This window comes from Oncorhynchus masou, chromosome 24 (genome assembly GCF_036934945.1).
Source record: "Oncorhynchus masou masou isolate Uvic2021 chromosome 24, UVic_Omas_1.1, whole genome shotgun sequence".
NCBI lineage: Eukaryota > Metazoa > Chordata > Actinopteri > Salmoniformes > Salmonidae > Oncorhynchus > Oncorhynchus masou.
The window spans coordinates 109624910-109694736 of NC_088235.1; the positions used below are offsets into that span (position 1 = coordinate 109624910).

At 48.9% G+C, this 69827-nt stretch overlaps 3 protein-coding genes across 3 annotated transcripts in view; all 3 read left to right on the top strand.

The window, feature by feature from the left end:
* The first annotated feature begins 8033 nt into the window (after nucleotides 1-8033).
* ahsg1 (alpha-2-HS-glycoprotein 1) lies at nucleotides 8034-34639 on the top strand. The gene is made up of 7 exons (XM_064936097.1): nucleotides 8034-8264; nucleotides 23494-23604; nucleotides 28351-28435; nucleotides 28594-28760; nucleotides 29235-29351; nucleotides 33718-33792; nucleotides 33913-34639. Exons 1-7 carry the CDS (start codon nucleotides 8055-8057, stop codon nucleotides 34390-34392), a joined length of 1245 nt encoding a protein of 414 aa, XP_064792169.1. The 5' UTR covers nucleotides 8034-8054; the 3' UTR covers nucleotides 34393-34639.
* Nucleotides 34640-53896: 19257 nt separating this feature from the next.
* fetub (fetuin B) lies at nucleotides 53897-58411 on the top strand. The gene is made up of 7 exons (XM_064936098.1): nucleotides 53897-54168; nucleotides 54622-54735; nucleotides 55214-55301; nucleotides 55610-55776; nucleotides 56156-56269; nucleotides 56446-56532; nucleotides 57126-58411. The coding sequence occupies exons 1-7, from the start codon at nucleotides 53965-53967 to the stop codon at nucleotides 57873-57875; spliced, it is 1524 nt and encodes a 507-aa protein (XP_064792170.1). The 5' UTR covers nucleotides 53897-53964; the 3' UTR covers nucleotides 57876-58411.
* Nucleotides 58412-69015: 10604 nt separating this feature from the next.
* si:ch211-284e20.8 (uncharacterized protein LOC563738 homolog) overlaps nucleotides 69016-69827 on the top strand; it is a 14850-nt gene continuing 14038 nt past the window's right edge. The window contains 3 exon segments of the mRNA XM_064936099.1: nucleotides 69016-69045; nucleotides 69048-69114; nucleotides 69117-69208. Coding sequence (XP_064792171.1) covers nucleotides 69016-69045; nucleotides 69048-69114; nucleotides 69117-69208 — 189 coding nt within the window.

The window sequence follows — 69827 nt, forward strand, 5'->3', positions numbered from 1 at the left end:
GTTCCCCATTCCTCAGTGTTCCCCATTCCTCAGTGTTCCCCATTCCTCAGTATTCCCCATTCCTCAGTGTTCCCCATTCCTCAGTGTTCCCCATTCCTCAGTATTCCCCATTCCTCAGTGTTCCCCATTCCTCAGTGTTCCCCATTCCTCAGTGTTCCCCATTCCCCCATTCAGTGTTCCCCATTCCTCAGTGTTCCCCATTCCTCAGTGTTCCCCATTCCTCAGTGTTCCCCATTCCTCAGTGTTCCCCATTCCTCAGTGTTCCCCATTCCTCAGTGTTCCCCATTCCTCAGTGTTCCCCATTCCTCAGTATTCCCCATTCCTCAGTGTTCCCCATTCCTCAGTATTCCCCATTCCTCAGTGTTCCCCATTCCTCAGTGTTCCCCATTCTCAGTGTTCCCCATTCCTCAGTGTTCCCCATTCCTCAGTGTTCCCCATTCCTCAGTATTCCCCATTCCTCAGTGTTCCCCATTCCTCAGTGTTCCCCATTCCTCAGTTTTCCCCATTCCTCAGTGTTCCCCATTCCTCAGTGTTCCCCATTCCTCAGTGTTCCCCATTCCTCAGTGTTCCCCATTCCTCAGTGTTCCCCATTCCCCCATCAGTGTTCCCCATTCAGTATTCCCCATTCAGTGTTCCCCATTCCTCAGTGTTCCCCATTCCTCAGTGTTCCCCATTCCTCATTATTCCCCATTCCTCCGTGTTCCCCATTCCTCAGTGTTCCCCATTCCTCAGTGTTCCCCATTCCTCAGTGTTCCCCATTCCACAGTATTCCCCATTCCTCAGTGTTCCCCATTCCTCAGTATTCCCCGTTCCTCAGTGTTCCCCGTTCCTCAGTATTCCCCATTCCTCAGTGTTCCCATTCCTCAGTGTTCCCCATTCCTCAGTGTTCCCCATCCCTCAGTATTCCCCATTCCTCAGTGTTCCCCATTCCTCAGTGTTCCCCATTCCTCAGTGTTCCCCATTCCTCAGTATTCCCCATTCCTCCGTGTTCCCCATTCCTCAGTGTTCCCCATTCCTCAGTGTTCCCCATTCCTCAGTGTTCCCCATTCCTCAGTATTCCCCATTCCTCAGTGTTCCCCATTCCTCAGTATTCCCCATTCCTCAGTATTCCCCATCCCTCAGTGTTCCCCATTCCTCAGTATTCCCCATCCCTCAGTGTTCCCCATTCCTCAGTGTTCCCCATTCCTCAGTGTTCCCCATTCCTCAGTGTTCCCCATTCCTCAGTGTTCCCCATTCCTCAGTGTTCCCCATTCCTCAGTGTTCCCCATCCCTCAGTATTCCCCATTCCTCAGTGTTCCCCATCCCTCAGTGTTCCCCATTCCTCAGTGTTCCCCATTCCTCAGTATTCCCCATCCCTCAGTGTTCCCCATTCCTCAGTGTTCCCCATTTTTCAGTGTTCCCCATTCCTCAGTGTTCCCCATTCCTCAGTGTTCCCCATTCCTCAGTGTTCCCCATCCCTCAGTATTCCCCCTTCCCTCAGTGTTCCCCATTCCTCAGTGTTCCCCATCCCTCAGTGTTCCCCATTCCTCAGTGTTCCCCATTCCTCAGTATTCCCCATCCCTCAGTATTCCCCATCCCTCAGTGTTCCCCATTCCTCAGTATTCCCCATCCCTCAGTGTTCCCCATTCCTCAGTGTTCCCCATTCCTCAGTATTCCCCATTCCTCAGTGTTCCCCATTCCTCAGTATTCCCCATTCCTCAGTGTTCCCCATTCCTCAGTGTTCCCCATTCCTCAGTGTTCCCCATTCCTCAGTGTTCCCCATTCCTCAGTGTTCCCCATTCCTCAGTGTTCCCCATTCCTCAGTGTTCCCCATTCCTCAGTATTCCCCATCCCTCAGTGTTCCCCATTCCTCAGTGTTCCCCATTCCTCAGTGTTCCCCATTCCTCAGTGTTCCCCATTCCTCAGTGTTCCCCATTCCTCAGTGTTCCCCATCCCTCAGTATTCCCCATCCCTCAGTGTTCCCCATTCCTCAGTGTTCCCCATCCCTCAGTGTTCCCCATCCCTCAGTGTTCCCCATTCCTCAGTGTTCCCCATCCCTCAGTATTCCCCATTCCTCAGTGTTCCCCATCCCTCAGTGTTCCCCATCCCTCAGTGTTCCCCATTCCTCAGTGTTCCCCATTCCTCAGTGTTCCCCATTCCTCAGTGTTCCCCATTCCTCAGTGTTCCCCATTCCTCAGTGTTCCCCATTCCTCAGTGTTCCCCATTCCTCAGTATTCCCCATCCCTCAGTGTTCCCCATTCCTCAGTGTTCCCCATTCCTCAGTGTTCCCCATTCCTCAGTGTTCCCCATTCCTCAGTGTTCCCCATTCCTCAGTGTGTTCCCCATTCCCCCATTCAGTGTTCCCCATTCCTCAGTATTCCCCATTCCTCAGTGTTCCCCATTCCTCAGTGTTCCCCATTCCTCAGTGTTCCCATTCCTCAGTGTTCCCCATTCCTCAGTGTTCCCCATTCCTCAGTGTTCCCCATTCCTCATTCCTCAGTGTTCCCCATTCCTCAGTGTTCCCCATTCCTCAGTATTCCCCATTCCTCAGTGTTCCCATTCCTCAGTGTTCCCCATCAGTGTTCCCCATCGCTTATTCCCCATTCCTCAGTGTTCCCCATTCCTCAGTGTTCCCCATTCCTCAGTGTTCCCCATTCCTCAGTATTCCCCATTCCTCAGTGTTCCCCATTCCTCAGTGTTCCCCATTCCTCAGTGTTCCCCATTCCTCAGTATTCCCCATTCCTCAGTGTTCCCCATTCCTCAGTATTCCCCATTCCTCAGTATTCCCCATCCCTCAGTGTTCCCCATTCCTCAGTATTCCCCATTCCTCAGTGTTCCCCATTCCTCAGTGTTCCCCATTCCTCAGTGTTCCCCATTCCTCAGTGTTCCCCATTCCTCAGTGTTCCCCATTCCTCAGTGTTCCCCATTCCTCAGTGTTCCCCATCCCTCAGTATTCCCCATTCCTCAGTGTTCCCCATTCCTCATTATTCCCCATTCCTCCGTGTTCCCCATTCCTCAGTGTTCCCCATCCCTCATATTCCCCATTCCTCAGTGTTCCCCATTCCTCAGTGTTCCCCATTCCTCAGTGTTCCCCATTCCTCAGTGTTCCCCATCCCTCAGTGTTCCCCATTCCTCAGTGTTCCCCATTCCTCAGTGTTCCCCATCCTCAGTGTTCCCCATTCCTCAGTGTTCCCCATTCCTCAGTATTCCCCATCCCTCAGTATTCCCCATCCCTCAGTGTTCCCCATTCCTCAGTATTCCCCATCCCTCAGTGTTCCCCATTCCTCCGTGTTCCCCATCCCTCAGTGTTCCCCATTCCTCAGTATTCCCCATCCCTCAGTGTTCCCCATTCCTCAGTGTTCCCCATTCCTCAGTGTTCCCCATTCCTCAGTGTTCCCCATTCCTCATTTCCCCATCCTCAGTGTTCCCCATTCCTCAGTGTTCCCCATTCCTCAGTATTCCCCATTCCTCAGTGTTCCCCATTCCTCAGTGTTCCCCATTCCTCAGTGTTCCCCATTCCTCAGTATTCCCCATTCCTCAGTGTTCCCCATTCCTCAGTGTTCCCCATTCCTCAGTATTCCCTATTCCTCAGTATTCCCCATTCCTCAGTGTTCCCCATTCCTCAGTGTTCCCCATTCCTCAGTGTTCCCCATTCCTCAGTGTTCCCCATTCCTCAGTATTCCCCATTCCTCAGTATTCCCCATTCCTCAGTATTCCCCATCCCTCAGTGTTCCCCATTCCTCAGTGTTCCCCATCCCTCAGTGTTCCCCATTCCTCAGTGTTCCCCATCCCTCAGTGTTCCCCATTCCTCAGTGTTCCCCATTCCTCAGTATTCCCCATTCCTCAGTGTTCCCCATTCCTCAGTGTTCCCCATTCCTCAGTATTCCCCATTCCTCAGTATTCCCCATTCCTCAGTATTCCCCATCCCTCAGTGTTCCCCATTCCTCAGTGTTCCCCATCCCTCAGTGTTCCCCATTCCTCAGTGTTCCCCATCCCTCAGTGTTCCCCATTCCTCAGTGTTCCCCATTCCTCAGTATTCCCCATTCCTCAGTGTTCCCCATTCCTCAGTGTTCCCCATTCCTCAGTATTCCCCATTCCTCAGTATTCCCCATTCCTCAGTATTCCCCATTCCTGTATTCCCCATTCCTCAGTGTTCCCCATTCCTCAGTATTCCCCATTCCTGTATTCCCCATTCCTCAGTGTTCCCCATTCCTCAGTGTTCCCCATTCCTCAGTATTCCCCATTCCTCAGTATTCCCCATTCCTGTATTCCCCATTCCTCAGTGTTCCCCATTCCTCAGTGTTCCCCATCCCTCAGTGTTCCCCATTCCTCAGTGTTCCCCATCCCTCAGTGTTCCCCATTCCTCAGTGTTCCCCATCCCTCAGTGTTCCCCATTCCTCAGTGTTCCCCATTCCTCAGTATTCCCCATTCCTCAGTGTTCCCCATTCCCCAGTATTCCCCATTCCTCAGTATTCCCCATCCCTCAGTGTTCCCCATTCCTCAGTATTCCCCATTCCTGTATTCCCCATTCCTCAGTATTCCCCATTCCTCAGTGTTCCCCATTCCTCAGTATTCCCCATTCCTGTATTCCCCATTCCTCAGTGTTCCCCATTCCTCAGTGTTCCCCATTCCTCAGTATTCCCCATTCCTCAGTGTTCCCCATTCCTCAGTGTTCCCCATCCCTCAGTGTTCCCCATTCCTCAGTATTCCCCATTCCTGTATTCCCCATTCCTCAGTGTTCCCCATTCCTCAGTATTCCCCATTCCTCAGTGTTCCCCATTCCTCCGTGTTCCCCATTCCTCAGTGTTCCCCATTCCTCAGTATTCCCCATTCCTCAGTATTCCCCATTCCTCAGTGTTCCCCATTCCTCAGTGTTCCCCATTCCTCAGTATTCCCCATTCCTCAGTATTCCCCATTCCTCAGTATTCCCCATTCCTCAGTATTCCCCATTCCTCAGTATTCCCCATTCCTGTATTCCCCATTCCTCAGTGTTCCCCATTCCTCAGTATTCCCCATTCCTGTATTCCCCATTCCTCAGTGTTCCCCATTCCTCAGTGTTCCCCATTCCTCAGTATTCCCCATTCCTCAGTATTCCCCATTCCTGTATTCCCCATTCCTCAGTGTTCCCCATTCCTCAGTGTTCCCCATCCCTCAGTGTTCCCCATTCCTCAGTGTTCCCCATCCCTCAGTGTTCCCCATTCCTCAGTGTTCCCCATCCCTCAGTGTTCCCCATTCCTCAGTGTTCCCCATTCCTCAGTATTCCCCATTCCTCAGTGTTCCCCATTCCCCAGTATTCCCCATTCCTCAGTATTCCTCACCCCTCAGTGTTCCCCATTCCTCAGTATTCCCCATTCCTGTATTCCCCATTCCTCAGTATTCCCCATTCCTCAGTGTTCCCCATTCCTCAGTATTCCCCATTCCTGTATTCCCCATTCCTCAGTGTTCCCCATTCCTCAGTGTTCCCCATTCCTCAGTATTCCCCATTCCTCAGTGTTCCCCATTCCTCAGTGTTCCCCATCCCTCAGTGTTCCCCATTCCTCAGTATTCCCCATTCCTGTATTCCCCATTCCTCAGTGTTCCCCATTCCTCAGTATTCCCCATTCCTCAGTGTTCCCCATTCCTCAGTGTTCCCCATCCCTCAGTGTTCCCCATTCCTCAGTATTCCCCATTCCTGTATTCCCCATTCCTCAGTGTTCCCCATTCCTCAGTATTCCCCATTCCTCAGTATTCCCCATTCCTCAGTGTTCCCCATTCCTCAGTGTTCCCCATCCCTCAGTGTTCCCCATTCCTCAGTGTTCCCCATTCCTCAGTGTTCCCCATTCCTCAGTGTTCCCCATTCCTCAGTGTTCCCCATTCCTCAGTGTTCCCCATTCCTCAGTGTTCCCCATTCCTCAGTGTTCCCCATTCCTCAGTGTTCCCCATTCCTCAGTGTTCCCCATTCCTCAGTATTCCCCATTCCTCAGTGTTCCCCATTCCTCAGTGTTCCCCATTCCTCAGTGTTCCCCATTCCTCAGTATTCCCCATTCCTCAGTATTCCCCATTCCTCAGTATTCCCCATCCCTCAGTATTCCCCATTCCTCAGTGTTCCCCATTCCTCAGTGTTCCCCATTCCTCAGTATTCCCCATTCCTCAGTATTCCCCATTCCTCAGTGTTCCCCATTCCTCAGTGTTCCCCATTCCTCAGTATTCCCCATTCCTCAGTGTTCCCCATTCCTCAGTGTTCCCCATTCCTCAGTATTCCCCATTCCTCAGTATTCCCCATTCCTCAGTGTTCCCCATTCCTCAGTGTTCCCCATTCCTCAGTATTCCCCATTCCTCAGTGTTCCCCATTCCTCAGTATTCCCCATTCCTCAGTGTTCCCCTCCCTCAGCATACTAACTTCTTACACTCAAAGGCTAACAGCTTTGTACCTCTGATAGGTGTATGACTCCAGAATCATTACATTGAACAGGATCCTTTCATTCACCCAAACAGGAGGTTGTTTTTCCTCGATTACATCCTCAGTCCGAGCTTTCTGAATCTGTCTGAATCCCTGGTTCAGAGCTGCCTAAATCACTGCTCCATCAGGCACAGTGAAGTCAGTGTGGAATCTATGGGAGGAACAGGAGAGGGGGAAACTCATAGAAATCTAAAACATATTAGCAGACCGTTTACAACATCTTAGACAATTTACAACATCTCTGCTTAGATGAAGCCTGGGTTTCAGAAGCTTAATTTCACACAAACGCTTTTGATAATGTGTCCTCCCCAAATGGCACCCATTCCCCTTAGAGTGCACTACCTTTGAGAAAGAGCCCCATGGAAGACAATCAGAAGAGCTTCTGTTTCTTTTTTCTAGGGAATGCAAATCAGATGAAGATATCTAGTCTTTGAGAATGAGAAGAAAAGCCAGCAGGAAAAGCATGAATAAGGTTTTGAAGCCCTGCAGCTCTGAACCACACAACCTTATATGCCTCCATATTCAAAAGTAAAATGTACACACACACACACACACACACACGCACACGCATGCACACGCACACGCACACACACACACACACACACACACACACACACACACACACACACACACACACACACACACACACACACACACACACACACACACACACACACACACACACACACACACAAGCAATTCGCTACACCCGCAATAACATCTGCTAAATATGTGTACAGGATGTGACCAATAAAAAAAATATTTGAAATTTGATGTGACACACACACACACACAAACATTTCACTACACCCGCAATAGCATCTGCTAAATATGTGTATGAGACCAACACACACAGATTCCCCCCCCCAACCAGAGGGGCACATTTTGACATTCTCTGTTGTATTTCATTGATTCCTGTCAGTGACACTCCGGACACGGTCCTCTGTGTCCCACAGAACGTTGAAAGATCAAAGATCAAAGCACATCTCAGCAAATAACGACTGGACGTGTAGCAGAGAGATTAGTTTATCGCTGTGGTGATTGGAGGATTGAAGTGATCCAATGATTTCAGACGCCCCACCGTGGACCCACATGTCGTTTTCTCTCAAGTTAATCATTTATGTCTCCTGGATGAACTCTCTCGGGCTAACCACCACATCAGTCAGAGACACAAATATACTGTATGTATTGTATAACATTCATTCTAACTGTAGGATAGATGGCTCACCCTCTATTCGTTCACTACAAAGCTCACACACACACACAAAAAAAGCCTAGAGTACAATGTTCACATTGTTGTTGATTTTTCTAATATACAACCATCTTTAAACCCTTAATAAATAAATAAAAAACACATTAGAAGTTTGATGAAAAATGACAAAAAGTGACAAATGACAAATTAAATGTGTAAAACAAAACACATTCCCAGCATTTTGAGTGATCGATTTCGCAACACTGTCAAAGACACAAACTTGCCCAGAAACCTGTTGTCCTCTGTTGACATTGCATTGACTTTGGCAGCGTGCAGAAAGCAGTCTGAGCCTCTTGTTATCTCCCCCCTGTTGACCCTACAGGCCGTAGTTGGTATAAATAAGTGCCCCAGGCTGCCGTGCCCCTTTATTCAACGTGTGATACTATGAGGGGACTGGTTATTCTCTCTGTCCTGACAGTGTGGGCGCTGAACTGTGCCAGTGTGCCAACGCGGGACACCAGTGGACGCCACTGGAGCTGCGATGACAATGACAAAGAGCCAGGGGCGAGGTTGGCCATGCTCAGCATCAACAGCAAACATTTCCATGGATACAAGTTCCAGCTCAGAAACATAACCTTCAGCACAGTGGAGAAGGTGGGTGCAGGAGGAGAGGGGGGGGGTTGTAAAGGGGTGCAGGGGGGCAGTAAAGGGGTGCAGGGGTTCAGGAGGAGGGGGGTTGTTAAGGGGTGTAGGGGTTCAGGAGGAGGAGGGGGGCTGTAAAGTGGTGTAGGGGTCAGGGGTTGATATGGGGGGTTGTAAAGGAGTGTAGGGGTGCAGGAGGAGGGGGGCTGTAAAGGGGTGTAGGGGTCAGGGGTTGATAGGGGGGCCTGTAAAGGAGTGTAGGGGTGCAGGAGGGGGATGGCTGTAAAGTGGTGTAGGGGTGCAGGAGGAGGGGGGCTGTAAAGGGGTGTAGGGGTCAGGGGTTGATAGGGGGGCTGTAAAGGGGTGTAGTTGTGCAGGAGGAGGGGGTTGTAAAGGAGTGTAGGGGTCAGGGGTTGATAGGGGGGCAGTAAAGGGGTGTAGGGGTGCAGGAGGGGGGCTGTAAAGGGGTTAGGGGTCAGGGGTTGATAGAGGGGCTGTAAAGGGGTGTAGGGGTCAAGGGTTGATAGGGGGCTGTAAAGGGGTGTAGGGGTGCAGGAGGAGGGGGAGCTGTAAAGGGGTGTAGGGGTCAGGGGTTGATAGGGGGGCTGTAAAGGGGTGCAGGATGGGTTGGCAGTAAAGGGGTGTAGGGGTGCAGGAGGAGGGGTGGCTGTAAAGGGGTGTAGGGGTCAGGGGTTGATAGGGGGGCTGTAAAGGGTGTAGGGGTCATGGGTTGATAGGGGGGCTGTAAAGGGGTGTAGGGGTGCAGGAAGAGGGGTGCAGGAGGAGGGGTGAGGGGCTGTAAAGGGGTGTAGGGGTCAGAAGTTGAGAGGGGGGGCTGTAAAGGGGTGTAGGGGTGCAGGAGGGGGGGGGCTGTAAAGGGGTGTAGGGGTCAGGGGTTGATAGTGGGGGCTGTAAAGGGGTGTAGGGGTCAGGGGTTGATAAGGGGGCTGTAAAGGGGTGTAGGGGTGCAGGAGGGGGGCTGTAAAGGGGTGTAGGGGTCAGGGGTTGATAGTGGGGGCTGTAAAGGGGTGTAGGGGTCAGGGGTTGATACGGGGGGCTGTAAAGGGGTGTAGGGGTGCAGGAAGAAGGGGGGGCTGTAAAGGGGTGTAGGGGTCAGGGGTTGATAGGGGTGGCTGTAAAGGGGTGTAGGGGTCAGGGGTTGATAGGGGGGGCTGTAAAGGGATGTAGGGGTGCAGCAGGAGGGGGGGATGTAAAGGGGTGTAGGGGTCAGGGGGTGATAGGGGGGGTTGTAAAGGGGTGTAGGGGTCAGGGGTTTATAGGGGGGCTGTAAAGGAGTGTAGGGGTGCAGGAGGAGGGGGGGGGGGGCTGTAAAGGGGTGTAGAGGTCAGGGGTTGATAGTGGGGGCTGTAAAGGGGTGTAGGGGTCAGGGGTTGATAGGGGGGGTTGTAAAGGAGTGTAGGGGTGGAGGAGGAGGGGGGGCTGTAATGGGGTGTAGGGGTCAGGGGTTGATAAGGGGGGCTGTAAAGGGATGTAGGGGTGCAGCAGGAGGGGGGATGTAAAGGGGTGTAGGGGTGCAGGGGGTGATAGGGGGCTGTAAAGGGGTGTAGGGGTCAGGGGGTGATAGGGGGGGCTGTAAAGGGGTATAGGGGTCAGGGGTTGATAGGGGGGTTGTAAAGGGGTGTAGGGGTCAGGGGTTTATAGGGGGGCTGTAAAGGAGTGTAGGGGTGCAGGAGGAGGGGGGGGCTGTAAAGGGGTGTAGGGGTCAGGGGTTGATAGTGGGGGCTGTAAAGGGGTGTAGGGGTCAGGGGTTGATAGGGGGGTTGTAAAGGAGTGTAGGGGTGCAGGAGGAGGGGGGGCTGTAAAGGGGTGTAGGGGTCAGGGGTTGATAGTGGGGGCTGTAAAGGGGTGTAGGGGTCAGGGGTTGATAAGGGGGGCTGTAAAGGGGAGTAGGGGTGCAGGAGGAAGGGGGGGCTGTAAAGGGGTGTAGGGGTGCAGGAGGAGGGGGGGCTGTAAAGGGGTGTAGGGGTCAGGGGTTGATAGGGGGCTGTAAAGGGGTGTAGGGGTCAGGGGTTGATAAGGGGGGCTGTAAAGGGGTGTAGGGGTCAGGGGTTGATAGGGGGGCTGTAAATGGGTGTTGGGGTGTAGGAGGGGGGGCTGTAAAGGGGTGTAGGGGTGCAGGAGGTGGGGGGCTGTAAAGGGGTGTCGGGGTGCAGGAGGAGGGGGTGGCTGTAAAGGGGTGTAGGGGTCAGGGGTTGATAGGGGGGCTGTAAAGGGGTGTAGGGGTGCAGGAGGAGGGGGTGGCTTTAAAGGGGTGTAGGGGTCAGGGGTTGATAGGGGGGTTGTTAAGGAGTGTAGGGGTCAGGGGTTGATAGGGGGGCTGTAAAGGAGTGTAGGGGTCAGGGGTTGATAGGGGGGCTGTAAAGGGGTGTAGGGGTCAGGGGTTGATAGGGGGCTGTAAAGGGGTGTAAGGGTGCAGGAGGAGGGGGTGGCTGTAAAGGGGTGTAGGGGTCAGGGGTTGATAGGGGGCTGTAAAGGAGTGTAGGGGTCAGGGGTTGATAGGGGGGCTGTAAAGGGGTGCAGGATGGGGGTCAGTAAAGGAGTGTAGGGGTGCAGGGGTGTAGGGGTCAGGGGTTGATGGGGGGCTGTAAAGGGGTGTAGGGGTCAGGTGTTTATAGGGGGGCTGTAAAGGGGTGTAGGGGTCAGGGGTTGATAGGGGGGCTGTAAAGGGGTGTAGGGGTCAGGGGTTGATAGGGGGGTTGTAATGGAGTGTAGGGGTGCAGTAGGAGGGGGGCTGTAAAGGGGTGTAGGGGTGCAGGAGGGGGGGCTGAAAAGGGGTGTAGGGGTGCAGGAAGGGGGGGCTGTAAAGGGGTGTAGGGGTCAGGGGTTGATAGGGGGCTGTAAAGGGGTGTAGGGGTGCAGCAGGAGGGGGGTGTAAAGGGGTGTAGGGGTGCAGGGGGTGATAGGGGGGCTGTAAAGGGGTGTAGGGGTCAGGGGGTGATAGGGGGGCTGTAAAGGGGTATAGGGGTCAGGGGTTGATAGGGGGGTTGTAAAGGGGTATAGGGGTCAGGGGTTTATAGGGGGGCTGTAAAGGAGTGTAGGGGTGCAGGAGGAGGGGGGCTGTAAAGGGTGTAGGGGTCAGGGGTTGATAGTGGGGGCTGTAAAGGGGTGTAGGGGTCAGGGGTTGATAGGGGGGTTGTAAAGGAGTGTAGTGGTGCAGGAGGAGGGGGGCTGTAAAGGGGTGTAGGGGTCAGGGGTTGATAAGGGGGCTGTAAAGGGGTGTAGGGGTGCAGGAGGAAGGGGGGCTGTAAAGGGGTGTAGGGGTCAGGGGTTGATAAGGGGGGCTGTAAAGGGGTGTAGGGGTCAGGGGTTGATAGGGGGGCTGTAAAGGGGTGTTGGGGTGTAGGAGGGGGGCTGTAAAGGGGTGTAGGGGTGCAGGAGGAAGGGGGTGGCTGTAAAGGGGTGTAGGGGTCAGGGGTTGATAGGGGGGCTGTAAAGGGGTGTAGGGGTCAGGGGTTGATAGGGGGGCTGTAAAGGGTGTAGGGGTCAGGGGTTGATAGGGGGGTTGTAAAGGGGTGTAGGGGTCAGGGGTTGATAGGGGGGCTGTAAAGGGGTGCAGGGGTCAGGGGTTGATAGGGGGTTGTAATGGAGTGTAAGGGTGCAGTAGGAGGGGGGCTGTAAAGGGGTGTAGGGGGGTGCAGGAGGGGGCTGAAAAGGGGTGTAGGGGTCAGGGGTTGATAGGGGGGCTGTAATGGGGTGTAGGGGTGCAGGAGGAGGGGGGCTGTAAAGGGGTGTAGGGGTGCAGGAGGAGAGGGGGTGGCTGTAAAGGGGTGTAGGGGTCAGGGGTTGATAGGGGTGGCTGTAAAGGGGTGTAGGGGTCAGGGGTTGATAGGGGGGGCAGTAAAGGGGTGTAGGGGTGCAGGAGGGGGGCTGTAAAGGGGTGTAGGGGTCAGGGGTTGATAGGGGGGCTGTAAAGGGGTGCAGGAGGGGGGGGGGGAGAGTAAAGGGGTGTAGGGGTGCAGGGGTGTAGGGGTCAGGGGTTGATGGGGGGGCTGTAAAGGGGTGTAGGGGTCAGGGGTTGATAGGGGGGGCTGTATAGGGGTGTAGGGGTCAGGGGTTGATAGGAGGGGTTGTAAAGGAGTGTAGGGGTGCAGGAGGAGGGGGGGCTGTAAAGGGGTGTAGGGGTGCAGGAGGAGGTTGGGGCTGTAATTTTGGTGCAGGGGTGCAGGAAGGGGGGCTGTAAAGGGGTGTAGGGGTGCAGGAGGAGGGGGGGGCTGTAAAGGGGTATATGGGTCAGGGGGTTGATGGGGGGGCTGTAAATGGGTGTAGGGGTGCAGGGGGAGGGGCTGTAAAGGGGTGTAGGGGTCAGGGGTTGATGGGGGGCTGTAAAGGGGTGTAGGGTTCAGGGGTTGATAGGGCGGCTGTAATGGGGTGTAGGGGTCAGGGGTTGATAGGAGGGGTGTAAAGGAGTGTAGGGGTGCAGGAGGAGGGGGGGGCTGTAAAGGGGTGTAGGGGTGCAGGAAGGGGGGCTGTAAAGGGGTGTAGGGGTCAGGGGTTGATAGGGGGGGTTGTAAAGGAGTGTAGGGGTGCAGGAGGAGGGGGCTGTAAAGGGGTGTAGGGGTCAGGGGTTGATAGTGGGGGCTGTAAAGGGGTGTAGGGGTCAGGGGTTGATAAGGGGGCTGTAAAGGGGAGTAGGGGTGCAGGAGGAAGGGGGGCTGTAAAGGGGTGTAGGGGTGCAGGAGGAGGGGGGCTGTAAAGGGTGTAGGGGTCAGGGGTTGATAGGGGGGCTGTAAAGGGGTGTTGGGGTCAGGGGTTGATAAGGGGGGCTGTAAAGGGGTGTAGGGGTCAGGGGTTGATAGGGGGGCTGTAAATGGGTGTTGGGGTGTAGGAGGGGGGGGTAAAGGGGTGTAGGGGTGCAGGAGGTGGGGGGGCTGTAAAGGGGTGTCGGGGTGCAGGAGGAGGAGGGGGTGGCTGTAAGGGGTGTAGGGGTCAGGGGTTGATAGGGGGGCTGTAAAGGGGTGTAGGGGTGCAGGAGGAGGGGGTGGCTTTAAAGGGGTGTAGGGGTCAGGGGTTGATAGGGGGGTTGTTAAGGAGTGTAGGGGTCAGGGGTTGATAGGGGGGCTGTAAAGGAGTGTAGGGGTCAGGGGTTGATAGGGGGGCTGTAAAGGGGTGTAGGGGTCAGGGGTTGATAGGGGGCTGTAAAGGGGTGTAAGGGTGCAGGAGGAGGGGGTGGCTGTAAAGGGGTGTAGGGGTCAGGGGTTGATAGGGGGGCTGTAAAGGAGTGTAGGGGTCAGGGGTTGATAGGGGGGCTGTAAAGGGGTGCAGGATGGGGGGTCAGTAAAGGAGTGTAGGGGTGCAGGGGTGTAGGGGTCAGGGGTTGATGGGGGCTGTAAAGGGGTGTAGGGGTCAGGTGTTTATAGGGGGGCTGTAAAGGGGTGTAGGGGTCAGGGGTTGATAGGGGGGCTGTAAAGGGGTGTAGGGGTCAGGGGTTGATAGGGGGGTTGTAATGGAGTGTAGGGGTGCAGTAGGAGGGGGGCTGTAAAGGGGTGTAGGGGTGCAGGAGGGGGGGCTGAAAAGGGGTGTAGGGGTGCAGGAAGGGGGGCTGTAAAGGGGTGTAGGGGTCAGGGGTTGATAGGGGGGCTGTAAAGGGGTGTAGGGGTGCAGCAGGAGGGGGGGGGTGTAAAGGGGTGTAGGGGTGCAGGGGGTGATAGGGGGGGCTGTAAAGGGGTGTAGGGGTCAGGGGGTGATAGGGGGGCTGTAAAGGGGTATAGGGGTCAGGGGTTGATAGGGGGGGTTGTAAAGGGGTATAGGGGTCAGGGGTTTATAGGGGGGCTGTAAAGGAGTGTAGGGGTGCAGGAGGAGGGGGGGCTGTAAAGGGGTGTAGGGGTCAGGGGTTGATAGTGGGGGCTGTAAAGGGGTGTAGGGGTCAGGGGTTGATAGGGGGGTTGTAAAGGAGTGTAGTGGTGCAGGAGGAGGGGGCTGTAAAGGGGTGTAGGGGTCAGGGGTTGATAAGGGGGCTGTAAAGGGGTGTAGGGGTGCAGGAGGAAGGGGGGGCTGTAAAGGGGTGTAGGGGTCAGGGGTTGATAAGGGGGGGCTGTAAAGGGGTGTAGGGGTCAGGGGTTGATAGGGGGGCTGTAAAGGGGTGTTGGGGTGTAGGAGGGGGGCTGTAAAGGGGTGTAGGGGTGCAGGAGGAAGGGGGTGGCTGTAAAGGGGTGTAGGGGTCAGGGGTTGATAGGGGGGCTGTAAAGGGGTGTAGGGGTCAGGGGTTGATAGGGGGGCTGTAAAGGGGTGTAGGGGTCAGGGGTTGATAGGGGGGTTGTAAAGGGGTGTAGGGGTCAGGGGTTGATAGGGGGGCTGTAAAGGGGTGCAGGGGTCAGGGGTTGATAGGGGGGGTTGTAATGGAGTGTAAGGGTGCAGTAGGAGGGGGGGGCTGTAAAGGGGTGTAGGGGTGCAGGAGGGGGGGGCTGAAAAGGGGTGTAGGGGTCAGGGGTTGATAGGGGGCTGTAATGGGGTGTAGGGGTGCAGGAGGAGGGGGCTGTAAAGGGGTGTAGGGGTGCAGGAGGAGAGGGGGTGGCTGTAAAGGGGTGTAGGGGTCAGGGGTTGATAGGGGTGGCTGTAAAGGGGTGTAGGGGTCAGGGGTTGATAGGGGGGGCAGTAAAGGGGTGTAGGGGTGCAGGAGGGGGGCTGTAAAGGGGTGTAGGGGTCAGGGGTTGATAGGGGGCTGTAAAGGGGTGCAGGAGGGGGGAGAGTAAAGGGGTGTAGGGGTGCAGGGGTGTAGGGGTCAGGGGTTGATGGGGGGGCAGTAAAGGGTTTTGGGGTGCAGGAGGGGGCTGTAAAGGGGTGTAGGGGTCAGGGGTTGATAGGGGGCTGTAAAGGGGTGCAGGAGGGGGGAGAGTAAAGGGGTGTAGGGGTGCAGGGGTGTAGGGGTCAGGGGTTGATGGGGGGCTGTAAAGGGGTGTAGGGGTCAGGGGTTGATAGGGGGGGCTGTATAGGGGTGTAGGGGTCAGGGGTTGATAGGAGGGGTTGTAAAGGAGTGTAGGGGTGCAGGAGGAGGGGGGGCTGTAAAGGGGTGTAGGGGTGCAGGAGGAGGTTGGGGCTGTAATTTTGGTGCAGGGGTGCAGGAAGGGGGGGGCTGTAAAGGGGTGTAGTGGTCAGGGGTTGATAGGGGGGCTGTAAAGGGGTGTAGGGGTGCAGGAGGAGGGGGCTGTAAAGGGGTATATGGGTCAGGGGGTTGATGGGGGGGCTGTAAATGGGTGTAGGGGTGCAGGGGGAGGGGCTGTAAAGGGGTGTAGGGGTCAGGGGTTGATGGGGGGGCTGTAAAGGGGTGTAGGGTTCAGGGGTTGATAGGGCGGCTGTAAAGGGGTGTAGGGGTCAGGGGTTGATAGGAGGGGGTGTAAAGGAGTGTAGGGGTGCAGGAGGAGGGGGGGGCTGTAAAGGGGTGTAGGGGTGCAGGAAGGGGGCTGTAAAGGGGTTAGGGGTCAGGGGTTGATAGGGGGGGTTGTAAAGGTGTGTAGGGGTCAGGGGTTGATAGGGGGCTGTAATGGGGTGTAGGGGTCAGGGGTTGATAGGGGGGCTGTAATGGGGTGTAGGGGTCAGGGGTTGATAGGGGGGCTGTAATGGGGTGTAGGGGTGCAGGAGGAGGGGGGCTGTAAAGGGGTATATGGGTCAGGGGGTTGATGGGGGGCTGTAAATGGGTGTAGGGGTGCAGGGGGAGGGGCTGTAAAGGGGTGTAGGGGTCAGGGGTTGATGGGGGGCTGTAAAGGGGTGTAGGGTTCAGGGGTTGATAGGGGGCTGTAAAGGGGTGTAGGGGTGCAGGAGGAGGGGGATGTAAAGGGGTGTAGGGGTGCAGGAGGAGGGGGGCTGTAAAGGGGTGTAGGGGTCCAGGGGTGTAGGGGTCAGGGGTTGATAGGGGGGCTGTAAAGGGGTGTAGGGGTCACGGGTTGATAGGGGGGCTGTAAAGGGGTGTAGGGGTGCAGGAGGAGGGGTGAGGGGCTGTAAAGGGGTGTAGGGGTCAGGGGTTGATAGGGGGGTTGTAAAGGAGTGTAGGGGTGCAGGAGGAGGGGGGGATGTAAAGGGGTGTAGGGGTGCAGGAGGAGGGGGGTTGTAAAGGAGTGTAGGGGTGCAGGAGGAGGGGGGATGTAAAGGGGTGTAGGGGTGTAGGGGTGCAGGAGGAGGGGGGGCTGTAAAGGAGTGTAGGGGTCAGGGGTTGATAGGGGGGCTGTAAAGGGGTGTAGGGGTCAGGGGTTGATAGGGGGGCTGTAAAGGGGTGTAGGGGTCAGGGGTTGATAGGGGGGCTGTAAAGGGGTGTAGGGGTCAGGGGTTGATAGGGGGGCTGTAATGGAGTGTAGGGGTGCAGTAGGAGGGGGGGCTGTAAAGGGGTGTAGGGGTGCAGGAGGGGGGCTGAAAAGGGGTGTAGGGGTGCAGGAGGAGGTTGGGGCTGTAAAGGGGTGTAGGGGTCAGGGGTTGATAGGGGGCTGTAAAGGGGTGTAGGGGTGCAGCAGGAGGGGGATGTAAAGGGGTGTAGGGGTGCAGGGGGTGATAGGGGGGCTGTAAAGGGGTGTAGGGGTCAGGGGGTGATAGGGGGGCTGTAAGGGGTATAGGGGTCAGGGGTTGATAGGGGGGTTGTAAAGGGGTATAGGGTCAGGGGTTTATAGGGGGGCTGTAAAGGAGTGTAGGGGTGCAGGAGGAGGGGGGCTGTAAAGGGGTGTAGGGGTCAGGGGTTGATAGTGGGGGCTGTAAAGGGGTGTAGGGGTCAGGGGTTGATAAGGGGGGCTGTAAAGGGGTGTAGGGGTGCAGGAGGAAGGGGGGGCTGTAAAGGGGTGTAGGGGTCAGGGGTTGATAAGGGGGCAGTAAAGGGGTGTTGGGGTGTAGGAGGGGGGCTGTAAAGGGTTTTGGGGTGCAGGAGGGGGCTGTAAAGGGGTGTAGGGGTCAGGGGTTGATAGGGGGCTGTAAAGGGGTGCAGGAGGGGGGGAGAGTAAAGGGGTGTAGGGGTGCAGGGGTGTAGGGGTCAGGGGTTGATGGGGGGCTGTAAAGGGGTGTAGGGGTCAGGGGTTGATAGGGGGGCTGTATAGGGGTGTAGGGGTCAGGGGTTGATAGGAGGGGTTGTAAAGGAGTGTAGGGGTGCAGGAGGAGGGGGGCTGTAAAGGGGTGTAGGGGTGCAGGAGGAGGTTGGGGCTGTAATTTTGGTGCAGGGGTGCAGGAAGGGGGGCTGTAAAGGGGTGTAGTGGTCAGGGGTTGATAGGGGGCTGTAAAGGGGTGTAGGGGTGCAGGAGGAGGGGGGCTGTAAAGGGGTATATGGGTCAGGGGGTTGATGGGGGGGCTGTAAATGGGTGTAGGGGTGCAGGGGGAGGGGCTGTAAAGGGGTGTAGGGGTCAGGGGTTGATGGGGGGGGCTGTAAAGGGGTGTAGGGGTCAGGGGTTGATAGGGGGTTGTAATGGAGTGTAGGGGTGCAGGAGGAGGGGGGGATGTAAAGGGGTGTAGGGGTGCAGGAGGAGGGGGTTGTAAAGGAGTGTAGGGGTGCAGGAGTTTGGGGGATGTAAAGGGGTGTAGGGGTGTAGGGGTGCAGGAGGAGGGGGCTGTAAAGGAGTGTAGGGGTCAGGGGTTGATAGGGGGCTGTAAAGGGGTGTAGGGGTCAGGGGTTGATAGGGGGGGCTGTAAAGGGGTGTAGGGGTCAGGGGTTGATAGGGGGGGGCTGTAAAGGGGTGTAGGGGTGCAGGAGGAGGGGGGCTGTAAAGGGGTGTAGGGGTGCAGTAGGAGGGGGGGCTGAAAAGGGGTGTAGGGGTGCAGGAGGAGGTTGGGGCTGTAATGGGGTGTAGGGGTCAGGGGTTGATAGGGGGCTGTAAAGGGGTGTAGGGGTGCAGCAGGAGGGGGGGATGTAAAGGGGTGTAGGGGTGCAGGGGGTGATAGTGGGGGCTGTAAAGGGGTGTAGGGGTCAGGGGTTGATAGGGGGGTTGTAAAGGGGTGTAGGGGTCAGGGGTTGATAGGGGGGTTGTAAAGGAGTGTAGTGGTGCAGGAGGAGGGGGGGCTGTAAAGGGGTGTAGGGGTCAGGGGTTGATAGTGGGGGCTGTAAAGGGGTGTAGGGGTCAGGGGTTTATAGGGGGGCTGTAAAGGAGTGTAGGGGTGCAGGAGGAGGGGGGCTGTAAAGGGGTGTAGGGGTCAGGGGTTGATAGGGGGGTTGTAAAGGAGTGTAGTGGTGCAGGAGGAGGGGGGGCTGTAAAGGGGTGTAGGGGTCAGGGGTTGATAGTGGGGGCTGTAAAGGGGTGTAGGGGTCAGGGGTTGATAAGGGGGCTGTAAAGGGGTGTAGGGGTCAGGGGTTGATAAGGGGGGGCTGTAAAGGGGTGTAGGGGTCAGGGGTTGATAGGGGGGGCTGTAAAGGGGTGTTGGGGTGTAGGAGGGGGGGTGTAAAGGGGTGTAGGGGTGCAGGAGGAAGGGGGTGGCTGTAAGGGGTGTAGGGGTCAGGGGTTGATAGGGGGCTGTAAAGGGGTGTAGTGGTCAGGGGTTGATAGGGGGGCTGTAAAGGGGTGTAGGGGTCAGGGGTTGATAGGGGGTTGTAAAGGGGTGTAGGGGTCAGGGGTTGATAGGGGGGCTGTAAAGGAGTGTAGGGGTGCAGTAGGAGGGGGCTGTAAAGGGGTGTAGGGGCAGGAGGGGGGCTGAAAAGGGGTGTAGGGGTCAGGGGTTGATAGGGGGGCTGTAATTGGGTGTAGGGGTGCAGGAGGAGGGGGGCTGTAAAGGGTGTAGGGGTGCAGGAGGAGAGGGGGTGGCTGTAAAGGGGTGTAGGGGTCAGGGGTTGATAGGGGTGGCTGTAAAGGGGTGTAGGGGTCAGGGGTTGATAGGGGGGGCAGTAAAGGGGTGTAGGGGTGCAGGAGGGGGGCTGTAAAGGGTTTTGGGGTGCAGGAGGGGGCTGTAAAGGGGTGTAGGGGTGCAGGAAGGGGGCTGTAAAGGGGTGTAGGGGTGCAGGGGTTGATAGTGGGGGCTGTAAAGGGGTGTAGGGGTCAGGGGTTGATAGGGGGCTGTAAAGGAGTGTAGGGGTGCAGGAGGAGGGGGGCTGTAAAGGGGTGTAGGGGTGCAGGAGGAGGGGGGCTGTAAAGGAGTGTAGGGGTGCAGGAAGGGGGGCTGTAAAGGGGTGTAGTGGTCAGGGGTTGATAGGGGGGCTGTAAAGGGGTGTAGGGGTGCAGGAGGAGGGGGGGGCTGTAAAGGGGTATATGGGTCAGGGGGTTGATGGGGGGGCTGTAAATGGGTGTAGGGGTGCAGGGGAGGGGCTGTAAAGGGGTGTAGGGGTCAGGGGTTGATGGGGGCTGTAAAGGGGTGTAGGGTTCAGGGGTTGATAGGGCGGCTGTAAAGGGGTGTAGGGGTCAGGGGTTGATAGGAGGGGGTGTAAAGGAGTGTAGGGGTGCAGGAGGAGGGGGGGCTGTAAAGGGGTGTAGGGGTGCAGGAAGGGGGCTGTAAAGGGGTTAGGGGTCAGGGGTTGATAGGGGGGTTGTAAAGGTGTGTAGGGGTCAGGGGTTGATAGGGGGGCTGTAATGGGGTGTAGGGGTCAGGTGTTGATAGGGGGGCTGTAATGGGGTGTAGGGGTCAGTGGTTGATAGGGGGGCTGTAATGGGGTGTAGGGGTGCAGGAGGAGGGGGCTGTAAAGGGGTATATGGGTCAGGGGGTTGATGGGGGCTGTAAATGGGTGTAGGGGTGCAGGGGGAGGGGCTGTAAAGGGGTGTAGGGGTCAGGGGTTGATGGGGGCTGTAAAGGGGTGTAGGGTTCAGGGGTTGATAGGGCGGCTGTAAAGGGGTGTAGGGGTGTAGGGGTCAGGGGTTGATAGGGGGGGCTGTAAAGGGGTGTAGGGGTGCAGGAGGAGGGGTGAGGGGCTGTAAAGGGGTGTAGGGGTCAGGGGTTGATAGGGGGGGTTGTAAAGGAGTGTAGGGGTGCAGGAGGAGGGGGGATGTAAAGGGGTGTAGGGGTGCAGGAGGAGGGGGTTGTAAAGGAGTGTAGGGGTGCAGGACGAGGGGGGGATGTAAAGGGGTGTAGGGGTGTAGGGGTGCAGGAGGAGGGGGGGCTGTAAAGGAGTGTAGGGGTCAGGGGTTGATAGGGGGGCTGTAAAGGGGTGTAGGGGTCAGGGGTTGATAAGAGGGGGCTGTAAAGGGGTGTAGGGGTCAGGGATTGATAGGGGGGGTTGTAAAGGAGTGTAGGGGTCAGTGGTTGATAGGGGGTGCTGTAAAGGGGTGTAGGGGTCAGGGGTTGATAAGAGGGGGCTGTAAAGGGGTGTAGGGGTGCAGGAGGAGGGGGGCTGTACAGCGGTGTAGGGGTCAGGGGTTGATAGGGGGCTGTAAAGGGGTGTAGGGGTCAGGGGTTGATAAGGGGGGCTGTAAAGGGGTATAGGGGTCAGGGGTTGATAAGGGGGGGCTGTAAAGGAGTGTAGGGGTGCAGGAGGAGGGGGGGCTGTAAAGGGGTGTAGGGGTGCAGGAGGAGGGGGGCTCTAAAGGGGTGTAGGGGTGCAGGAGGAGGGGGGGCTGTAAAGGGGTGTAGGGGTGCAGGAGGAGGGGGGAGGGGCTGTAAAGGGGTGTAGAGGGGTGCAGGAGGGGGGACTGTAAAGGGGTGTAGGGTTCAGACACTGTGCATCAGACACACTTCAGACCACTGGGACGCCGTCATTGGTATGGGTGCATTGGTATGGGTGCATTGGTATGGGTGCATTGGTATGGGTGCATTGGTATGGGTGCATTGGTATGGGTGCATTGGTATGGGTGCATTGGTATGGGTGCATTGGCATGGGTGCATTGGTATGGGTGCATTGGTATGGGTGCATTGGTATGGGTGCATTGGTATGGGTGCATTGGTATGGGTGCATTGGTATGGGTGCATTGGTATGGGTGCATTGGTATGGGTGCATTGGTATGGGTGCATTGGTATGGGTGCATTGGTATGGGTGCATTGGTATGGGTGCATTGGTATGGGTGCATTGGTATGGGTGCATTGGTATGGGTGCATTGGTATGGGTGCATTTTGGAATGAGAGAGATAGAGAACTACCTCAGGAGGCCTATCTTATTTCTCTTCTCTCAGAACTTGTTGATCTTGATGAAAGTGTGTGAAGAGATGACGAATGAGATCTTTTTGTCACTAATTTCATGTTCCAAAAGTTTTAAGATGAAAAGACCTCTCTCTCTCTACTTTCTTCTCTAATTCTTATTTCAGTGTTTTCTCTCCTTCCGAGATATATGGTAACAAGAGTAAAGGAGGAAACACTATTGTCAACCTATTTTCACTGTGCTCTCTCCATCTCTCCTCTCCCCTCTCTTCATCTCTCCTCTACCCTCTCTCCATCTCTCCTCTACCCTCTCTCCATCTCTCCTCTCCCCTCTCTTCATCTCTCCTCTACCCTCTCTCCATCTCTCCTCTACCCTCTCTCCATCTCTCCTCTACCCACTCTTCATCTCTCCTCTACCCACTCTTCATCTCTCCTCTACCCACTCTTCATCTCTCCTCTACCCACTCTTCATCACTCCTCTACCCTCTCTCCATCTCTCCATCTCTCCTCTACCCTCTCTTCATCTCTCCTCATCTCTCCTCTACTCTCTCTCCATCTCTCCTCTACCCTCTCTCTATCTCTCCTCTCCCCTCTCTTCATCTCTCCTCTACCCTCTCTCCATCTCTCCTCTACCCTCTCTCCATCTCTCCTCTACCCACTCTTCATCTCTCCTCTACCCACTCTTCATCTCTCCTCTACCCACTCTTCATCACTCCTCTACCCTCTCTCCATCTCTCCTCTACCCTCTCTCCATCTCTCCTCTATCCTCTCTCCATCTCACCTATCTTTATTTTTATTTCTACTTTGCACATTCTTCCATTGCAAATCTACCATTCCAGTGTTTTACTTGCTATACTGTATTTACTTTGCCACCGTGGCCTTTTTTTGCCTTTACCTCCCTTATCTCACCTCATTTGCTCACATCGTATATAGACTTGTTGATACTGTATTATTGACTGTATGTTTGTTTTACTCCATGTGTAACTCTGTGTCGTTGTATGTGTCGAACTGCTTTGCTTTATCTTGGCCAGGTCGCAATTGTAAATGAGAACTTGTTCTCAACTTGCCTACCTGGTAATACAAAGGTGAAATAAATAAAAAATCTCTCCTCTACCCTCTCTTCATCTCTGCTCTACCCTCTCTTCATCTCTCCTCTACCCTCTCTTCATCTCTGCTCTACCCTCTCTTCATCTCTCCTCTACCCTCTCTTCATCTCTCCTCTACCCACTCTTCATCTCTCCTCTACCCACTCTTCATCTCTCCTCTACCCTCTCTTCATCTCTCCTCTACCCACTCTTCATCTCTCCTCTACCCACTCTTCATCTCTCCTCTACCCTCTCTTCATCTCTGCTCTACCCTCTCTTCATCTCTCCTATACCCTCTCTTCATCTCTCCTCTACCCTCTCTTCATCTCTCCTCTACCCACTCTTCATCCCTCCTCTACCCTCTCTTCATCTCTCCTCTACTCTCTCTTCATCTCTCCTCTACCCACTCTTCATCTCTCCTCTACCCTCTCTTCATCTCTCCTCTATCCACTCTTCATCTCTCCTCTACCCACTCTTCATCTCTCCTGTATCCTCTCTCCATCTCTCCTCTACACTCTCTTCATCTCTCCTCTACCCACTCTTCATCTCTCCTCTAACCTCTATCCTCTCTCCATCTCTCCTCTACCCTCCCTTCATCTCTCCTCTACCCTCTCTTCATCTCTCCTCTACCCACTCTTCATCTCTCCTCTACCCACTCACATCTCTCCTCTACCCACTCTTCATCTCTCCTCTATCCTGTATCCTCTCTCCATCTCTCCTCTACCCTCTCTTCATCTCTCCTCTATCCTCTCTCCATCTCTCCTCTACCCACTCTTCATCTCTCCTCTACCCACTCTTCATCTCTCCTCTACCCACTCTTCATCTCTCCTCTACCCACTCTTCATCTCTCCTCTGCCCTCTCTTCATATCTCCTCTACCCTCTCTTCATCTCTCCTCTACCCACTCTTCATCTCTCCTCTACCCTCTCTTCATCTCTCCTCTATCCTCTCCCCTTCTCACCTATCTCCATCTCTCCTCTATCCATCTCACCTATCTCCATCTCTCCTCTATCCTCTCTCCATCTCACCTATCTCCATCTCTCCTCTATCCTCTCTCCATCTCACCTATCTCCATCTCTCCTCTATCCTCTCTCCATCTCACCTATCTCCATCTCTCCTCTATCCTCTCTCCTCTACCCTCTCTATCTCTCCTCTCCATCTCTCCTCTCCATCTCTCCATCTCAGGGTCAATCTGACTGTAAATTGCACCTGGAACTAGACCTCCAGGAAACAACCTGTCACATCATCAACCCAAAATCTTTCGAAGAGTGTGACATCCGTCAAGATTATGAAACAGTAAGCCACTACACAACAATGGCCAACCAGACGTTTAATAATATTAGTGATACATGCCAGTCCTGTAGAGAGACACACCTGTAGTGATACATGCCAGTCCTGTAGAGAGAGAGAGAGACACCTGTAGTGCCAGTCCTGTAGAGAGAGAGACACCTGTAGTGCCAGTCCTGTAGAGAGAGAGAGACACCTGTAGTGCCAGTCCTGTTGAGAGAGAGACACCTGTAGTGCCAGTCCTGTTGAGAGAGAGACACCTGTAGTGATACATGCCAGTCCTGTAGAGAGAGAGACACCTGTAGTGCCAGTCCTGTAGAGAAAGACACCTGTAGTGCCAGTCCTGTAGAGAGAGAGAGAGACACCTGTAGTGCCAGTCCTGTAGAGAGAGAGAGACACCTGTAGTGCCAGTCCTGTAGAGAGAGAGACACCTGTAGTGCCAGTCCTGTAGAGAGAGAGAGAGACACCTGTAGTGCCAGTCTTGTAGAGAGAGAGAGACACCTGTAGTGCCAGTCCTGTAGAGAGAGAGAGAGACACCTGTAGTGCCAGTCCTATAGAGAGAGACACCTGTAGTGCCAGTCCTGTAGAGAGAGAGACACCTGTAGTGCCAGTCCTGTAGAGAGAGAGAGAGACACCTGTAGTGCCAGTCCTGTAGAGAGAGAGAGACACCTGTAGTGCCAGTCCTGTAGAGAGAGAGAGAGACACCTGTAGTGCCAGTCCTGTAGAGAGAGAGACACCTGTAGTGATACATGCCAGTCCTGTTGAGAGAGAGACACCTGTAGTGCCAGTCCTGTAGAGAGAGAGACACCTGTAGTGCCAGTCCTGTAGAGAGAGACACCTGTAGTGCCAGTCCTATAGAGAGAGACACCTGTAGTGCCAGTCCTATAGAGAGAGAGAAACACCTGTAGTGCCAGTCCTGTAGAGAGAGACACCTGTAGTGCCAGTCCTGTAGAGAGAGAGACACCTGTAGTGCCAGTCCTATAGAGAGAGAGACACCTGTAGTGCGAGTCCTATAGAGAGAGAGACACCTGTAGTGCCAGTCCTGTAGAGAGAGAGAGACACCTGTAGTGCCAGTCCTATAGAGAGAGACACCTGTAGTGCCAGTCCTGTAGAGAGAGACACCTGTAGTGATACATGCCAGTCCTGTAGAGAGAGAGAGACACCTGTAGTGCCAGTCCTGTAGAGAGAGAGAGACACCTGTAGTGCCAGTCCTGTAGAGAGAGAGAGACACCTGTAGTGCCAGTCCTATAGAGAGAGAGAGACACCTGTAGTGCCAGTCCTGTAGAGAGAGAGACACCTGTAGTGCCAGTCCTGTAGAGAGAGAGACACCTGTAGTGCCAGTCCTATAGAGAGAGACACCTGTAGTGCCAGTCCTATAGAGAGAGACACCTGTAGTGCCAGTCCTGTAGAGAGAGAGAGAGAGACACCTGTAGTGCCAGTCCTATAGAGAGAGACACCTGTAGTGCCAGTCCTATAGAGAGAGACACCTGTAGTGCCAGTCCTATAGAGAGAGACACCTGTAGTGCCAGTCCTATAGAGAGAGACACCTGTAGTGCCAGTCCTATAGAGAGAGACACCTGTAGTGCCAGTCCTGTAGAGAGAGAGAGAGAGACACCTGTAGTGCCAGTCCTATAGAGAGAGACACCTGTAGTGCCAGTCCTGTAGAGAGAGACACCTGTAGTGCCAGTCCTGTAGAGAGAGAGACACCTGTAGTGCCAGTCCTGTAGAGAGAGAGAGACACCTGTAGTGCCAGTCCTATAGAGAGAGAGACACCTGTAGTGCCAGTCCTGTAGAGAGAGAGACACCTGTAGTGCCAGTCCTATAGAGAGAGACACCTGTAGTGCCAGTCCTATAGAGAGAGACACCTGTAGTGCCAGTCCTGTAGAGAGAGACACCTGTAGTGCCAGTCCTATAGAGAGAGAGAGACACCTGTAGTGCCAGTCCTGTAGAGAGAGACACCTGTAGTGCCAGTCCTGTAGAGAGAGACACCTGTAGTGCCAGTCCTGTAGAGAGACACCTGTAGTGCCAGTCCTGTAGAGAGAGAGACACCTGTAGTGCCAGTCCTGTAGAGAGAGACACATGTAGTGCCAGTCCTGTAGAGAGAGAGACACCTGTAGTGCCAGTCCTGTAGAGAGAGACACCTGTAGTGCCAGTCCTGTAGAGAGAGAGACACCTGTAGTGCCAGTCCTGTAGAGAGAGAGACACCTGTAGTGCCAGTCCTGTAGAGAGAGAGACACCTGTAGTGCCAGTCCTGTAGAGAGAGAGAGACACCTGTAGTGCCAGTCCTGTAGAGAGAGAGAGACACCTGTAGTGCCAGTCCTGTAGAGAGAGAGAGACACCTGTAGTGCCAGTCCTGTAGAGAGAGAGAGACACCTGTAGTGCCAGTCCTGTAGAGAGAGAGAGACACCTGTAGTGCCAGTCCTATAGAGAGAGACACCTGTAGTGCCAGTCCTGTAGAGAGAGAGACACCTGTAGTGCCAGTCCTGTAGAGAGAGAGAGACACCTGTAGTGCCAGTCCTGTTGAGAGAGACACCTGTAGTGCCAGTCCTGTAGAGAGAGACACCTGTAGTGCCAGTCCTGTAGAGAGAGACACCTGTAGTGCCAGTCCTGTAGAGAGAGAGACACCTGTAGTGCCAGTCCTGTAGAGAGAGACACCTGTAGTGCCAGTCCTGTAGAGAGAGACACTTGTAGTGCCAGTCCTGTAGAGAGAGAGACACCTGTAGTGCCAGTCCTGTAGAGAGAGAGACACCTGTAGTGCCAGTCCTGTAGAGAGAGAGACACCTGTAGTGATACATGCCAGTCCTGTTGAGAGAGACACCTGTAGTGCCAGTCCTGTAGAGAGAGAGACACCTGTAGTGCCAGTCCTGTAGAGAGAGACACCTGTAGTGCCAGTCCTGTAGAGAGAGAGACACCTGTCGTGCCAGTCCTGTAGAGAGAGAGACACCTGTAGTGCCAGTCCTGTAGAGAGAGAGAGACACCTGTAGTGCCAGTCCTGTAGAGAGAGAGAGACACCTGTAGTGCCAGTCCTGTAGAGAGAGACACCTGTAGTGCCAGTCCTGTAGAGAGAGAGACACCTGTAGTGCCAGTCCTGTAGAGAGAGAGACACCTGTAGTGCCAGTCCTGTAGAGAGAGACACCTGTAGTGCCAGTCCTGTAGAGAGAGAGAGACACCTGTAGTGCCAGTCCTGTAGAGAGAGACACCTGTAGTGCCAGTCCTGTAGAGAGAGAGAGACACCTGTAGTGCCAGTCCTATAGAGAGAGACACCTGTCGTGCCAGTCCTGTAGAGAGAGAGACACCTGTAGTGCCAGTCCTGTAGAGAGAGAGAGACACCTGTAGTGCCAGTCCTGTAGAGAGAGAGACACCTGTAGTGCCAGTCCTATAGAGAGAGACACCTGTAGTGCCAGTCCTGTAGAGAGAGAGAGACACCTGTAGTGCCAGTCCTGTAGAGAGAGAGACACCTGTAGTGCCAGTCCTGTAGAGAGAGACACCTGTAGTGCCAGTCCTGTAGAGAGAGAGACACCTGTAGTGCCAGTCCTGTAGAGAGAGAGAGAGAGACACCTGTAGTGCCAGTCCTGTAGAGAGAGACACCTGTAGTGCCAGTCCTGTAGAGAGAGACACCTGTAGTGCCAGTCCTATAGAGAGAGAGACACACCTGTAGTGCCAGTCCTGTAGAGAGAGACACCTGTAGTGCCAGTCCTATAGAGAGAGACACCTGTAGTGCCAGTCCTGTAGAGAGAGAGACACCTGTAGTGCCAGTCCTGTAGAGAGAGACACCTGTAGTGCCAGTCCTATAGAGAGAGACACCTGTAGTGCCAGTCCTGTAGAGAGAGAGACACCTGTAGTGCCAGTCCTGTAGAGAGAGAGACACCTGTAGTGCCAGTCCTGTAGAGAGAGAGACACCTGTAGTGCCAGTCCTGTAGAGAGAGACACCTGTAGTGCCAGTCCTGTAGAGAGAGAGACACCTGTAGTGCCAGTCCTGTAGAGAGAGACACCTGTAGTGCCAGTCCTGTAGAGAGAGAGACACCTGTAGTGCCAGTCCTGTAGAGAGAGAGATACACCTGTAGTGCCAGTCCTGTAGAGAGAGAGACACCTGTAGTGATACATGCCAGTCCTGTAGAGAGAGAGACACCTGTAGTGCCAGTCCTATAGAGAGAGAGACACCTGTAGTGCCAGTCCTGTAGAGAGAGAGACACCTGTAGTGCCAGTCCTGTAGAGAGAGACACCTGTAGTGCCAGTCCTGTAGAGAGAGAGAGACACCTGTAGTGCCAGTCCTGTAGAGAGAGACACCTGTAGTGCCAGTCCTGTAGAGAGAGAGAGACACCTGTAGTGCCAGTCCTATAGAGAGAGACACCTGTCGTGCCAGTCCTGTAGAGAGAGACACCTGTAGTGCCAGTCCTGTAGAGAGAGAGACACCTGTAGTGCCAGTCCTGTAGAGAGAGAGACACCTGTAGTGCCAGTCCTGTAGAGAGAGAGACACCTGTAGTGCCAGTCCTGTAGAGAGAGAGAGAGAGACACCTGTAGTGCCAGTCCTGTAGAGAGAGACACCTGTAGTGCCAGTCCTATAGAGAGAGAGAGAGACACCTGTAGTGCCAGTCCTGTAGAGAGAGACACCTGTAGTGCCAGTCCTATAGAGAGAGAGACACACCTGTAGTGCCAGTCCTGTAGAGAGAGACACCTGTAGTGCCAGTCCTGTAGAGAGAGACACCTGTACAAATTGATGACTAAGCAGAAATGTATGTTGTTTCCCTCATGCAGCAAGTGAATGCCCACTGCAATGTGACCCTGAGCATCACAGAAGGCATTGCAGAGGTCTCTAAACACTCCTGCAACACTGAACCAGGTATCTAACGTTACCCTCGTCTACTGCAGCACACGCCACCAAAACACACAGTACATGTGTCCTTTTTTTTAAACGCAGTACAGTGAGTAAGTCTACCTCCAAAAAAAAAAAATGATTGTGTGCATTTTTTAAATCAAGTTTCATTTGATTTGATAAAGTTTCTGCTGAGAAGATGGTCAGAATGTGTCCGGACTGCCCCATTCTGCTGCCCCTTCATAGCCCCGAGGGCCTAGAGAGTGTGAAGGCAGGCCTCAGGCAGTTCAACATGGACCACAACTACACCTCCTACTTCAAACTGATGGAAGTGGGGAGGATTACATCTGGGGTATGGTGATGTATTAGGATTCTCTCTCTGTACGTCTCTGGGTACACAATCCAAAAACACGTTTGTTGTCCTATATCTAATCAAAACTGGTCACTGTTTCAGGGATAGGTCTGAAATGGTGTAACACACTGCTTAGAGTGTTCAAGGAATCCTACCACTGCCAACAGTGTAACATGCTATTTGGAGTGTTTGTTTGGGAAATTAAGTAGGTCTCCCCTGTCTGTCTAAACCTGTACAGGTGTAGGATCCTAATTTGAGCCAGTTTGCTACAGCAGGAAAAATAATCCTGCAGCAACTGAAAATGTTAATTATTGTGTAGATTATAATGACTGGACATTGTTGTAGGAAAATTAAGTCTGACATTTCAAAGTGGAAATGACAAATTTCAAATTCTCCTGCAATACAGTTCTTCTGCAATAAAGTGATCAAATGAAGATCCTACATCTGTGAGTCATGTCTCTCTCCCTTTCCTAGTACATGATGATGACTGGAATGAACTACTACGCTGAGTTGGCCATCGTGGAGACTGAGTGTAATGCCAAGAGCAGGATAGATACACAGGCCTGCAAGCCACTGTGCCCCGATGAAGCTGTAAGGCAACTAGCTCCCTCCTCCTCACCATACTCACTCCTCACGTATTACCATCATCATACTCTGGTCTCCGTCTCTGGTCTCCTGTCTGTCTCTGGTCTCTGTCTCCGGTCTCCGTCTCTGGTCTCCTGTCTGTCTCCGGTCTCTGTCTCCTGTTTCCAGTCTCCTGTCTCCTGTCTCCGGTCTCTGGTCTCCTGTCTGTCTCCGGTCTCCGTCTCTGGTCTCCTGTCTGTCTCCGTCTCTGGTCTCCTGTCTGTCTCCGGTCTCTGGTCTCCTGTCTGTCTCCGGTCTCTGTCTCCTGTTTCCGGTCTCCTGTTTCCGGTCTCTGTCTCCTGTCTCTGTCTCCTGTCTCTGTCTCCTGTCTCTGTCTCCTGTCTCTGTCTCCTGTCTCTGTCTCCTGTCTCCTGTCTCCGGTCTCTGTCTCCTGTCTCTGTCTCCTGTCTCTGTCTCCTGTCTCTGTCTCCTCTCTCTGTCTCCTGTCTCTGTCTCCTGTCTCTGTCTCCTCTCTCTGTCTCCTGTCTCTGTCTCCTGTCTCTGTCTCCTGTCTCCTGTCTCCGGTCTCTGTCTCCTGTCTCTGTCTCCTGTCTCTGTCTCCTGTCTCTGTCTCCTCTCTCTGTCTCCTGTCTCTGTCTCCTGTCTCTGTCTCCTCTCTCTGTCTCCTGTCTCTGTCTCCTGTCTCTGTCTCCTGTCTCCTGTCTCCGGTCTCTGTCTCCTGTCTCTGTCTCCTGTCTCTGTCTCCTGTCTCTGTCTCCTCTCTCTGTCTCCTGTCTCTGTCTCCTGTCTCTGTCTCCTGTCTCCTGTCTCTGTCTCTGTCTCGTGTCTCAGTCTCCTGTCTCTGTCTCATGTCTCTGTCTCCTGTCTCTGTCTCCTGTCTCTGTCTCCTCTCTCTGTCTCCTGTCTCTGTCTCCTGTCTCTGTCTCCTGTCTCCTGTTTCCGGTCTCTGTCTCCTGTCTCTGTCTCCTGTCTCTGTCTCCTGTCTCTGTCTCCTCGCTCTGTCTCCTGTCTCTGTCTCCTGTCTCTGTCTCCGGTCTCTGTCTCCTGTTTCCAGTCTCCTGTCTCCTGTCTCCGGTCTCTGGTCTCCTGTCTGTCTCCGGTCTCTGTCTCCTGTTTCCGGTCTCCTGTTTCCGGTCTCCTGTTTCCGGTCTCTGTCTCCTGTCTCTGTCTCCTGTCTCTGTCTCCTGTCTCTGTCTCCTGTCTCTGTCTCCTGTTTCCGGTCTCTGTCTCCTGTCTCTGTCTCCTGTCTCTGTCTCCTGTCTCTGTCTCCTCTCTCTGTCTCCTGTCTCTGTCTCCTGTCTCTGTCTCCTGTCTCTGTCTCCTGTCTCTGTCTCCTGTCTCCTGTCTCTGTCTCTGTCTCGTGTCTCAGTCTCCTGTCTCTGTCTCATGTCTCTGTCTCCTCTCTCTGTCTTCTGTCTCTGTCTCCTGTCTCCGTCTCTGGTCTCCTGTCTCTGTCTCATGTCTCCGTCTCTGGTCTCCTGTATCTGGTCTCCTGCCTCTGTCTCCTGTATCTGGTCTCCTGTCTCTGGTCTCCTGTCTCTGGTCTCCTGTCTCTGTCCCCTGTCTCTGTCTCCTCTCTCTGTCTCCTGTCTCTGGTCTCCTGTCTCTGTCCCCTGTCTCTGTCTCCTCTCTCTGTCTCCGTCTCTGGTCTCCTGTATCTGGTCTCCTGCCTCTGTCTCCTGTCTCTGTCTACTGTCTCTGGTCTCCTGTCTCTGGTCTCCTGTCTCTGGTCTCCTGTCTCTGGTCTCCTGTCTCTTGTCTCTTGTCTCTGGTCTCCTGTCTTCGGTCTCTGTCTCTGTCTCCTGTCTCTGTCTCCTGTCTCTGTCTCCTGTCTCCGGTCTCTGTCTCCTGTCTCCCGTCTCTGTCTCCGGTCTCTGTCTGTCTCTGTCTCCTGTCTCTGTCTCCTGTCTCATGTCTCCTGTCTACGTCTCCTGTCTCTCTCTGTCTCCTGTCTCTCTCTGTCTCCTGTCTCTGTCTCCTGTCTCCTGTCTCTGTCTCTGTCTCGTGTCTCAGTCTCCTGTCTCTGTCTCATGTCTCTGTCTCCTCTCTCTGTCTCCTGTCTCTGTCTCCTGTCTCCGTCTCTGGTCTCCTGTCTCTGTCTCATGTCTCCGTCTCTGGTCTCCTGTATCTGGTCTCCTGCCTCTGTCTCCTGTATCTGGTCTCCTGTCTCTGGTCTCCTGTCTCTGGTCTCCTGTCTCTGTCCCCTGTCTCTGTCTCCTCTCTCTGTCTCCTGTCTCTGGTCTCCTGTCTCTGTCCCCTGTCTCTGTCTCCTCTCTCTGTCTCCGTCTCTGGTCTCCTGTATCTGGTCTCCTGCCTCTGTCTCCTGTCTCTGTCTACTGTCTCTGGTCTCCTGTCTCTGGTCTCCTGTCTCTGGTCTCCTGTCTCTGGTCTCCTGTCTCTGACTCCTGTCTCTGTCTCCTGTCTCCGGTCTCCGGTCTCTGTCTCCTGTCTCCTGTCTCCGGGTTTCTGTCTGTGTCTGTCTCCTGTCTCTGTCTCCTGTCTCTGTCTCCTGTCTCTGTCTTCACTCTCTGTCTCCTGTCTCCTGTCTCCTGTCTCTGTCTCCTGTCTCCGTCTCTGGTCTCCTGTCTCTGTCTCCTGTCTCCTGTCTCCGGTCTCCGGTCTCCTGTCTATCTCCGGTCTCTGTCTCCTCTCTGTCTCCTGTCTCTGACTCCTGTCTCTGTCTCCTGTCTCCGGTCTCCGGTCTCTGTCTCCTGTCTCCTGTCTCCGGGTTTCTGTCTGTCTCTGTCTCCTGTCTCTGTCTCCTGTCTCTGTCTCCTGTCTCTGTCTTCACTCTCTGTCTCCTGTCTCCTGTCTCCTGTCTCTGTCTCCTGTCTCCGTCTCTGGTCTCCTGTCTCCTGTCTCTGTCTCCTGTCTCCTGTCTCCGGTCTCCGGTCTCCTGTCTATCTCCGGTCTCTGTCTCCTCTCTGTCTCCTGTCTCTGTCTCCTGTCTCCTGTCTCCGGTCTCTGTCTCCTGTCTCCGGTCTCTGTCTCCTGTCTCCGGTCTCCGTCTCCTGTCTATTGTCTCCGGTCTCTGTCTCCGGTCCATGTCTCCGGTCTCTGTCTCCTGTCTCCTGCCTCCTGTCTCTGTCTCCTGTCTCTTGTCTCCAGTTTCTGTCTCCTGTCTCTGTCTCCTGTCTCCTGTCTCTGTCTCCTGCCTCCTGTCTCTGTCTCCTGTCTCTTGTCTCCAGTTTCTGTCTCCTGTCTCTGTCTCCTGTCTCCTGTCTCTGTCTCCTGTCTCCTGTCTCCTGTCTCTGTCTCCTGTCTCCTGTCTCTGTCTCCTGTCTCCTGTCTCCTGTCTCCTGTCTCCGGTCTCTGTCTCCTGCCTCTGTCTCCTGTCTCCGTCTCCTGTCTCCTGTCTCCTGTCTCTGTCTCCTGTCTCTGTCTCCTGTCTCTGTCTCCTGTCTCCGTCTCTGGTCTCCTGTCTCTGGTCTTCTGTCTCTGTCTCCTGTCTCTGTCTCCATCTCTGGTCTCCTGTCTCTGGTCTCCTGCCTCTGTCTCCTGTCTCCTGTCTCCGGTCTCTGTCTCCTGTCTTCTGTCTCCTGTCTCCGGTCTCTGTCTCCGGTCCATGTCGCCGGTCTCTGTCTCCTGTCTCCTGTCTCCTGTCTCCTGTCTCTGTCTCCTCTCTCTGTCTCCTGTCTCCTCTCTCTGTCTCCTGTCTCTGTCTCCTGTCTCTGTCTCCTGTCTCTGTCTCCTGTCTCTGGTCTCCTGTCTCTGGTCTCCTGTCTCTGGTCTCCTGTCTCCGTCTCTGGTCTCCTGTCTCTTGTCTCTGGTCTCCTGTCTTCGGTCTCTGTCTCCTGTCTCCTGTCTCTGTCTCCGGTCTCGGTCTCTGTCTCCGGTCTCGGTCTCTGTCTCTGGTCTCCTGTCTCTGACTTTGGTCTATGTCTCCTGTCTCTGACTTTGGTCTCTGTCTCCGGTCTCGGTCTCTGACTTTGGTCTCTGTCTCCGGTCTCCTGTCTCTGACTTTGGTCTCTGGACTCTGTCTCCGGTCTCTGTCTCTGGTCTCCTGTCTCTGACTTTGGCCTCTGTCTCCTGTCTCTGACTTTGGTCTCTGTCTCCGGTCTTGGTCTCTGACTTTAGTCTCTGTCTCCTGTCTCCTGTCTCTGACTTTGGTCTCTGGTCTCTGTCTCCGGTCTCTGTCTCCTGTCTCCTGTCTCTGACTTTGGTCTCTGTCTCCTGTCTCTGACTTTGGTCTCTGTCTCCGGTCTCGGTCTCTGACTTTGGTCTTTGTCTCCTGTCTCCTGTCTCTGTCTCCGGTCTCGGTCTCTGTCTCCGGTCTCGGTCTCTGTCTCTGGACTCGGTCTCTATCTCCGGACTCGGGTCTCTGGCCTCTGTCTCTGACCTTGGTCTGTGTCTGCTGTCTCTCTCTCTCTAGCGCCATGGGCTCTGTAAATCCACACTTCTGGGGAATGGCCAGGTGGATGTCAACTGTGAGATCTATGAAGCTCTTGTAAGCCACTTTTAACACACATAAATACATCCCGAAAATATATAATTACAAAATATGGTGCCAGCGCTCCTCGAAAGTCTGTCAATTCAAACATGGTTCCTTTTGTTGTTTCCATGGCAGAACGCCAGTTCTCCCCGTACCCCTGGAAGGGAGTGTGGACACCCACCACACCGCTCCGGACACCACATCCATCCTGGCATCAAGCATCACCTCCCTCCCTGGGTACACAAGCCAGGCAAACCAGGCCCACTACCAGGCTTCCCAGGACGCCCTGGTGGCCCACCTCCAGGCGACCAAGGTCCACCCCCTGGCCCCCATAACCCACCCCCAGGTCCCCATAACCCACCCCCTGGTCCCCATAACCCACCCCCAGGTCCCCATAACCCACCCCCTGGTCCCCATGGAGAGTTCCCCTTCCCCCACTGTCACGGGTTTGTGAAAATCCCCCCCTCTATCCACCCTCTTTGCCCCTTCCCACCCCCTCATCACCCCCACCCACACCCTCGTCCCCATGGCCACGGGCCACCCCCAGGGCACTCTCTACCACCCCACCCTACACACGTTCTGGGCAAGGCTCCTCCCCCACATGTCAAGGCATAATCTCAGCATTCGGATTCCACTTCTAAATGGTGGATGGCTGAAATCATGTTGCCGTATTCAGAAGTAGTTTTGCCATCATGGTTGAAATAATGGCAATAATAAGAACAGTAACTTTTTACTGCAAATTAAATGATCTGTTTTCCTTTTCTGGCTTCTACTTCATCTACGGATTCTCTCTGTTAAAATCAGCTGTGACATTCTTGGATTACATATTCATTTTTTTAAATTAATAAAGTACTTGATGATACTAATGTACTGAGATACTCATGACAAACTAGAGGACAGGCAAACACACACACACACACACACACACACACACACACACACACACACACACACACACACACACACACACACACACACACACACACACATACACACTAAGAAGCCGTTATACTAAGTCCATGAAGGTCATAGTTAGTTTAACCACTGTGGGTCAATGTAACGGCTCAGTCCAATGACACACGGCACACGGCCTTGTTCGGGGGGGTAAAAGCACTATGCTAACATGACATGGAGAAGTTAAGCCACTCCCGTATCTCTATAATCAATCGAGTTTATGCATGCAAAGCAATTATCCAGATAGTTACATATCAATTAATCCTCTTGTTTTCGATGGATGGATCCACTTTCAGCATAGCAAGCTAAAGAACCTCTGAAAAAAAAACCTTTTTATTTAACTGAAAGACATATCAGTGTTGGGGAGTAGTGAACTACATGTAGTTGTACATGACTTTGCAGTAGCTTGGTGGTAGTTGAACTAAATTTAAACCTTGGTCATTTTTTGTCAGTAGTTACTTACATTTTGTTGCCATGCAGCTGTGTAGCTAACTACTGGAACTACACACTACTTTTTTTTGCAAAAAATAAAATATGGATGAAGTAGGCAATCATTTATTTTATTTTTGGCTTTTCGACCTGCCAAATTCTCACTTGAAACATAGTTTTGGTGTTTAAACTAATGACGTGTGTTATCAGTGCCTGATAATATGTTTGCATTCCTTATTTTATTAATGTCCCAACATTTTGTCAGACAATAACAAACTAGGCAGTTCTAGAACAGAGGCTTCTCTGTTAAACTTGTCTCTGGCTCCACCAAGTGGTCGGTTGCATCATTACAATCCGTTTTGTCACTTATTTTCCTGCTGCTAGGGGAAAAACTCTTCACGGCGCTTCGATACCAAAGTGAATTTTTCCTAGCAGGTTAGGAGAATTAACGTAGCAATTTAGGACTGAGGTTAAGGTTATGAAAAGGGTTAGGGTTAGCTCTTCTAATCTACTACGAAAATCACTTTGTATCAAAGTGCCGTGAATAAAAACTGGCCATGTTGGAGAGCATCAAAACGACTGACTGATCTACGAATCACCTTGCATCATAAGTAACAACTCATTTTTGTAGATCAGTCAATCAGTCACAATTTACCCATGATACATTGCGGTTTTGACCCTCTCGTATATGCAATGGTGGGAAAAGTATCCGATTGTCAAACTGTAGTAAAAGTAAAGAAACCTTAAATGAAAATGACTCGAGTAAAAGGGAAATTCACCCAGTAAAATACTACTTGAGTTTAAGTATAAAAGTATTTGGTTTTAAATATATTTAAGTATCGAGAGTAAATGTAATTGCTAAAATAAAGTAAAAGTATAAATAATTTCAAATTCCTTATATTAAGCAAACCAGATGGCAACATTTTCTTTTTTTATTTACAGATAGCCATGGACGCACTCCCACACTCTGTATCCCGTCTCCTGTCTCTGTCTCCTGTCTCCGTCTCTGGTCTCCTGTCTCTGTCTCCTGTCTCCTGTCTCCGGTCTCCGGTCTCCTGTCTATCTCCGGTCTCTGTCTCCTCTCTGTCTCCTGTCTCTGTCTCCTGTCTCCTGTCTCCTCTCTCTGTATCCTGTCTCCTCTCTCTGTCTCCTGTCTCCTCTCTCTGTCTCCTGTCTCCTCTCTCTGTCCCCTGTCTCCTGTCTCCTCTCTCTGTCTCCTGTCTCCTCTCTCTGTCTCCTGTATCCTGTCTCCTCTCTCTGTCACCTGTCTCCTCTCTCTGTCTCCTGTCTCCTGTCTCCTCTCTCTGTCTCCTGTCTCCTCTCTCTGTCTCCTGTATCCTGTCTCCTCTCTCTGTCTCCTGTCTCCTCTCTCTGTCTCCTGTCTCCTCTCTCTGTCTCCTCTCTCTGTCTCCTGTCTCCTCTCTCTGTCTCCTGTCTCCTCTCTCTGTCTCCTGTCTCCTCTCTCTGTCTCCTGTCTCCTCTCTCTGTCTCCTGTCTCCTCTCTCTGTCTCCTGTCTCCTCTCTCTGTCTCCTGTCTCCTGTCTCCTGTCTCCTGTCTCCTTTCTCTAAACATGTGTGTTTAGTGAGTCCACCAGATCAGATGCAGTAGGGATGACCAGGGATGTTCTCTGTTTAGTGAGTCCACCAGATCAGAGGCAGTAGGGATAACCAGGGATGTTCTCTGATTAGTGAGTCTACCAGATCAGAGGCAGTATGGATGACCAGGGATGTTCTCTGTTTGGTGAGTCCACCAGATCAGAGGCAGTAGGGATGACCAGGGATGTTCTCTGTTTAGTGAGTCTACCAGATCAGAGACAGTATTGATGACCAGGGATGTTCTCTGTTTAGTGAGTCCTCCAGATCAGAGGCTGTAGGGATGACCAGGGATGTTCTCTGTTTAGTGAGTCCACCAGATCAGAGGCAGTAGGGATGACCAGGGATGTTCTCTGTTTAGTGAGTCCTCCAGATCAGAGGCTGTAGGGATGACCAGGGATGTTCTCTGTTTAGTGAGTCCACCAGATCAGAGGCAGTAGGGATGACCAGGGATGTTCTCTGTTTAGTGAGTCCACCAGATCAGAGGCAGTAGGGATGACCAGGGATGTTCTCTGTTTAGTGAGTCCACCAGATCAGAGGCAGTAGGGATGACCAGGGATGTTCTCTGTTTAGTGAGTCTACCAGATCAGAGGCAGTATGGATAATCAGGGATGTTCTCTGTTTAGTGAGTCCTCCAGATCAGAGGCTGTAGGGATGACCAGCGATGTTCTCTGTTTAGTGAGTCCACCAGATCAGAGGCAGTAGGGATGACCAGGGATGTTCTCTGTTTAGTGAGTCTACCAGATCAGAGGCAGTATGGATAATCAGGGATGTTCTCTGTTTAGTGAGTCCTCCAGATCAGAGGCTGTAGGGATGACCAGGGATGTTCTCTGTTTAGTGAGTCCACCAGATCAGAGGCAGTAGGGATGACCAGGGATGTTCTCTGTTTAGTGAGTCCTCCAGACCAGAGGCAGTAGGGATGACCAGGGATGTTCTCTGTTTAGTGAGTCCTCCAGACCAGAGGCAGTAGGGATGACCAGGGATGTTCTCTGTTTAGTGAGTCTACCAGATCAGAGGCAGTATGGATAATCAGGGATGTTCTCTGTTTAGTGAGTCTACCAGATCAGAGGCAGTAGGGATGACCAGGGATGTTCTCTGTTTAGTGAGTCCTCCAGATCAGAGGCTGTAGGGATGACCAGGGATGTTCTTTGTTTAGTGAGTCCTCCAGATCAGAGGCTGTAGGGATGACCAGGGATGTTCTCTGTTTAGTGAGTCCTCCAGATCAGAGGCTGTAGGGATAACCAGGGATGTTCTCTTGATAAGTGCGTGAATTTGACCATTTTCCTGTCCTGTTGAGCATTCAAAATGTAACGAGTACTTTTGGGTGTCAGGGAAAATGTATGGAGTAAAAAGTACATTTATTTTCTTTAGGGATGTACTGGAGTAAAAGTTGTCTGAAATATAAATAGTGAAGTAAATACACCCAAACGACTTAATTAGTACTTTACACCACCGCTCGAACACAGCCAGTTTGTCCCCTGCTGGTAGAGGACACAGGGCACGTTCGAGAGGATCACTTTTGTCGATTGTCACCGCCTTTCAAAGTGTGTTGCATTATGGTAAAAAAAATAAAAACAATTACAGACTTTGCGACTACATGTCGACTGCATGAACTTTACACAAATCATGTGATCAAAGGTCACGCAGTTTTTGATGAAGTCACCTTCAAATCGCTGCAGTTGCATCTCATCAACAGCACCATTCAGCAATCACCTGCATTATGGGAGGTACTATTTGTCAACCAATCATTAGGATGTTTTGGTTTGAATCACGCAAACGTGGCCAAAGACCTGACTGAAACAGGAAACAACTTCGTTGTGATTCTAAAGCTACAAATCGTATGTTTATTTTATTGAATCTTTATTTAACTAGGCAAGTCAGTTAATAAAGAACAAATTCTTATTTACAATGACGGCCTACCAAAAGGCACAAGGCCTCCTGCAGGGACAGGGGCCTGGGATTAAACTTTAAAAAAATATATATGTATATATAAATATAGGACAAAACACACATCACAACAAGAGAGACAACACAACACTACATAAAGAGAGACCTAAGACAACAAAATAGCAAGGCAGCAATACATGACAACACAGCATGGTAGCAACACAACATGGCAGCAACACAACATGGTAGCAGTACAAAACAGGGTACAAACATTGTTGGGCACAGTCAACAGCACAAAGGGCAAGAAGGTAGAGACAACAATACATCACACAAAGCAACCACAACTGTCAGTAAGAGTGTCCATGATTGAGTCTTTGAATGAAGAGATTGAGATAAAACTGGTCAGTTTGAGTGTTTGTTGCAGCTCGTTCCAGTCGCTAGCTGCAGCGAACTGAAAAGAGGAGCGACCCAGGGATGTGTGTGCTTTGGGGACTTTAAACAGGATGTGACTGGGAGAACGGGTGTTGTATGTGGAGGATGAGGGCTGCAGTAGATATCTCAGATCGGGGGGAGTGAGGCCTAAGAGGGTTTTATAAATAAGCATCAACCAGTGGGTCTTGTGACGGGTACACAGAGATGACCAGTTTACAGAGGAGTATAGAGTGCAGTGATGTGTCCTATAAGGAGCATTGGTGGTAAATCTGATGGCCGAATGGTAAAGAACATCTAGCCGCTCGAGAGCACCGTTACCTGCCGATCTATAAATTATGTCTCTGTAATCTAGCATGGGTAGGATGGTCATCTGAATCAGGGTTAGTTTGGCAGCTGGGGTGAAAGAGGAGCGATTATAAGATAGAGGAAGCCAAGTCTAGGTTTAACTTTAGCCTGCAGCTTTGGTATGTGCTGAGAGAAGGACCGTGCACTGTCTTGCCATACTCCCAAGTACTTGTATGAGGTGACTACCTCAAGCCCTAAACCCTCAGAGGTAGTAATAACATCTGTGGGAGGAGGGGCATTCTTCTTACCAGACCACATGACCTTTGTTTTGGAGGTGTTCAGAACAAGGTTAAGGACAGAGAAAGCTTGTTGGACACTAAGAAAGCTTTGTTGTAGAGCGTTTAACACTAAATTTGGGGAGGTGCCAGCTGAGTATAAGACTGTATCATCTGCATATAAATGGATGAGAGAGCTTCCTACTGCCTGAGCTATGTTGTTGATGTAAATTGAGAAGAGCGTGGGGCCTAGGATCGAGCCTTGGGGTACTCTCTTGGTGACAGGAAGTGGCTGAGACAGCAGATTTTCTGACTTTATACACTGCACTCTCTGAGAGAGGTAGTTAGCAAACCAGGCCAAAGACCCCTCAGAGACACCAATACTCCTTAGCCGGCCCACAAGAATGGAATGGTCTACTGTATCAAAAGCATTGGCCAAGTCAATAAAAATAGTCAAAGACAATGGTGACATCATTTAAGGCCTTTAAGGTTGCAGTGACACATCCATAACCTGAGCGGAAACCAGATTGCATACCCAAGAGAATACTATAGACATCAAGAAAGCCAGTCAGTTGATTATTGACATGTTTTTCCAAATGAAAGTGATATTTGAGACCTCTCTCTAACCCATGAATTGTACACACGTTATGTTTTCAGTTTGTGAGTGTGTGATAATGGGGGTATAGAAAAGTTTATGTAGCCCCTTATACAGAAAAATGTTTAGAAACAATAGCAGCTATGTTGACACTTGATCTGTGACTTGCTCAGTCGTGGTCAATTACCTGTTGAGAGTTAGAATAGTAGACTACACACTCTCACTCAGATATCATTAACATGGCATAAGTCATGGCAAAATGTGTAGAATTGCAGAAAATTTGCTTTAAAACTGAAAATTGCAAGATATTTTTCATAACATTAAAAAAAAAAAGTATCTCTGCCCTATCGCAAAATTTGTGGAATTGTAGGAAATTCACTTGAAAATGTAAATGTTTCTCTCTGTTGTCATGAGGGGGGGCACTAAAATGTTTTTCCCATGAGGTGGGGGGTGCCTCCAACCAAATCTTGTTTCGGGCCCCCAAAAGGCCCTGTACAGGGCCCTCATGACTGCACGGCCAGGCACGACGCCAACCCCATCATTAAGTTTGCTGATGACGTAACAGTGGTAGGCCTGATCACCGATAACGACGAGACAGCCCATAGGGAAGAGGTCAGAGACCTCACAGTGTGGTGCAAGAGCAACAACCTCTCCCTCAACATGATCAAGAGAAAGGAGATGATTGTAGACTACAGGAAAAGGAGGACCGAGGATGCCCCAAATTTTCATCGACGGGGCTGTAGTGGAGCAGGTTGTGAGCTTTAAGTTCCTTGGCGTCCACATCAACAACAAACTAACATGGTCCAAGCACACCAAGACAGTCGTGAAGAGGGCACGACAACACCTATTCCCCCTCAGGAGACTGAAAAGATTTGTCATGGGTCCTCAGATCCTCAAAAGGTTTTACATCTGCACCATCGAGAGCATCCTGACGGGTTGCATCACTGCCTGGAAGGGGCGTTGCCAGAATTTTGGGGCCCTATGAAAAAAAACCTACCGGTCCCCTAACATAGAAATAAGAATGCTTCAGATGAAAATAAAGTACAGATCAATATGTGTTATTAAATGTACTAACTCGAAGCTTATGCTGCTCTATACTACAATTGTGCAGATTCTAGTTTCCACCTTCATCATTTGCCTACACTAACAGTATTGCAAAAACGTGTGGTTCCTAATGTTAACAGAAGCTATCTGTGTCATGAGATTTTTATGATGCTTTATTGTAAATAACTACACAACTACATATTGTAGTCAGTTTTAATGAATAAATTACTAATGATCAATGTTTCAGATTAAATAATTTATTGCCAATTCTTATGCATAATTCCTAAATATATGCCTAAATAACATACCCAAAATAAAAAAAAATTCCTGAACTATGTGAGTGCAGGCATAAATGTGGTACCTACACAGAACACGCATCTGTGAAACTGCAACTGTTGTGTCAAGAGAGTATGTGGGCATTCCTGAGTAAGTTCAACAGGAGATAAACGACAGCAGAAAATACTCTGACAGTATTCTGCCCATCCCCAGGCAGGCTTGGGTAGAACAGGTTAAGGCATTGGTCCTTGTGTTTGTTCCCTATAAACAAAACTCAGAGGTTACACTGCACCAAGAACCCAGCGTCGGACCTTGTTGTGAGCAAACTCATTCGTAATGTCTTTATCAGTTTAATTTTCTAGCTAACTGGTTTTCAATTGAAAGGATGGCAAGGCTGTTCAACCTGTCTTGGCACATCGTAGATCTTAGTTCTTTAGAAGTTTCAGTTTACTGAAGGCACGTCCACCTCCAACTGTTAACAGGCATTGTACAGAAGAGTCACAGGGCAACGCACACTTCTCCCAAAAAAGCTCTGTAGCTGCATCTTGTGGATGGCATTTAGGATCTCTGCAGGACAAAGACCATCTGAATACATGGCTCCATATATCCTCTTTATATGTCACATTTCATTTTCAAATCCATCTGTGACATCTGTGGAGTACTTGTCTCTCAATATCTGGCAAGATAAAACTAATTTGGTTTTCAGTCATTTTCCTAAATGTAAGTATTGGTGAAAACTCCTCGCATATATCTGCAACCGTGTGGAACACTGCATGTCTGACTGACTGACTGACTATACTTGCTAGAGCCACATAAAACAGTGTGTTGTGAAATGCAGTGTCTGACTTCTTGTTCATCTGCTACGTCATCTTCAGTCTCGTCGGGGAGACTGACGGCTCCTCTGTTCACTGAGAAACTGAGTAGTGACACAGATTTAATTTACCACCGTGAAGGCTTCTGCCAGAACAGCGTCCCGTCGATTACACAGAGCCTGTAATTCTTCCTGTTGTGTCTTAATGTGAGCTGCTTCCATGTCCAGAGAAATGTTTCCTGACTGAAGAGTTAGGCTTCTATTCTCAATACGCTGCAAAAGTTTTACCCAGAAAGTGAGCAGGAAGACATGAAGTAGCTTTTCAGACCTGAAGTAGCTTTTCAGACCTGAAGTAGCTTTTCAGACCTTTTGTCTCTGATGTGACTGCGTTTGTCAGGCTGCAGGTAGCAAGAAGCATGTCTAGGGCCTCGATGATAGACGGTAAACGAGTTGCCACTGGTCTGACCGCAGCAATACGACACACTCCATCGCATGTCTGAAAGGAGGTTAAGACAGCAGCCAGTCTTTTCCTCGAGAATGGCCCATCGCTCTGGGCTGGCACTGAACAGATTGTACAGACGATTCACACAGCCATAAAAGGTTGACACTTCTAGGGCATGACTGAGCTGCATGTACACCCACAATATTAAGAGTTATGGAGGCACAAGGTGAGTATGGGAGGCACAAGGTGAGTATGGGAGGCACAAGGTGAGTATGGGAGGCACAAGGTGAGTATGGGAGGCACAAGGTGAGTATGGGAGGCACAAGGTGAGTATGGGAGGCACAACGTGAGTATGGGAGGCACAAGGTGAGTATGGGAGGCACAAGGTGAGTATGGGAGGCACAAGGTGAGTATGGGAGGCACAACGTGAGTATGGGAGGCACAAGGTGAGTATGGGAGGCACAAGGTGAGTATGGGAGGCACAAGGTGAGTATGGGAGGCACAAGGTGAGTATGGGAGGCACAAGGTGAGTATGGGAGGCACAAGGTGAATATGGGAGACACAAGGTGAGTATGGGAGGCACAAGGTGAGTATGGGAGGCACAAGGTGAATATGGGAGGCACAAGGTGAGTATGTGGCCAGTGGATTATTTTACAGTATGTATGTTTGAACTCCCTTCACTTACCCTGACATATTTGCACCATTAACTTAGCCTTGACCAGGGCAATCTGCTATGTCAATACCCTTCCAATGCACTCAAAATCAGTGCAGAAATTTCACTGCCTGTCTTTTTAAATTCAAGAAAACGTTCAATTATTTTCCCATTCACCTGTTCTCTGAACTTTATCGTTGTGTACACATCTCACCAATAATACATTTAGCTTAGTACGGGAAATGTCTGCAGTTGTGTCACCACATAACTGAGTAATAGATCACATCTTCTCTTTCATAAAGTATTGTTTTCCCTTTGACCACGTATTCCTATGAAGTCGTTTTGTCTCTCAGATCTGAGGTAATGTGTCAGTCGTGCTCCTTTCTTTTTGTCCCGGACTGTCTGTAAGTGCTCTCGTAATAGCGGATCATAATTTGACAACAGTCCCAGTAAGACTAGGTACTGTCCATTATGTACAGCGGGCCAAACACCCTTTCCTCATCTGGACTGAGCATCGTAATCTGGAGTATATCCGGGCAGCGAGGAGATTGAATCAGCGTCAGACAAGGTGGGCCATGTTTTTTAAACCAGATTTCGGTTCACGATCTCCTATAGCTTCTACCCCCAAGCCATAAGACTCCCGGCCTATTTACATCCCCCCCCCCCTCCCCTCTTTTACGCTGCTGCTACCCTCTTTATTATCTATGCATAGCCACTTTAATAACCCTACCTGCATGTACATAATTACCTCAATTACCTCGACACCGGTGCCCCGCACATTGACAATATATTCCTCGCATTTGTTATTTACTGCTGCTCTTTAATTATTTGTTTTTCTTATCTCTTACTTTTTTTTTGTATTTTCTTAAAACTGCATTGTTGTAAGTAAGCATTTCACCTGTTGTATTCGGCGCATGTAACTAATACAATTTGATTTGATTTGATACAGTCAGCTCTCGAACACACCCACACTCTTTTCATGCCATTTCGCCCAGTGGGCGGTGCTATAAACCACAGCGTGTGTAGATTTCAATGTGCATTCGGTTGCACACGGCGTCGAGAACGAGCCGAGCACTCGCTTCAATCCAGATCATGAATTCTATTCAATACACTTTACAGGTTAGCTCATGCCACATGTGCACTACACATAGAGAATGATAGAGCCCTCTAGTGGCCAATGAGGCAGTCTTAGCATGGGCTGCACCATTGAAGGCTTCCACAACTTTAATGTACTCAACTGGGTGGGGCTTCCAACTTCATTGCCTGATCCCTCCCGGTGACCCTGTTGGAGTCATGTCCAAACAGGTCATCAGTAGGGATCAGCCAATTGTGAAGAAGAGAATGGACTACTTCAAAATGGAGATAGCCTCAATGGCACTGCCCATGCTGTCACAGACAATATAATAGCACAGATACAAGGAGGAGTCCTCTATCGATCTCTATAGTCTGTTGTTCACAGTATCTACAGTATTTCTATGACACTGCAGGACTTCAAAAAAATCCTAACATCTCGGAACTTCTCACATTAAATGACCGTCTTTCTTGTAGTTTTTGGTTGTTGTCTTGTAATGGATTACTGTTTCATCAGGGAGCCACAAAGATGAGGCCATCAGACTGTTAAACAGCCATCACTAACATTGAGTAGCTGCCGCCAACCTACGGACTCATCTCTAGCCACTTTAATAATTCAAAATTGGATGTAATAAATGTATCACTAGCCACTTTAAACAATGCCACTTTACATAATGTTTACATACCCCACATTACTCATCTCATATGTATATACTGTACTCTATACCACCTACTGCATCTTGCTTTGCCTATGCCATTCGGACATCACTCATATATTTTTATGTACATATTCTTATTCATTCCTTTACACTTGTGTGTACAAGGTAGTTTTTGTGAAATTGTTAGATTACTTGTTACATATTACTGCATGGTCGGAACTAGAAGCATAAGCATTTCGCTACACTCGCATTAACATCTGCTAACCGTGTGTATGTGACAAATAACATGTGATTTGATTTGAAGTAAACACATGTCATCACTGAATGCACGTTGTTTACTATTTCATGCAGCCACAGAATAGAAAGAAGTTAAACAAATTATTTTTGTATTTGAATTTCACATCGTTTAAAGTTGAGCAACATGGTCTCTGAGCATTCCATATGTTCCTGTACGAGAATCTCAATTTAGTATGATAAATTACATTTGGTACGGTTACGTAAGAATGAGGGTTACTTAAGGAAAAATCGAAAGGAGGACGGATGGGTGGGCTGATAACGCGAATGTCGAGCAAGGTCGAATATCATCAACGACAACGTTAACATTTTTAGCTTCTTTACAACTTTTCAACTACTTATCATGTTAGCTAACCCTTCCCCTAACCTTAACCCTTTAGCTAACCCTTCCCCTAACCTTAACCCTTTAGCTAACCCTTCCCCTAACCTTAACCCTTTAGCTAACCCTTCCCCTAACCTTAACCCTTTAGCTAACCCTTCCCCTAACCTTAACCCTTTAGCTAACCCTTCCCCTAACCTTAACCATTTAGCTAACCCTTCCCCTAACCTTAACCCTTTAGCTAACCCTTCCCCTAACCTTAACCCTTTAGCTAACCCTTCCCCTAACCTTAACCCTTTAGCTAACCCTTCCCCTAACCTTAACCCTTTAGCTAACCCTTCCCCTAACCTTAACCCTTTAGCTAACCCTTCCCCTAACCTTAACCATTTAGCTAACCCTTCCCCTAACCTTAACCCTTTAGCTAACCCTTCCCTTAACCTTAACCCTTTAGCTAACCCTTCCCCTAACCTTAACCCTTTAGCTAACCCTTCCCCTAACCCTTTAGCTAACCCTTCCCCTAACCTTAACCCTTTAGCTAACCCTTCCCCTAACCTTAACCCTTTAGCTAACCCTTCCCCTAACCTTAACCCTTTAGCTAACCCTTCCCCTAACCTTAACCCTTTAGCTAACCCTTCCCCTAACCTTAACCCTTTAGCTAACCCTTCCCCTAACCTTAACCCTTTAGCTAACCATTCCCCTAACCTTAACCCTTTAGCTAACCCTTCCCCTAACCTTAACCCTTTAGCTAACCCTTCCCCTAACCTTAACCCTTTAGCTAACCCTTCCCCTAACCTTAACCCTTTAGCTAACCCTTCCCCTAACCTTAACCCTTTAGCTAACCCTTCCCCTAACCTTAACCCTTTAGCTAACCCTTCCCCTAACCTTAACCCTTTAGCTAACCCTTCCCCTAACCTTAACCCTTTAGCTAACCCTTCCCCTAACCTTAACCCTTTAGCTAACCCTTCCCCTAACCTTAACCCTTTAGCTAACCCTTCCCCTAACCTTAACCCTTTAGCTAACCCTTCCCCTAACCTTAACCCTTTAGCTAACCCTTCCCCTAACCTTAACCCTTTAGCTAACCCTTCCCCTAACCTTAACCCTTTAGCTAACCCTTCCCCTAACCTTAACCCTTTAGCTAACCCTTCCCCTAACCTTAACCCTTTAGCTAACCCTTCCCCTAACCTTAACCCTTTAGCTAACCCTTCCCCTAACCTTAACCCTTTAGCTAACCCTTCCCCTAACCTTAACCCTTTAGCTAACCCTTCCCCTAACGTTAACCCTTTAGCTAACCCTTCCCCTAACCTTAACCCTTTAGCTAACCCTTCCCCAACCTTAACCCTTTAGCTAACCCTTCCCCTAACCTTAACCCTTTAGCTAACCCTTCCCCTAACCTTAACCCTTTAGCTAACCCTTCCCCTAACCTTAACCCTTTAGCTAACCCTTCCCCTAACCTTAACCCTTTAGCTAACCCTTCCCCTAACCCTTTAGCTAACCCTTCCCCTAAACTTAACCCTTTAGCTAACCCTTCCCCTAACCTTAACCCTTTAGCTAACCCTTCCCCTAACCTTAACCATTTAACTAACCCTTCCCCTAACCTTAACCCTTTAGCTAACCCTTCCCCTAACCTTAACCATTTAGCTAACCATTCCCCTAACCTTAACCCTTTAGCTAACCCTTCCCCTAACCTTAACCCTTTAGCTAACCCTTCCCCTAACCTTAACCATTTAACCTAACTGTTAAACTTAACCCTAACTATAACCCTAACCCCTAGCCTCGCCAACATTAGAGATCTAGCTATTGTTAGCCACCTAGCTAGAATTCGTACATATCAAACATTTTGCAAATTAGTAACATATTGTACGTTTTGGACATTTGTAACATATAATACAATTTGTAATTCGTGACATATCATATGAAATGGGTGATGGAGAGCCACAAAATTATACATACCATACAGAACGTAACATATCATTCTAAATGGAGCGTCTCGGATTTACATACAGAGTGATACAAAACGCTCTGAGACCAGGTTGAGTTAAGAGATATCATTCTGCAAAGTAAGGGACTGTATAATGAGACTGGGTGTGTAAATGGACCTCCAGGATAATATGGTAAAGTTGGCCTCATGGATAGGCCCTCGAACAAATAAATAAGACCAAGGACCTACAAAATCCACCAGGTTAACAGTTGTTTTTATGAAGCCAGCAACGCTGACACCAAATAAATGTTCTAGAAGCGTTTCATCAACTTTTAGATTGCTTAGAACAACAGTAAAAATTAAATATCCTAGCTGACTGTGAAACATTTATAATACAATCAGCAGTTCACATGATCAGTCACTGAAAAAGGAGGGGGAAAGGCTAAGTTAATCTGATTTTGTTAATCTAAAAAACAAATAACAGATTTCAGTGATTGACAGTATACAACTATTGTTGCACGTAGACTAAACCAATCTCATTGAAATTAGATTAAGTCTAGTCGTGATCTGTTTAATATACTTCATTATGTAGCCTAAATGTAGTAGATTGGCTTGATGGCAGCATTCATTAACGTTGTTGGTTGGCTCGCAAGCAAATCTTGACGCTACGTATCGTTGATTTTTGGGAAAACTGGTCCAGCCACCTGATAGCCAGCTATCGTTAAAAAATAAAGCAAAATGATGTACGAATATTAAAGTATAAACCCACCATAGTGATGACGGTTAAAGAGATATGATTGAGGTCCCAGGCAGAGAGTTATCAGATAAAAGTGGACGCGCATCGGACAGTCCACTTGCACTTTGAAACCTACACCCTGGTGACGTATAACACAGCCCAGCGAAGAGTGTCTCTTGCTGGTAAAACTATCTTCTGACACAGAAATGACTATGGGCCCGTTTGAGTGCTAAGCCGAAAGTAGCCGACTGTAGGCAGAAGTCCGATTAATAAAGTTGAGGAAGGGACATGTGCACCTGCGGCGAAAGTCGGACAACTTCTGCTGTTTCTAGGAAACACGACAATGGTATCAGACATGTCATTCATCTTTGTTTTTGCCGATGAAATGAATGCTATCAAAATTCCACTTCTCCAACACGAAGCTGAACATGGTCCAACGAAATTCGAGACCAGCCCAAACTCTTTCTAACATTCACAAGACTTGTATGGTATTTTCTCAAAATATAACCAGGTAGTGAGTGCATAGGCTACTCGAATGAGAATACGGTGGGGGGTTTTGCAGCATATAGGATATGTTCTGTTGTTTGTCATTACCTCATGCCCTTGTACCTTACTCATTATTTGTGATTGTACAACATGGAATTGTACCAGATGTGATTAAATGGAGTCCACAAAGATTCTTACTGTATGGTCATTGATTGCATGTTAACATCACTAAACATCGCTGAAGTTGGAGACTTTTATCTCCCTCACCAACTTCAAACATCTGCTATCTGAGCAGCTAACTGATCGCTGCCGCTGTACACCACCCATTTTCACCTACCTCATCCCCATACTGTTTTTATTTATTTTATTTTCTGCTCTTTTGCACACCAATATCTCTACCTCTACATTACCATCTGATCATTTATCACTCCAGTGTTAATCTGCTAAATTGTAATTATTCGCCTACCTCCTCATGCCTTTTGCACACAATGTATATAGACTCTCTTTTTTTCTACTGTATTATTGACTTGTTAATTGTTTACTCCATGTGTAACTCTGTGTTGTCTGTTCACACTGCTATGCTTTATCTTGGCCAGGTCGCAGTTGCAAATGAGAACTTGTTCTCAACTAGCCTACCTGGTTAAATAAAGGTGAAATTTTAAAAAATAAAAAAACTAGAGTCTGCAGTATATTGCTTCAATTCTCAACCTTTATGTTGCTATTGACATTAAGCATATACAGTGCCTTGTGAAAGTATTCGGCCCCCTTGAACTTTGCGACCTTTTGCCACATTTCAGGCTTCAAACATAAAGATATAAAACTGTATTTTTTTGTGAAGAATCAACAACAAGTGGGACACAATCATGAAGTGGAACAACATTTATTGGATATTTCAAACTTTTTTAACAAATCAAAAACTGAAAAATTGGGCGTGCAAAATTATTCAGCCCCCTTAGGTTAATACTTTGTAGCGCCACCTTTTACTGCGATTACAGCTGTAAGTCACTTGGGGTATGTCTCTATCAGTTTTGCACATCGAGAGACTGACATTTTGTCCCATTCCTCCTTGCAAAACAGCTCGAGCTCAGTGAGGTTGGATGGAGAGCATTTGTGAACAGCAGTTTTCAGTTCTTTCCACAGATTCTCGATTGGATTCAGGTCTGGACTTTGACTTGGCCATTCTAACACCTGGATATGTTTATTTTTGAACCATTCCATTGTAGATCTTGCTTTATGTTTTGGATCATTGTCTTGTTGAAAGACAAATCTCCGTCCCAGTCTCAGGTCTTTTGCAGACTCCGTCAGGTTTTCTTCCAGAATGGTCCTGTATTTGGCTCCATCCATCTTCCCATCAATTTTAACCATCTTCCCTGTCCCTGCTGAAAAAAAGCAGGCCCAAACCATGATGCTGCCACCACCATGTTTGACAGTGGGGATGGTGTTCAGGGTGATGAGCTGTGTTGCTTTTACGCCAAACATAACGTTTTGCATTGTTGCCAAAAAGAGCACCTTCTTCCACATGTTTGGTGTGTCTCCCAGGTGGCTTGTGGCAAACTTTAAACAACACTTTTTATGGATATCTTTAAGAAATGGATTTCTTCTTGCCACTCTTCCATAAAGGCCAGATTTGTGCAATATACGAATGATTGTTGTCCTATGGACAGAGTCTCCCACCTCAGCTGTAGATCTCTGCAGTTCATCCCGAGTGATCATGGGCCTCTTGGCTGCATCTCTGATCAGTCTTCTCCTTGTATGAGCTGAAAGTTTAGAGGGACGGCCAGGTCTTGGTAGATTTGCAGTGGTCTGATACTCCTTCCATTTCAATATTATCGCTTGCACAGTGGTCCTTGGGATGTTTAAAGCTTGGGAAATCTTTTTGTATCCAAATCTGGCTTTAAACTTCTTCACAACAGTATCTCGGACCTGCCTGTTGTGTTCCTTGTTCTTCATGATGCTCTTTGCGCTTTTAATGGACCTCTGAGACTATCACAGTGCAGGTGCATTTATACGGAGACTTGATTACACACAGGTGGATTGTATTTATCATCGTTAGTCATTTAGGTCAACATTGGATCATTCAGAGATCCTCACTGAACTTCTGGAGAGAGTTTGCTGCACTGAAAGTAAAGGGGCTGAATAATTTTGCACGCCCAATTTTTCAGTTTTTGATTTGTTAAAAAAGTTTGAAATATCCAATAAATGTCGTTCCACTTCATGATTGTGTCCCACTTGTTGTTGATTCTTCACAAAAAAAAATACAGTTTTATATCTTTATGTTTGAAGCCTGAAATGTGGCAAAAGGTCGCAAAGTTCAAGGGGGCCGAATACTTTCGCAAGGCACTGTAAATTCACGTGAATCAATCACATGAAGGACACAACACTCACTGTACAGAAAAGGATTAGACTACATCAGTTCCCATACTAGACTACAGTTACTGGGTAAACAATATGAACAGGATTAGACAACATCAGTTACTGGGTAAACAATATGATCAGGATTAGACAACAGTTACTGGGTAAACAATATGAACAGGATTAGACAACATCAGTTACTGGGTAAACAATATGAACAGGATTAGACAACATCAGTTACTGGGTAAACAATATGAACAGGATTAGACTACAGTTACTGGGTAAACAATATGAACAGGATTAGACTACAGTTACTGGGTAAACAATATGAACAGGATTAGACTACATCAGTTACTGGGTAAACAATATGAACAGGATTAGACTACATCAGTTACTGGGTAAACAATATGAACAGGATTAGACTACAGTTACTGGGTAAACAATATGAACAGGATTAGACTACATCAGTTACTGGGTAAACAATATGAACAGGATTAGACTACAGTTACTGGGTAAACAATATGAACAGGATTAGACTACAGTTACTGGGTAAACAATATGAACAGGATTAGACTACATCAGTTACTGGGTAAACAATATGCCAAGCAGTAATATGCACTTGCTATTGACCCCCACAAATGGTGTATTTTATTTTTATAAGTAACTAGGCAAGTTAACTGACTTATTTACAATGACAGCCTACCGGGTAACAGTGGGTTAACTGCCTTGTTCAGGGGTAGAACAACAGATTTTTACCTTGTCAGCTCGGGAGTTGATCCAGCAACCTTTCGGTTACTAGTCCCAACACTTTAACCACTAGGCCACCTGCAGCACCACTGTCTGGGGTACTTGCTCATTAAGGGCCGGTTCCCCAGACATAGATAAAGCCTCTAAAATTGACAGTGTATAAATCCCTACAGTAACTAGCGTACAATATGTTGCATTTGATTCACACTTAATAAACAAATCGACACATTAGAATGTGTTTGGTGACAACAATATTACAGACTAGATACATTACAGGCTATAACAGTAACATCTAGATAAAATACATTAGCTATATTGTTGCAAGTAGGATATTTGATTTATTTATGTTATACATTTGGATCACATGCAGGGCTATGTAATTAGATTGTAAGGATACAGATGTATTTTAAGCTCTGAATAATCATCCACCCAAAACAGTAAACATGCATTTTTAATAAGTTTAACAACCAATTATAGGTGGTGACATCAACCATTTATGAGCATGCGTAGTGCCTTTTGCTTCCAAAACAAACTGCAGAAGGTTGTCTCCCACAATGCTTTGGTTCTGACTTTTCAGTTGGCGAGGAGCAACAGCAGAAATTTCTGAATGTAATTTGGGGACTAAAGCTGGTTTAATGCGGGTTTAGCTTGTTTAATGCTGGTTTAGCTGGTTTAATGCTGGTTTAGCTTGTTTAATGCGGGTTTAGCTTGTTTAATGCTGGTTTAGCTGGTTTAATGCTGGTTTAGCTTGTTTAATGCGGGTTTAGCTGGTTTAATGCTGGTTTAGCTTGTTTAATGCGGGTTTAGCTTGTTTAATGCTGGTTTAGCTGGTTTAATGCTGGTTTAGCTGGTTTAATGCTGGTTTAGCTGGTTTAATGCTGGTTTAGCTGGTTTAATGCTGGTTTAGCTGGTTTAATGTAGCCCCACACAAGGTCCGTGTGGGAAGATGCTCCTAAAGCTGAATGTAACTATATATAGACATGTTATAAAGTATGGACAGGCTTATTCATTCACATGTTATGAATTCACTGTGACAACGTCATATTTGTATATTGTTTATTGTACTATATTATGTAATAGATGATATGGGTTGGAAAGTGTTTTTTACTCATACATAAATAAACTATTCCCAGTGAAAGACAAAGGTCGTAGCTTAAAAAAAAAAATCTATTTATTAATGTAACCTTTATTTCACCTTTATTTAACTAAGTCAGTTAAGAACAAATTCTTATTTACAATGGCGGCCTACCAAAAGGCCTCCTGCTGGGATAGGGGCTGGGATTAAAAATGCTTCAATAAAATAAAAAATATAGGACAAAACACACATCATGACAAGATTTCTATGGGGATCATTTTTCACTAAGTAGTTTGGGAAAGGGAAGGATGTAGTGAACTACTTTTTCAAAGTAAACTTTAGTTAAGTAAATAATATTTTTTAGCTATAGGGTAGCTATAGTGTAGCTTGTCTTCTTCCAAGTATGAAGTACTGTAGCCTGCTCAGAGTAGCTTCCCCAAAACTGAGTAACACCCTGAAAAGGGACACTTCCAAGGACATTCCTGCTGGTGAAACCAAGAATCTGTTCATGTTTCTTGATACTTAACACTTAAAAGAGCATGATAAGACATTCCTGGTCACTGTTACCTATAGCTTCTGACAGGGCTGCGAGTTTCTGGGTAGATTACAATGGGACTGATAGGGACCACATTCTTTGATAGAGGGTGACAGAGGGGCATCGTGGGGGGGTTAGGGGTCATGTTTACCTGGATCGGGGGTGGGACCCAGAACAGTGTTGTGAAGAGGGAGGGTGTGTGTGGGGGTGGAGGGGGTACATGGAGCTGTATATATAGCAGCCCTACTGAACCACCTCACCTCACCTCACCAGCCCGTTCAGCGTGTGTGAGACAGCCAGCGGCCCATCGGTCCTCCATCATGATGAAGCAGTGTGCCTTGTTGTTGCTGGCGTGTGTGTATGCTCATGCCGCCCCCCTGGAAGCCAGCATGAAGCCCGGGTCGTGCCAGGACGCCGTGGCCCTGGGAGCAGCAGGACAGGCCCTCGACAAGATCAACAAGGACCGCACAGAGGGCTACGTGTTCGGTCTCCACCGCCTCAGTAACGTCAACCAGATGGAGCATGTGAGTTCTGTTGCTTCTATTTTGTTCGCTGTAACTCTACAATGCGTGGTACTACGCTAAGTTAAAAAGAGGGGGAAATGGTTTAGCTACTGTCCTAAAGAAGAGTCCTGTAACAGACTCTGTTTGTAAATGCAATGTGCCTCAATACGTTGTCAGTGTTTAAATGGAGATAACAGGAATTGAGGTCTAAAAAGCATCATTCAATACAATGTCGTCTGAGATATTCTCTTGTTTTATAGGTAGTGAAAAAGTGATATTCCCGTTAAGACAGATGACACAGATTCATACATTGTCAACAAGGCCTTTTCTAAGAGCAGAGGGATTTGACTAGAATTTGAAGTTATAGATGGTGACTTCAAAGACGATTGTAGCTGTACCAGCCACATGGGAATGAATGTTGACTCCAGTGTGCTGATTGGTCTGTATTGGTCTGTATTTCTATCTCTGTTTCAGGGGGAAACAGGGGTTGTGTTCTACCTGACCATGGATGTGCTGGAGACTGACTGCCACGTGATCAGCAAGAAAAACGCAAAGGACTGTGAGGTCCCCAAGGCTGAAAACACACCGGTAAGAACCCGACACACACACACACACACACACACACACACACACACACACACACACACCAAACACACACACACACACACACACACACACACACAAACACACACACACACACACAAACACACACACACACACACACACACACCAAACACACACACACACACACACACACACACACTAACACACACACACACACACACACACACACACACTAACACACACACACCAAACACACACACACACACACACACACACACACACACACACACACACACACACACACACACACACACACACACACACACACACACACACACACACCAAAACACACACACACATACACACAAAACACACACAGACAAACATAATGTCTGTGGGATTACTGGATGTCTGAATATTGACTTTAGCCAGGGCCTTGGATCAAAATCGTCCCTCGTTGTTTAATCTGTTTTTTTGTTGTCTTGTACGTATTTACTCACAGGTCTACGGTCAATGCAAGGCTGTTATCTACATGAACAGAGTCCATAGAGTGGTTCGTCTGTATAACTACAACTGTGTGGTCAGACCAGGTAAAAGTCCACGCCTTGGTCCTCTCCAAAACATTCGTTACAGCGCTTCCCACTAAACAACAGCACATTGCATCCATCCACCGTGTAGTAGTTGGGTGATGCACTGTCACGTCGTTTGTCATGTGGTTCTGATGACTCTGTGGGAGCGTGGTGCCCGATACATCGGAGTTTTACATATACTGAATACATGTTAAATATAAATGACAGTGTTTAAAAGTGTCTGCTAATAACCATGTAACACGCCTCATGTTTTGACCCAATGAAAGTGCCTTTGTAAACAGTTTACCTATTTGTATGTCCTGTCCCAGCGGCTGCGGCGAAAGTGGCTAAGCAGTGCCCGGACTGTCCCTCTGCCATGCCCAAGGACCACCCGGAGATCCTGAAGACGGCCACCCTGTCCATGGAGAAGTTCAACAAGGACAGCGGCTTGGCCAATCACTTCGCCATCCTCAACATCACCCGTGCACGGACATCGGTCGGAACACAACACTGCACTACACATTCCAATATAGCATAATACAAACCAACACCACAACAATAACATGGGGCGGCAGGGTAGCCTAGTGGTTAGAGCGTTGGACTAGTAACCGAAAGGTTGCAAGTTCAAATCCCCGAGCTGACAAGGTACAAATCTGTCGTTCTGCCCCTGAACAGGCAGTTAACCCACTGTTCCTAGGCCGTCATTGAAAATAAGAATTTGTTCTTAACTGACTTGCCTAGTAAAATAAAGGTAAAAATATAACAATTCAACAAAACAATGAATCCACCTCACAGCAGCAAATGAACAGGTTTCATATTGTGGTGTAATTATCTCGTTGTCATTACTCACTGACCTCTGTTGCTTGATATTCCAGATGGGCATGGCAACCTTCTACTTTGCAGAGTTCACCATCCAGGAGACGACTTGTGCCAACACCACCGAACCTTCCGCAGCCTCCAAGTGTCCTCTGATGGCCTGCGAGTTTGCAGTAAGTGAATGACAGTACTATTGATACTTTTGTCAAACAGCAAAAACTATGTAGTAGCAGCATTATTACATCTGAATCATAGCCTAGATAGTGTTTAACGGTGTAAAAACTGTAATAACTGTGTAATAACTATGTAAGAACCAGCATTTTAATTTCTCCCTGTCTCTTCTCTACAGCACAAAGGACACTGCAAGGGCTCCCACTCTCACGGCATGGGAGGCCAGGAGTTTGTCACGGTCAACTGTGAGGTCTTTGAGAATGAGGTCAGGCACTCTCCATTTGAAACAAGGGTTGAAACGTAGTTTCAGGTGCATAGAGGAAAACTCTAGTAGCTGGCATTCTTGTATGCTCCACAGTGTTCTTGTATGCTCCACAGTGTTCTTGTATGCTCCACAGTGTTCTTGCATGCTCCACAGTGTTCTTGTATGCTCCACAGTGTTCTTGTATGCTCCACAGTGTTCTTGTATGCTCCACAGTGTTCTTGTATGCTCCACAGTGTTCTTGTATGCTCCACAGTGTTCTTGCATGCTCCACAGTGTTCTTGCATGCTCCACAGTGTTCTTGCATGCTCCACAGTGTTCTTGTATGCTCCACAGTGTTCTTGTATGCTCCACAGTGTTCTTGTATGCTCCACAGTGTTCTTGTATGCTCCACAGTGTTCTTGTATGCTCCACAGTGTTCTTGTATGCTCCACAGTGTGTTTAATGGTTCAAACCACCATTTCAGTTATTAGGTCTTCATCTGGGTTTATATCTTTCGGTGTTAAATTACTAATGAGGTTACTGATCATGTGTATTGATTGATTGATTGATTGATGATGCTGTGACTGAACCCCTGGTTGGTTGTTGTCCTGCAGAACTCAAAGAAGGAGAAGGCAGCTCACCTGTTGGGAGGAGAGACCGACCACAGCCACACCCTTCAGTCTGGAAAACACGGCAAAGACCACACCCATGATGCCTCCGGCGCTCACGACCACGCTCACGACCACGCTCACGACCACACCAAAGACCACAAACACGACGGCGCCCACGCCCATGATCATAAAGATGGTGACCATGGTCACTCACATGGCGATGGAGCTGCTGGCGGTCAAGATCACGCTCACGCCCACTCTCATGACCACGGTCACGGTCACGACCACGCTCACGCCCACCACGCCAAGGCCCATAACCACAGCACTGACACCGGACCGCACCAGCATCACAACTACAAGCACGACGGCGAGGGCCACACTCACGAGCATGACCATGAGCTATCCTTGGATCACGACCACAAGCACGCTCACCTGCACGAGCACGAGCACCACCACCATCACCACGAGCACCCACACGGGACCGAGTCCCGCCACCCTCCCCAGGGAACCGTGACCGTCCTCCCCGCCCTGGGCCTGCCCATGACCCTGCCCTCCTTCCCCGAACAGCCTGTGGGTGAGAAGGGCGTCACTCTGCCCATGGTCCAAGACCCAAAGATCCCTGGGATGAGCCAGCCCACCATCCTGCCCTTCCCCACCACTGTGTCTGCTCAGTGCCCTGCTGAGGTCAAGGATGAGGACAACTTTGTGAAGGAGCTCTTTGCTGAGGACCCCCTCTTCAAAGCAGCTGCGTAACCAGTCCCTTGTCTCCATGGAGCTGAAACACAGAACTGATTATTCTCAATACCTACTAATGACCCACTGACACTGGCAACGAGAACAAACAAGAGCACCAAAGCTAGTTATGACGTTGTTCTTTGGAATTCACAGGGACAGGTTTCTGCATGTCAGATATTTAGCTACCTCTAAACCATTTTCACATTCACCTGTCTGCCTCTCTGTCTTTCTGCCTCTTTCTCTGTCTGTCTGTCTGTCTGTCTGTCTGTCTGTCTGTCTGTCTGTCTGTCTCTCTTTCTCTGTCTGTCTGTCTGTCTGTCTGTCTGTCTGTCTCTCTCTCTTTCTCGGTCTGTCTGCCTCTCTTTGCCTCTCTCTCTTTCTGTCTGTAAGCATTATGTTTGAGACCTGACTGTGTGTTCCTCAGAAATTAAGGGATTGACAGCATTGTTTTGTATGTTTCTAATACTCTATCTTTGCCATGACGGAAGATAGTTTCTGAGGTGGGTGTTGTTCTTAGCCTCAAACAAATAAAATAAACATCACTAATGCATCAATAGACTCCTATTTTTTGTCAAAGAATACAAGATTAAAAGAAAACAAGCTTTATACCTAACAATACGAATCCACATCCAGACGCAACAGTATTGAGGATAAATGTTTCTATAAACCTGACCTCTACATGAAACCCCGCACTCATAAAAACATAGTGACAGTAACATAGTGACAGTAACATAGTGACAGTAACATAGTGACAGTAACATAGTGACAGTAATATAGTGAAAGTAACATAGTGACAGTAACATAGTGACAGTAACATAGTGACATAGTGACAGTAACATAGTGACAGTAACATAGTGACAGTAGCATAGTGACAGTAACATAGTGACAGTAGCATAGTGAGAGTAACATAGTGACAGTAACATAGTGACACATAGCATAGTGACAGTAACATAGTGACACTAGCATAGTGACAGTAACATAGTGACAGTAACATAGTGACACTAGCATAGTGACAGTAACATAGTGACAGTAACATAGTGACAGTAACATGGTGACAGTAACATAGTGACAATAACATAGTGACAGTAGCATAGTGACAGTAACATAGTGACAGTAGCATAGTGACAGTTACATAGTGACAGTAACATAGTGACAGTAACATAGTGACAGTAGCATAGTGACAGTAACATAGTGACAGTAACATAGTGACATAGTGACAGTAGCATAGTGACAGTAACATAGTGACAGTAACATAGTGACAGTAATATAGTGACAGTATTATAGTGACAGTAACATAGTGACAGTAACATAGTGACAGTAACATAGTGACAGTAGCATAGTGACAGTAACATAGTGACAGTAGCATAGTGAGAGTAACATAGTGACAGTAACATAGTGACAGTAGCATAGTGACAGTAACATAGTGACACTAGCATAGTGACAGTAACATAGTGACAGTAACATAGTGACACTAGCATAGTGACAGTAACATAGTGACAGTAACATAGTGACAGTAACATGGTGACAGTAACATAGTGACAATAACATAGTGACAGTAGCATAATGACAGTAACATAGTGACAGTAGCATAGTGACAGTTACATAGTGACAGTAACATAGTGACAGTAACATAGTGACAGTAGCATAGTGACAGTAACATAGTGACAGTAACATAGTGACAGTAACATAGTGAGAGTAACATAGTGACATAGTGACAGTAACATAGTGAGAGTAGCATAGTGACAGTAACATAGTGAGAGTAATATAGTGACAGTAACATAGTGACAGTAACATAGTGAGAGTAACATAGTGACAGTAACATAGTGAGAGTAACATAGTGACATAGTGACAGTAACATAGTGACAGTAACATAGTGACAGTAACATAGTGAGAGTAGCATTGTGACAGTAACATAGTGACAGTAGCATAGTGACAGTAACATAGTGAGAGTAACATAGTGACAGTAATATAGTGACAGTAATATAGTGACAGTAACATAGTGACAGTAACATAGTGAGAGTAACATAGTGACAGTAACATAGTGACAGTAACATAGTGAGAGTAACATAGTGACATAGTGACAGTAACATAGTGACAGTAACATAGTGACAGTAACATAGTGAGAGTAATATAGTGACAGTAACATAGTGACAGTAACATAGTGAGAATAACATAGTGACAGTAACATAGTGAGAGTAACATAGTGACATAGTGACAGTAACATAGTGACAGTAACATAGTGAGAGTAACATAGTGACAGTAACATAGTGAGAGTAATATAGTGACAGTAACATAGTGACAGTAACATAGTGACAGTAACATAGTGACAGTAGCATAGTGACAGTAGCATAGTGAGAGTAATATAGTGACAGTAACATAGTGACAGTAACATAGTGAGAGTAACATAGTGACAGTAACATAGTGAGAGTAACATAGTGACATAGTGACAGTAACATAGTGACAGTAACATAGTGACAGTAGCATAGTGACAGTAGCATAGTGACAGTAACATAGTGACAGTAACATAGTGACATAGTGACAGTAGCATAGTGACAGTAACATAGTGACAGTAACATAGTGACAGTAATATAGTGACAGTATTATAGTGACAGTAACATAGTGACAGTAACATAGTGAGAGTAACATAGTGACAGTAACATAGTGACAGTAACATAGTGACAGTAACATAGTGACATAGTGACAGTAACATAGTGACAGTAGCATAGTGACACTAGCATAGTGACAGTAACATAGTGACACTAGCATAGTGACAGTAACATAGTGACAGTAACATAGTGACACTAGCATAGTGACAGTAACATAGTGACAGTAACATAGTGACATAGTGACAGTAGCATAGTGACAGTAACATAGTGACAGTAACATAGTGACAGTAACATAGTGACAGTAACATAGTGACAGTAACATAGTGACAGTAGCATAGTGACAGTAACATAGTGACAGTAACATAGTGACAGTAACATAGTGAGAGTAACATAGTGACAGTAACATAGTGACACTAGCATAGTGACAGTAACATAGTGACAGTAACATAGTGACACTAGCATAGTGACAGTAACATAGTGACAGTAACATAGTGACATAGTGACAGTAGCATAGTGACAGTAACATAGTGACAGTAACATAGTGACAGTAACATGGTGACAGTAACATAGTGACAGTAACATAGTGACAGTAGCATAGTGACAGTAACATAGTGACAGTAACATAGTGACAGTAACATAGTGACATAGTGACAGTAGCATAGTGACAGTAACATAGTGACAGTAACATAGTGACAGTAACATGGTGACAGTAACATAGTGACAGTAACATAGTGACAGTAGCATAGTGACAGTAACATAGTGACAGTAGCATAGTGACAGTAACATAGTGACACTAGCATAGTGACAGTAACATAGTGACACTAGCATAGTGACAGTAACATAGTGACAGTAACATAGTGACACTAGCATAGTGACAGTAACATAGTGACAGTAACATAGTGACATAGTGACAGTAGCATAGTGACAGTAACATAGTGACAGTAACATAGTGACAGTAACATGGTGACAGTAACATAGTGACAGTAACATAGTGACAGTAGCATAGTGACAGTAACATAGTGACAGTAACATAGTGACAGTAACATAGTGAGAGTAACATAGTGACATAGTGACAGTAACATAGTGACAGTAACATGGTGACAGTAACATAGTGACAGTAACATAGTGACAGTAGCATAGTGACAGTAACATAGTGACAGTAACATAGTGACAGTAACATAGTGAGAGTAACATAGTGACATAGTGACAGTAACATAGTGACAGTAGCATAGTGAGAGTAGCATAGTGACAGTAACATAGTGAGAGTAATATAGTGACAGTAACATGTTGACACTAACATAGTGAGAGTAACATAGTGACAGTAACATAGTGAGAGTAACATAGTGACATAGTGACAGTAACATAGTGACAGTAACATAGTGACAGTAGCATAGTGACAGTAACATAGTGACAGTAGCATAGTGACAGTAACATAGTGAGAGTAACATAGTGACATAGTGACAGTAACATAGTGACAGTAACATAGTGACAGTAACATAGTGAGAGTAATATAGTGACAGTAACATAGTGACAGTAACATAGTGACAGTAACATAGTGACAGTAACATAGTGACAGTAACATAGTGACATAGTGACAGTAACATAGTGACAGTAACATAGTGACAGTAATATAATGACAGTAGCATAGTGACAGTAACATAGTGACAGTAACATAGTGACAGTAATATAGTGACAGTAACATAGTGACAGTAATATAGTGACAGTAACATAGTGACAGTAACATAGTGACAGTAAAATAGTGACAGTAGCATAGTGACAGTAACATAGTGACAGTAACATAGTGACGTAGCATAGTGACAGTAGCATAGTGACAGTAACATTGTGACAAATCAAATCAAATCAAATTTTATTTGTCACATACACATGGTTAGCAGATGTTAATACCAGTGTAGCGAAATGCTTGTGCTTCCAGTTCCGACAATGCAGTAATAACCAACAAGTAATCTAACTAACAATTCCAAAACTAATTTCTTATACACAGTGTAAGGGGATAAAGAATATGTACATAAAGATATGAATGAGTGATGGTGCAGAGCAGCATAGGCAAGATACAGTAGATGGTATCGAGTACAGTATATACATATGAGATGAGTATGTAAACAAAGTGGCATAGTTAAAGTGGCTAGTGATACATGTTTTACATAAGGATGCAGTAGATGATAGAGTACAGTATATACGTATACATATGAGATGAATAATGTAGGGTATGTAAACATTATATTAGGTAGCATTGTTTAAAGTGGCTAGTGGTATATTTTACATCCTTTCCCATCAATTCCCATTATTGAAGTGGCTGGAGTTGAGTCAGTGTGTTGGCAGCAGCCACTCAATGTTAGTGGTTGCTGTTTAACAGTCTGATGGCCTTGAGATAGAAGCTGTTTTTCAGTCTCTCGGTCCCAGCTTTGATGCACCTGTACTGACTACGCCTTCTGGATGATAGCGGGGTGAACAGGCAGTGGCTCGGGTGGGTGTTGTCCTTGATGATCTTTATGGCCTTCCTGTAACATCGGGTGGTGTAGGTGTCCTGGAGGGCAGGTAGTTTGCCCCCGGTGATACGTTGTGCAGACCTCACTACCCTCTGGAGAGCCTTACGGTTGAGGGCGGAGCAGTTGCCGTACCAGGCGGTGATACAGCCCGCCAGGATGCTCTCGATTGTGCATCTGTAGAAGTTTGTGAGTGCTTTTGGTGACAAGCCGAATTTCTTCAGCCTCCTGAGGTTGAAGAGGCGCTGCTGCGCCTTCTTCACAATGCTGTCTGTGTGAGTGGAACAATTTAGTTTGCCTGTGATGTGTATGCCGAGGAACTTAAAACTTACTACCCTCTCCACTACTGTTCCATCAATGTGGATAGGGGGGTGTTCCCTCTGCTGTTTCCTGAAGTCCACAATCATCTCCTTAGTTTTGTTGACATGGAGTGTGAGGTTATTGTCCTGACACCACACTCCGAGGGCCCTCACCTCCTCCCTGTAGGCCGTCTCGTCGTTGTTGGTAATCAAGCCTACCACTGTTGTGTCGTCCGCAAACTTGATGATTGAGTTGGAGGCGTGCCTGGCCACGCAGTCGTGGGTGAACAGGGAGTACAGGAGAGGGCTCAGAACGCACCCTTGTGGGGCCCCAGTGTTGAGGATCAGCGGGGTGGAGATGTTGTTGCCTACCCTCACCACCTGGGGGCGGCCCGTCAGGAAGTCCAGTACCCAGTTGCACAGGGCGGAGTCGATAATTTTGCACACCCAATTTTTCAGTTTTGGATTTGTTAAAAAAGTTTGAAATATCCAATAAATGTCGTTCCACTTCATGATTGTGTCCCACTTGTTGTTGATTCTTCACAAAAAAATACAGTTTTATATCTTTATGTTTGAAGCTTGAAATGTGGCAAAAGGTCGCAAAGTTCAAGGAGGCCGAAAACTTTCGCAAGGCACTGTATATAAGGATAGTAATGCTTTTATTTCCTAGAATAAGGCTGAACGCCTGGTTAAAGTACCTAGAAGTGTGTTGGGGTGGTATAAGTGGGTGCAGGTTAAACTTTTTTTTAGGAAAGGTTGTGAAACTCTGACCTGAAGATACACATTACTGTTCTCACAATGCCAGGAAAACATTGCGTTAGATGTGACTGTGAAAAGAAAACAGTAACCCGGTCCAAGCTACTGCACGTGTATCTGTATAGATAAGCCCTGTTATCTTCACCGTGGCACGTCAGAGAAGAGCAACAGGAGGATTGGAGACACATCTAGAGCCATCACCATAACAACCACCCTGATTACATCACAGCTGTACCAATACACCCAAAAGGGGAGATATGTCTGTGAGTGACAGCCAACGATGGTGGAGGTATAAAGGCCCATTCAGGGTTTGAGACAGTGTTGAGGTGGGTTTGAGACAGTGTTGTTGAGGTGGGTTTGAGACAGTGATGTTGTGGTGGGTTTGAGACAGTGTTGAGGTGGGTTTGAGACAGTGATGTTGAGTTGGGTTTGAGACAGTGATGTTGTGGTGGGTTTGAGACAGTGATGTTGAGGTGGGTTTGAGACAGTGATGTTGAGGTGGGTTTGAGACAGTGTTGAGGTGGGTTTGAGACAGTGTTGTTGAGGTGGGTTTGAGACAGTGATGTTGTGGTGGGTTTGAGACAGTGTTGAGGTGGGTTTGAGACAGTGATGTTGAGTTGGGTTTGAGACAGTGATGTTGTGGTGGGTTTGAGACAGTGATGTTGAGGTGGGTTTGAGACAGTGATGTTGAGGTGGGTTTGAGACAGTGTTGAGGTGGGTTTGAGACAGTGATGTTGAGGTGGGTTTGAGACAGTGATGTTGAGGTGGGTTTGAGACAGTGATGTTGAGGTGGGTTTGAGACAGTTTTGTTGAGGTGGGTTTGAGACAGTGATGTTGAGGTGGGTTTGAGACAGTGTTGTTGAGGTGGGTTTGAGACAGTGATGTTGAGGTGGGTTTGAGACAGTGATGTTGAGGTGGGTTTGAGACAGTGATGTTGAGGTGGGTTTGAGACAGTGATGTTGAGGTGGGTTTGAGACAGTGTTGAGGTGGGTTTGAGACAGTGTTGAGGTGGGTTTGAGACAGTGTTGAGGTGGGTTTGAGACAGTGATGTTGAGGTGGGTTTGAGACAGTGTTGAGGTGGGTTTGAGACAGTGTTGTTGAGGTGGGTTTGAGACAGTGTTGAGGTGGGTTTGAGACAGTGATGTTGAGGTGGGTTTGAGACAGTGTTGAGGTGGGTTTGAGACAGTGATGTTGAGGTGGGTTTGAGACAGTGATGTTGAGCTGGGTTTGAGACAGTGTTGTTGAGGTGGGTGTGAGACAGTGTTGTTGAGGTGGGTTTGAGACAGTGTTGAGGTGGGTTTGAGACAGTGTTGTTGAGTTGGGTTTGAGACAGTGTTGTTGAGGTGGGTTTGAGACAGTGATGTTGAGGTGGGTTTGAGACAGTGTTGTTGAGGTGGGTGTGAGACAGTGTTGTTGAGGTGGGTTTGAGACAGTGTTGAGGTGGGTTTGAGAAAGTGTTGAGGTGGGTTTGAGACAGTGTTGTTGAGGTGGGTTTGAGACAGTGTTGAGATGGGTTTGAGACAGTGATGTTGAGGTGGGTTTGAGACAGTAATGTTGAGGTGGGTTTGAGACAGTGTTGAGGTGGGTTTGAGACAGTGATGTTGAGGTGGGTTTGAGACAGTGTTGAGGTGGGTTTGAGACAGTGTTGAGGTGGGTTTGAGACAGTGTTGAGGTGGGTTTGAGACAGTGATGTTGAGGTGGGTTTGAGACAGTAATGTTGAGGTGGGTTTGAGACAGTGATGTTGAGGTGGGTTTGAGACAGTGTTGTTGAGGTGGGTTTGAGACAGTAATGTTGAGGTGGGTTTGAGACAGTGATGTTGAGGTGGGTTTGAGACAGTGTTGTTGAGGTGGGTTTGAGACAGTGATGTTGAGGTGGGTTTGAGACAGTGATGTTGAGGTGGGTTTGAGACAGTGATGTTGAGGTGGGTTTGAGACAGTGATGTTGAGGTGGGTTTGAGACAGTGTTGTTGAGGTGGGTTTGAGACAGTGTTGAGGTGGGTTTGAGACAGTGTTGAGGTGAGTTTGAGACAGTGATGTTGGGGTGGGTTTGAGACAGTGATGTTGAGGTGGGTTTGAGACAGTGATGTTGAGGTGGGTTTGAGACAGTGATGTTGAGGTGGGTTTGAGACAGTGATGTTGAGGTGGGTTTGAGACAGTGATGTTGAGCTGGGTTTGAGACAGTGATGTTGAGGTGGGTTTGAGACAGTGATGTTGAGGTGGGTTTGAGACAGTGTTGAGGTGGGTTTGAGACAGTGATGTTGAGGTGGGTTTGAGACAGTGATGTTGAGGTGGGTTTGAGACAGTGTTGAGGTGGGTTTGAGACAGTGTTGAGGTGGGTTTGAGACAGTGTTGAGGTGGGTTTGAGACAGTGTTGAGGTGGGTTTGAGACAGTGTTGAGGTGGGTTTGAGAAAGTGTTGAGGTGGGTTTGAGACAGTGTTGTTGAGGTGGGTTTGAGACAGTGTTGAGATGGGTTTGAGACAGTGATGTTGAGGTGGGTTTGAGACAGTAATGTTGAGGTGGGTTTGAGACAGTGTTGTTGAGTTGGGTTTGAGACAGTGTTGTTGAGGTGGGTTTGAGACAGTGATGTTGAGGTGGGTTTGAGACAGTGTTGTTGAGGTGGGTGTGAGACAGTGTTGTTGAGGTGGGTTTGAGACAGTGTTGAGGTGGGTTTGAGACAGTGATGTTGAGGTGGGTTTGAGACAGTGATGTTGAGGTGGGTTTGAGACAGTTATTTTGAGGTGGGTTTGAGACAGTGTTGAGGTGGGTTTGAGACAGTGTTGTTGAGGTGGGTTTGAGACAGTGTTGTTGAGGTGGGTTTGAGACAGTGTTGTTGAGGTGGGTTTGAGACAGTGTTGTTGAGTTGGGTTTGAGACAGTGTTGTTGAGGTGGGTTTGAGACAGTGATGTTGAGGTGGGTTTGAGACAGTGTTGTTGAGGTGGGTGTGAGACAGTGTTGTTGAGGTGGGTTTGAGACAGTGTTGAGGTGGGTTTGAGACAGTGATGTTGAGGTGGGTTTGAGACAGTGATGTTGAGGTGGGTTTGAGACAGTGATGTTGAGGTGGGTTTGAGACAGTGTTGTTGAGGTGGGTTTGAGACAGTGTTGTTGAGGTGGGTTTGAGACAGTGTTGAGGTGGGTTTGAGACAGTGTTGTTGAGTTGGGTTTGAGACAGTGTTGTTGAGGTGGGTTTGAGACAGTGTTGTTGAGGTGGGTTTGAGACAGTGTTGTTGAGGTGGGTGTGAGACAGTGATGTTGAGGTGGGTTTGAGACAGTGATGTTGAGGTGGGTTTGAGACAGTTATTTTGAGGTGGGTTTGAGACAGTGTTGAGGTGGGTTTGAGACAGTGTTGTTGAGGTGGGTTTGAGACAGTGTTGTTGAGGTGGGTTTGAGACAGTGTTGTTGAGGTGGGTTTGAGACAGTGTTGAGGTGGGTTTGAGACAGTGTTGTTGAGGTGGGTTTGAGACAGTGTTGAGGTGGGTTTGAGACAGTGTTGTTGAGGTGGGTTTGAGACAGTGTTGTTGAGGTGGGTTTGAGACAGTGATGTTGTGGTGGGTTTGAGACAGTGTTGAGGTGGGTTTGAGACAGTGTTGTTGAGGTGGGTTTGAGACAGTGTTGTTGAGGTGGGTTTGAGACAGTGATGTTGAGGTGGGTTTGAGACAGTGTTGTTGAGGTGGGTTTGAGACAGTGTTGTTGAGGTGGGTTTGAGACAGTGTTGAGGTGGGTTTGAGACAGTGTTGTTGAGGTGGGTTTGATTGGTTTTGTATGAGGATGAGCATAGGAGTGATGAAGATAGTACATGTGATGGATATGCCTAATCCACTTCATAAACCTTTGATATGGACAGGATGCTACTTTGTTATTCAGTCAGCCTTGCTGAAACTGCACCAGAGCAGAGCAATTCCACTGTGCTGTTCAGGGAATATCCCTGATGGGCTTCCTCTGCCATTAAGCCTTTTCTGCATTTAACATCCAGTATACAAAAGATAAATCACTGCATGGCATTGTTTGTCAATCAGAATGACAAGTTCACTACTTAAACAGAACAAGACTGGCACCCAGGCTACATGTTTCATTATTTGCAAACATGTTTTACATTCCATGTTGGAAAACAAAACACGTTAACTGAGATGCACAGTATCTGGTCCAAGAAACAGAAGCAGTTACACCCAGAGTCCCTGATCCATAAAGACACAGCACAATACAATATTTGTATACAATAATTATTGATCCATTTGCATGGAAATACTTTTTATTTTTTTATTTTATAGTACCCAGCCTGCTACATAACAGGCTGTGGCAGAGCAGGGGACTGTGGCAGAGCAGGGGACTGTGGCAGAGCATGGGGCTGTGGCAGAGCATGGGACTGTGGCAGAGCAGGGACTGTGGAAGAGCATGGGACTGTGGCAGAGCAGGGGACTGTGGCAGAGCAGGGGGCTGTGGCAGAGCAGGGGGCTGTGGCAGAGCAGGGGACTGTGGCAGAGCAGGGGGCTGTGGCAGAGCAGGGGGCTGTGGCAGAGCAGGGGACTGTGGCAGAGCATGGGACTGTGGCAGAGCATGGGACTGTGGCAGAGCATAGGACTGTGGCAGAGCATGGGGCTGTTGAGTACATAGGTTTCTTTGCTTAAGGTCACAATGGCGATAGGTAGTATTCCTGCAGATTTCCCAACAGGCAGCTCGAGGCTACTGCCCCCCCCCTCCCATTGAGTGAGGGTAAATATTTGTCTATTTCCACACCGAGCCCAAACCCCTCACTCAATGTTTAAATGTACGGAAAGTAATTGGTCAACTGCAGATAAAGCTGTATTTGCATGTGTTCTGGGGAAGAGGGCAAAGTTGACTAGCTGAGTTCCTGTAGGGGCCTTGGACGTCCTCTCCTCCTACCCCTCTCAGTCTACGTATGGTACGCCCCCCTGGGCCGCAGCCCAAGCTTCTTTAGCCTCGTTTCCTCATTAGCATGAGCGACCAGGCTAACACGGGGTGCTGTGTACAGTAAGGATGTGGGTCTGTGTGTGGCTGGTGGCCCTGTGTGTGTGTGTTGGCATGGGGGTAGCCCCTCCCCGGTGACCCCTGCGGTGGTGTGCCAGGGCCCGGAGGTCCAGAGGAAGGCCTGGACCAGATCAATTCTGACCTCACCGAAGGATTCATCCTCAGCCTCAACAGAGTCTATGATGTCAGCCAGTAGACAGGGGTGAGGCTAGTCAACGGCAGGGTAGCCTAGTGGTTAGAGCATTGGACTAGTAACCAGAAGGTTGCAAGTTCAAACCCCCAAGCTGACAAGGTACAAATCTGTCGTTCTGCCCCTGAACAGGCAGTTAACCCACTGTTCCCAGGCCGTCATTGAAAATAAGAATGTGTTCTTAACTGACTTGCCTGGTTAAATAAAGGTTAAAAAAAATTTTTTAAACTAGCTACTGTACTACTCTTCCTGTTTAATAAAAGGGTTTTTATAGTTAATGAAACAATGCAAAAGTTTTTATTTTCCTGTCTTTTGAGCACAAATTTTACAGAAAAGATAAAGGTGAGTAAAGGTGCTGTGTATAGTTGTATAATTTCTGTTTTAACAAATCACAACAGCTTGTATGGTTCTCTATTAGAAATTGATACTGCCCTCTAGTGTCCAAGAGAGGTAAGTTCTAAAGTGTTTGCGAAATCTACAACCCCCTAAAGTAAATACATGTAAATTGGTCAGTAATGAGAGTATTTGACAAATGATAATATTTGAGCTGTTAAATTGCTATTGCACGCATTGTTGAGCTTTCCACTCCTTTAGTGGAGCATCTGCCTCCCTACCTCCACCTCTCTCCCCA

Excerpts from the sequence above, each read along its gene's own strand:
- ahsg1 (XM_064936097.1), top strand. The coding sequence starts at position 8,055 with ATGAGGGGACTGGTTATTCTCTCTGTCCTGACAGTGTGGGCGCTGAAC. Across the intron at positions 8,265-23,493 it reads CCTTCAGCACAGTGGAGAAG|GGTCAATCTGACTGTAAATT; the intron begins GTGGGTGCAGGA and ends TCTCCATCTCAG. Across the intron at positions 28,761-29,234 it reads TGGGGAGGATTACATCTGGG|TACATGATGATGACTGGAAT; the intron begins GTATGGTGATGT and ends TCCCTTTCCTAG.
- fetub (XM_064936098.1), top strand. The coding sequence starts at position 53,965 with ATGATGAAGCAGTGTGCCTTGTTGTTGCTGGCGTGTGTGTATGCTCAT. Across the intron at positions 55,777-56,155 it reads TCACCCGTGCACGGACATCG|ATGGGCATGGCAACCTTCTA; the intron begins GTCGGAACACAA and ends TTGATATTCCAG. Across the intron at positions 56,270-56,445 it reads TGATGGCCTGCGAGTTTGCA|CACAAAGGACACTGCAAGGG; the intron begins GTAAGTGAATGA and ends TCTTCTCTACAG.